Genomic DNA, 72,089 nt, shown 5'->3' with positions numbered 1-72,089 from the left:
CTTGTTGAAAGACCAACTTGATCAACAACTTTTGTTGATTTATCTGTAGTTTCTCTCGACATCTCACTTAATACTAGCTTATTGCGAGGTTGATGATTTTTAATATTGTCTTCCTCTAGAAATGTTGCATTTGTCGATACAAATACTTTATCTTTTTTAGGATCATAAAAATAACCACCTTTTGTCTTTTTAACATAGCCTATAAATAGATTGAACGGCGTTTCAATTTCTTTGGGTTCTACACCAATACATGTATTGGCATCCTCAAATCCTAAAGTGACGTAAAATATCTTTACGTCCTCTCCATAACTCGTAAGGTATTTTTTAAACACTTTTCAAGGGAACCATATTCAAAATATACACTACAGTCTCTACTACATTACCCCAAAAAGAACTAGGAAACTGAGCATAACTCATCATTAAACGAACCATGTCCAATTGGGTTCTATTTCTCCTTTCTGCTACATCATTTTATTGTGGTGTATCAAGTGTTGTGAGTTGGGACTGAATTCCATACTCTATCAAATAATCCTAGAATTTTAAGTTCATAAACTCACCACCTCGATCTAATCGAAGTGTTTTAATCTTTTTACCTATTTAGTTCTCAACATCTACCTTATATTCCTTGAACTTTTCAAGTGTTTCGAACTTATGATGCATTAGTTAAATATAGCCATATCTCGAATAATCATCTATAAAGCTGATGAAATAAGATCATTCCCTCCTCTAATTTTAACATTCATCATACCGCAAAGGTATGATGTACTAGTTCTAAGGATTATTTGGCTATAAGACTTTTCTTGAAAAAGATCTTTTGGTCATCTTACCTTCAAGACAAGATTCGCGTGAAAGTAAAGAGTTATCTTCTAACTGATTTGAAAGTCCACTCCTAACCAGTCTCCCAATCCTATTGAGATTAATGTGTCCTAGCCTTAAGTTCCAAAGATAGGCATATGGATAAATCTTTATTCAACACAATCGTTACCTTAATTGGTTTTAACATGTATAAGTTATTTTCTAAATTTGCAGAACATATTTTAATACCTTTTGAAATAATGAACACTTCATTATTTTCAAAAGAGATTGTGTAATTTTGTTCAAACAAACATGAGATAGATATTAAATTCCTTTTCATAGAAGGAATATAATAGACATTTTCGAGTAAAATGTGTTTATCTCCAACAAATAACTTTATATCTCCTACTACTTTAGCTGGAACAGCTTCCCCGGTCCCTACCTTAAAAGTTGCTTCGCTTTCTATAAGTTGTCTCTAGGAACTAGTTTCTTGAGCGAAAGAATAGATATGATTAGCAGCACCTGAATCTATTATCCATGTCTTTTTATCATATTCCACTAAGCACGTCTCAATGATAAATAAATCGCATTTACTTTCTCATGATTTCTTTGTTTCTTCATCTCTGGCATTCATGATTTCTTTAGCAGAAGTCATCTTCTTAATTTTCTTAGCTAATATATCATATATATTTGCTAGAATAATGTTTCGGGCCTTTTTATTTGCCTTAATCCATCTGTCATATGCATTCCAACTATTTTGGTCTGTAGAAGACTTGGGAGATCGAGGACATTTCTTTGTTAAAACAAGTTTTAAATCATCATTTGCTACTATTTTTTTATTCCCATGTTGTATAATCATTACCGTTAAACATATCAAAAGTGAGTAATTTTGAGGAATTCAACATGCTGAAATTTAAAATAATTTCTCATTAGTATAAGGTTTCTAAATCCAATTCAATTTTAGCAAAAAGAAATAATATACCCAAATTTCATTATTTATTTGCAATGATACTATAGTGAGTTAGAATAAGTGCTATCGAGGGGCAGTCAAATACTCTTTCACTAAAGAAAGAAATTCTTGACTAAATACTATCTCCAGAATAACTCTTATTCCTATAGTCATTTAGTTGCCGTTTTCGGTCAAGAATTTACTGACACTTAGTAATTTTGTAAGTGTAATCCTCCATTTTTAGACTTCAGAGGTCTACCCTAATAATGCTTCTGAATTGGATAGTCAAGGTTGGGATTTGACCTAAAACATCTTATCCATTTCTTGGAGTTTGAGTTGATTCGAATCTCATGTTACAACCCTCCGAGGGAATAGCCGTTTGCCAAACGACTAGTGTAAGTTGCCTAAAGTCAACAAGCAGGTGCAACATAGGAATCTCACGATCCAAACTAACGGAAGAGACCGTAGGACATGTTGACACATATTCTTCACCCACTTACTATGAACTACTTCCCCTATTCACCTTGTTATTGACCAATGCAAACACTTTTCGAATAGAGGTCACTCCTAGGGTGACATGAAACCGAGCATGAATCTCACGGTGTGAACTCTTAGGGACGTGAGAGCTAAGAACAACATATCGTATATGTTATTAATCTCCCAATAAAGTGTTCTAAATATTTGGTTATATTTTTTGACTTGGGCATAATTCGGCTAATAAACACCCTAAGTCTATGTGGTTTTATCCAAATATAATGTTTATATTTGGATTCAACCTACAATGTCTAGGTGATAAACCAATTTTAAAACCTCACACCGCTCATGCATGCTCATAAAATCAATTAACAATGCTCAGTATATCAGCTAAAATCCCCAGATAGAAGGTGTTATGTAAACTGTCAACTTAAGTACATCCAGCCTTAGACAAGATTATAGACCGATTAAGTTTGTAACCGTGTTTTATAAGATAACGACCTATTTTAACTATTAAAACAAGTTGTTATTAAATCTAAGTGAGCATACATCTTATCTTTGTTATAGATTTTAAATGTCTAATTCATTTTATAACTCTTATAAAACCATAGACATGCTATAACAAATTCACAAACGCATTAAGTCTAAATTAGGTTGAACCAGACCCTATGCCACTAACCCTCTAAAACTCAAATTCATGAATGCATGCATTTTTGGGTTAGGATGAGCAGCGCTGCAATGCTCCATCACAGCATTGCAATACCTCGGGTTCATGAAGAACAACGTTGCAATGCTATCTGGGCGGTGTCGTGAAACTGCCTGACAGTGGCTTCTTCTCCGGTTTTTTCAGCTGAGCTTGCTTGCTTCAATCTTCAATTACAACCTAGTTTCAACTCTATTGACTCTAATAAAATTATAAACCCTTAATCAAACATCAAGGCTCATCAACCAAGAGTCAATTCCAAATTTAACAATTGAGTCAAAGAGAATTCTAATGCCAAAGTTGAATTAAAAACCATATCAGTCACCAAACATGCATTGCTAGAAATTCACCCACCAAACTAAAATTTAACGTTAATTGAGTGCTTAAATCATGCTCTGATACTAATTGATGGAATTAAATGCATAAAGCGGAAGCAAACAAAATCATTAAACACTCTAATTACATTTAATTTGAGTATAAAGCATGTTAAAAAAAAATACATAAAGAGGGTTTCTAGAATGTATACTTTGTAGATTCTCTCCAAATCCTTGCTAATTTCCACAAATTTGACCTTCAAATCCTCGGTAGACCACTAAGAGAATCTTCTCTATTATTCTTAGCCTTAGAATGAGTGTTGGAACTCAAAATTCAAAGGGAATCTAGGTCGACTGGAGAGGAATTAAGAGCTTACTTAAAATCTACAGAATTTCTGAAAATCAGCATCCAAAATTCTACTTCAATTCTGATAATTGAAGTATATATTCCGCTCTAACATGCAAGTACTTTCTCAATATTATTTATTGACACCTCAAAGAGCCATATTAAAGTGGCTATATGTTGAATTATGGATTAATCCACTTCAAATTGAAGAAGTGGGATAAATCCACTGACTATCTATTTTCCAATTTTAAAATCCAATTTAGTTAAATAAAAAAATCAATTTAATTAAATTAAACAAAATTCAATTTCCAAAATTGAATTTCTTAATTTGAAATTGATTTATTTTAAATCATTAATTAAATAAATAATAATTTAATATCAAATATTAAATCAAACACCTAATTAATTCAAACATGAATCCATATTCATGTAATTAATATTTAAATCAATATTTAAATATTTTAAACTCTTTTAATTTCAATAAATTTAAACGTTAATTATATCGAACATAATTGTCTAAATCCTAAATTGAAATTGAACACTTCAATATTTAAACTTTAATTTTTGAACATTTCAAATTGAAACCCTAAACTTAATTCAAACACTTCAAATTCACTTAATATTCTAATCCAAAATTTAATCTTTTACGAGCTAGTAGAGAGACCTTATGGATCTACAGATCATGAGTTCCAATGATTTGAGATTAATTGGCTAAACTCTTTAAACTGAATTAATCAATATTCGTTAACTATCGAGACACACCACTATAGCTCAGTAGTTGCACACTCCTCACTGTAGATATATTTTTGTCCACTTGATTTAATCATAATCAGTAAGTCGACCCTTCACAGGTTGTTCGTAATAACGATTGGGACAAATGTTGTTTTACTCCCGAAATTACGTCTTGCTTTTTAAGTCCCACTGATTCTCTAATGAACAATAGGTTTGTAATCCAATCACTAAACCAAGTTCTTTTCGAGCCAATGAGAGGGTGGGACCCCCTGTTCAAGACTTGGAATCAGTAGTTAAGAGAACAACCTCTATACTATCCCTAGAGATGGGTAAGAGTGAATTCCATCTTGCACCCTATGTCCCTAACTATTTACCCAGTTTTCTTCCTGAAATGAGAGGTTTATTGAGCCAGCTATTGAATCAACCTTCACCTATGCAAATCTAAGGATAATTCTGAATAAATAGAAGTTCATAGTTAGCTCAAGATTAAGGTCGAGTTACCTAGGTCATCGATTAAAAAATAGTTAGTCTTAAACAGTAAACAACATTATAAAGTAAGAGTGACTTAAACGTTATAAAGTAATAGTGACTTATTCCTTGGTCCTAGTCTTATACAAACTCATTGCATAGGATGCCTCCACTCGCATGTCTCTACATGAACAATTAAGGATTACATTATTTGTACTATCTACAAAGTGGACCGCGTCCGACAGTGTTACTAGAATAAGGTATCCAAGCTTATTCATATACTATAGATCGTTTTGGCTATTTACTTGAACTTGATCCATCTTTACGTCTCCACATAAAGTTAAGTATTCATGCAATAGTCATGGATCTTAGTTTATTGGATTTTAGTTTATACAAATACAATTTACCTATTCAACAACAGTTTTATTGAATAAATGTCAATAACATCTTTATTGATAATAGAAAATATTTAACATTACAAACTGCAAGTTTTATGACATATAACCCAACATATTCCAGGTGTATTAGAAGTATATCTAACAATAATGAAAATTCAATCAATAAATTTGATTTTCACTTAATTTATTTTTTATTACTCATGGATACTTGCTACACTATCTTATCTATTTTGTATTCTCCCCTTTTAGATGGGTGTTGCTTATAATATACTATTGTTATAATAACTAATGTACATAAATGAAGTACATCAGTGCAATATTCATAGATATTATTTTAAGTATATCAGTTAATTAATATAAGTATATCAAATCTACATCGAAAAGCGTGGATGGTGTCTCCTCACGTTAATTAATATAAGTATATCAAACATGCTTTGCTAATTGTGCAATTGTCCCTTTTATCTTTTTTTTCATATTCATGGTTTATTAACGAATATTATATTATATGCATTCATTTTTTATTATTCAAAAAATGATGAGTCACACTAGAATATTTTGATTGATGTCGATCCCTATAGTGTGACGTTGAAGAAAAAGATAAGTAATGGATTTTATTTTAAATGGACAAAAAAATTTAAATTAGACAAAAAAATTTATATAAAATATATTAGTCGGAGGATTTCACAAAATATATAATTAGGCCTTTGACCGACTTTTTCACATTTTATAAATGTAGAGAGAAATAAAATTAATTTCGTGGCTATTATTAATTATTAAATAAAACAAAACAAATAATTTACATGATTTTGAATCTCAGCTACCAAATCTCTGTCCGGGCATTTCAAAGAAAAAATGGCGAAACTTCATCTGTATTAACTCCAAAAGTTCTCCTCTGCATCCACTGTTTGAGATCAGAAATTAAATTTAATCCAATGGTAGAGAATTCAAAGATCAACAATATAATTTACCATATTCCCTTTTTGTGGAAAAAAAATAATTTCCCTTTAGAGATCAAACATCAAAGCCACAGAGCACCCGCATCCTTTAACGCCGGCACCAATTCACCGGAAATATGAGCCGCCATCACTTTTTCCAACCCACCAAACATTTTCCCGCCGACAAACACCACCGGAAACTGTACTCTCCCATCATTCCCATCTCCGGTGCCGGGGGAAAATTTCCCAATCTCGCCGGCAATATCCACCTCATCTTCCTCACCGACAGCAACGACGGCCGGGTTGACACCGTGGCCTAACAACAGCAGTTTCAAAACATGGCTCATACAACACCCACGCTTCGCCAGAACCACAACGGCATTCTTGGACACCAATTTTTCAACTCCATCGCCGGAAGGCTCGGCTGCCTTGCAGGAGGAGGAAGCGGCGGCCGGAATCCACGTCCTGTACGGAATTGCTTGGTGCATTATTTGCAAATTTGGTAAAGAAAAAGATTCAATTTCGAGAGAGAGAGAATGTTGGGGCATTGCGGTATTGGAATAATGGCATTGGGCATTTATTTATATTGGGCAATTACCAATTGGGCTGTGATAAAGTTAAGCGTCAACACGGGTAACGCAGTCCAGGACGTAATAGAAACTGTAGGTGACGATTAATTGCGTCACAGCTTACTCGGTCAGACAGATTCCATTTACCTACGTATCATCGCTGACGAGATTGTTTAGTTTTCTTTTTCTTATTTAGGGTCCATGTATTGGGGTTAATATTTATGAAAATAAATTTATAGTGTAAATAAAAAAGGTATACTACTACTAAAATTTATTTTGGGTGTTAATTAGGTGGTAATGATGATTAGTGTACAAAGCATAAGCAAACCCATCCAACCTCTATCGTTCTGGATGGGGACATTTTACGGTATTCAAGTTGACGTATATTTTGGTATAAATATATGATTAACTGATAGAAATAAAATAAAAGGCAAAGCTTATGAGCTGGAAATTTATAAAATGATAGTGACGTGGTTGGATTAATTTGTAATAGTGGAAATTAGGGGATGAATTCATGTGGGGTTTTCTCGGTTTGGTTTGGGTTTGCTGAGACATGGGTGACACGGGAAACGTAGTTGGAAATTCCACGTGGCGGAATGTTGTTTTGTGATTAAAGGGCTAATGGTTGTTAAGTCTAAGTTAAGTATATGTTTGTGTGTAAATTATGTGATTCTGGAAGGCTCGTGGCTCACGCTTGGCTTTGGGCCAGCTATCCTTTTTCCGCCCCTTTTGCTTTCGGCTGGAGAATTCAATTTTTTCTAGATCTTTGTCTCTGTATCTAATCGATACCCACGTGCTGAATCACAAATATTCCACGACAATTTTTTTTTAAATATGTTTTGTTTTGTTTTATTAGGAATGATGTATATAGATTATTATTTTTTTAAATATAAAGAATATGAAATTTTATCTATTGTAATATTACAATCAGCTACATTTATTATACCAAAAACAAAAATGTTGATACATAAACTTTTCCAAATTCTTTAGGATTCAATACAATTATAAAGGATGACCTTAGATCATTGAAAGCAGTACAAATTTCATCAACTAATGTTGTTTATCCTCCCTCTTTAACTGAAATTTTTGCCTTCAAGAGACAAAACTTTCTTCTCAAATGAATTTTAGGAAGATCTTGTTAGAATCGGATTGCTATGACGCAATTAACCTAATCTCGAAAAAAAATATTTTGTAGCAGCAACGTACGTGTATGGCTTGAAAAGATTTGAGATTTCTCCACTTCTTTTGATTCCATTAATTTTGCCTTTATCCCTAGAAATAAAAATAAGTTTGCTGATATTGTAGCTAAAAAGCTAAAATGTTAGGGATAAATGAAACTTCAGTAGATTCCTTCTCTATATAGATTCAAAATATTGCTGTAAATGAATGTATCTCAAATTTTACCCTTGAGATTTAATAAAATCTTCTCTTTCTCACAAACAAAAAGAAAAAGTTGATACATAAATCGTTATTGATTAGATTAATTGAGGATGAATATGATACGATAAACATAAGTTGACTAGTTTGATAAAATAAAACCTAGTAATTAAGCTAGAAAAATCAAGTTTAAAAGATGCTGCACTTCATCGCTAAAGTATCGGTTAATCAATTGATTAAAGTAGTAGAATTAATGCAAAATGTGATTCGTTGGAATCAAAACCAAACATTTCAATTATGAAAACAAACAAACAACCATTTCAAGAACATATTATTATTGTTATTATTATTTGTATGATTTGAGGGACGGAAGGAAACCAGTATTAACATTTAAAATACTAGTATCTTAGAACTGAAAGAAAAGAAAGCTCGACCCCAAATGATCGGTTTTCAAGTTAATCTATCCTGTTGAGTAGGATTTCTAGATGGAGACATGTGGGATATATATGACGTTATTAGATACTTCCTATTCTCTCGCAAAATAGAGTCACTTGTAGTTGAACTACTCAAACTAGCTAGCTTACCCAATAATTTTTAAGTCACGATTTCATTGAGGGGATGTTTGATAGTCCAATAGAGTCGAATTAGGTGGACTTAAACATATCTTCGGTGTATATTGCTCATTGAAAAGAAAGTTACTCTCCTTATTTTTTCTCTCTTCCCATTACACGTTTTCATTACTCACCTCTCTCTTCTCATCTTCTCTCTTCTTTCGTAGTTCGGTTTGTCTTCTTTCATCTCGCATCTTCTTTCTTCGGGCTTGTATGGGTTGTATTCTCCTCATACTTCATTCTATATTTGCATTTTCTTGTTGGGCCCTACGTTTCTCTTCTTCCATTTTCTTTGTATGACTATTTTTTTAGATCTAGTAAATATGGACGATTTTTTGGTGGATCTAACCATTTTTTAGTAGATCTAACTATTTTTTTTGTTATTCTAACTTTTTTTTTTATAGATCTAACTATTTTTTTAGATATAACTATTTTTTAGTAGATATGAATGATTTTTTGGTAGATCTAATTTTTTTTACATTTAAAATCTTTTCAAATATTTAGTTTCTGGCTTAAGCTTTGTACGTTCTCATCTGGATTCCCTCGTATATCAATTAGCCCTTGCATGTTTGATTTTTTCGATTGTTGTTGGTTCTGGACTTTGTTGGATTCGTTTTTGTTCCGATTTAGTTTTTTGCCATTTTGGACCTCTATTTTTATTTATATAAATAATAGCTATAAATACATGAAACTAATCTTTATAAGAATAGCTGTAAATACAAAAAAAAAAAAAAAAAAAAAAAAAAAGAAGAAGAAGAAAATATTCCCTAATTTTAAATTTATAATTCTATTTATAATTTTAAATTGGTTATTTTATTTCATTTTATTTTCTCTTACAATTTTCTATAAAATTAAAAAGAAAATTGCAAATGGGTATAGAATAAAAAAACTTTGTTTTTGTTTATATAAAGAATAACTCTAATATGGCATACATTCCACAATGAAGAAAGTATAAGTATAGAAATAAGCATAGGAACAAAAGTTAGTATCTTTCAACATCATAACTATAGGCGAATAAGCATAGGAACGAAAGTTAGTATCTTTTCAACATCATAAGCATAGGAATAAAATGAAAAATATCTTAAAATTACTTTTAACTAGTCCTAAAATTACTTTTTTTTTAATATAATAAAGGTATTATATAAACATAATATGTTAAAGACCCGTTTGGCAACCATTTGATTTTCTGTTTTTGTTTTTGAAAATTTAGTCTATTTCATCCACATTTATTACAATAATTTGCATCTTTCTTGAGTACAATAGTTGAATTCTTAGCCAAATTTCAAAAACAAAAACTAGTTTTTGAAAACTACTTTTTTTAGTTCCCAAAATTTTGCTTAGTTTTTAAACTATTGATGAAAAGTATAAAAGAAATAAAGAAATTTGGAGGTGAAAGTAGTGTTCATAGACTTTAATTTTCAAAAACAAAAACAAAAAACAAAATGGTTACCAAACGAGACCTAAGTTATCCAGTTATTCAACATTTATGTGTACAACATGTTAGTTTTTTTTATAATAATGTTAAGTTGGCAAGATTCAATATACATACATACAATATACCAATTTATAAGTAATTGAGTTGCAATATGACATATATTTTCTTAGTATGTTTTACAAATTGAAAAGAATTAGAGTTTTTATAGTTTAAAAAAAAATCGTTCAAAAAGAATCTGTTATGTTTTACAAATTGAAAAAAAAAAATAGAATTTTTCCAGTTTATGTCATAAAATGATTGAGAAAGCAGGTGTACAGTTGGAAATTAATCAACTAAGCAAAGCAAAAAAAAAAAAAAAAAAAAAAAAAAAAAAAAAAAAAAAAAAAAAGACAAAAAAGACCAAAAAAAAAAAAAATCAATCTCATCTACAAAAACTACATTAGATACCTCAACTCAACTCTACACCTAAATACAGGCTTTCCAACTTAACTCAACTTAATTCTGCACACTAAACACATACAATAATTACTAACTCAACTTAACTCTGCATAACAAACCCAGAAAATTTAACTCTTCAGATAATAATTATCAACTCAACTTTCTACTTTTATTGTGCGTCAAACATCCCCTAAGATGGCATGACTAATTGCCCCTTAATTATATTCAAGTAGTGTGGTGGTCTAATATGGCACGTTACACAAGTTTATATTAGTAAAGATGTCCGATTTTTTTTTAGTTTAATAATATGTAAGGTAGAATATTTGAACGTTTTCTTCAATATTATGGTTTTACTCAATTAAGACATGATTGAGAGCCTTGAGAAATTAGAGAGATAGGAAACATTGGATATTTCATATTAGAGCTTACAGCCATTATTATGCTATTGACATAAACTAAGAGAGACCCAATGAAGTTTTTCATATGAGAGATGAACATAAACTAAATAACATAATATAATGTAAAACTCTATAATACAAATAACACAAAATATTAAATGCGCATAACAAATACAATTTTAATTTACATTACGCACAACGTCCTCAAGCTTTAGGGTAGATTATTTCAATCACATCCCTAATATTTCGAACGTATTTTTTTACCAAGGGGTCAACTTTTAAAATTGTATCAAGATCAATCTTTTCTTCAACTTTTAATTAATGATTATTTATGACACATGGGAGTCCGTTGTAAATGTTGTTGTACACACGTGTTCTAATGATGATGATGTAGACGAGCACTTTGAGATAGATTTTTATTATATATTTATTATTTCAAAAATTTTCATTTACCCTTTAAAATTATAAAAATGGAGATTACTTATGAGCATATGTGATAATCAATGATATTAATCTAAAAAAATAAAAAATAAAAAATTAGAGAGTTTACGTTACATTAAAAAAATTGAGAGTTAAAACTCTCGTTAAAATGAAGATCCATTATATAAGGAATCACTTCGGATGAAATGCACAACTTCATTCATTAGGAAATGTCGAACACTAAAAAATTTGAACGAGCACACAATTAACAAAAAGATTTGTAATTAGAGGAATACGTTCATAATTTTTTAAATACCATAATCTCAAAAATGAAACTTTTTAAAAATTTGATGACATAATTTAATATCTACCCATAAGAATCAAAGATAGTTAACATTTTGTATGATTGAACAAAAAATTTAAAATGGTGAACTAATCTAAACTTAATTCATATACTTAAAAGAAATACTAGTCATTATAATTAAGTTAAAGTTGATTTTTTTTTTTACTGAAATTCATTAAAAAGTAATTATTATTTTCATATAAAACAATATGTACGTGAATATATTTCTAAAATTTATATAATATATCAAGATAAAATAAAATTTGAATATATGGACCATAATGATATTCTTGACATTATTTTTCTTTTAATATAATGCTGCATGTTCAAAAATATTGAAAATATAAAAATATAATTTTTAAATTCTCTATAAATCATAGAAAATATATTTTTCAAAGAGAAATACAAAGACCATTAATTCATTGAATCTAAAGACGAAAAAAAATAATTGCACATTAATCCCTTGGGACATCCGAGAAATAATTGTATATTAAATAAACCCTAAAAGAAAGTTGTAGATTTTATACCTCCACGTCCGCTAAATGCGTACCGTTCGTACATATCCATAATTTTCTTTTTGATAGAATCATAAATAACCAAATTTAATACGTCCTTAATTAAAAAAGTAAATTAAAGAAAAAAAATTAAAAAAAAAAAAGCTACTTGCATCATTGATGACATCACACAGCCAACAGCATTCATAACATTTTTTCCATGAAAACTCCGTTTTGAATTTATTTCCATAAAAAATTGATTCGGCCACCCTCGTTTAACTTAATAAATAACCGCGGAGAGCGCGGCCGCACCCAATTTTTCCCCTGTAACCAAGTCAACGTTTATTGCTCGCCACGCGTTTAACTAACATTCCTAATTTCCTCTTCGATCAAATTTTTTACATTAACAAAAACGCCACTAATCTCTATTTTTCATTTTTTTTAAGAAAAAAAAAATAAGCACTACTTTTTTGAGTCAACTCAAATCTAATCGTGTTCCATTACTATTTAATTTTTAACCATAAAAAGAAATTGATTTTTTTTGCATAGTTGAAAAGTTGATTGTTAAAGGCTTCGAGGTCTTACCTACTAGAATCATCCATTTAATATTTATTTAAAGATTTTGTATGGATAAAATATCTTTTTGATTGTTAAGTTTTGAGTCTAGTTTCTATTTAGTCCATAAGTTTTAAAATGTTACAGAATCAGTCATCAGTTTTTGAGTTTGGTTTCAATATAATTCCTAAATTTTAAAATGTTATAATTTTAGTCTTGACTTTTGATTTTTGCTTCAATTTGATTCCTATGTTTCAAGATTTACATTTTTAATATCAATTATTTACTAAATACTCATTTTTTTCGTCTTTAATATTAATTTATGTTAATAATTAATTAAGTTTCACTATTTTTTTAATTATTTTTTAAATTTAAATTAAATTTTTATTTCATAATTAATTAATAGAAATTAGCGTCAATGATTGAAAGTGAGTACTCAATGAAAAATGATTTTGAAAATGTAAAATATCGAAATTTAGGAACCAAATTGAAACAAAACTAAAATCTTAAAGGGTAAAATTATAATATTTTAAAATTTAGAAACTAAATTGAAATAAAATTCAAAATTTAAAAACCAAATGTGTGATATTTAAAAACTGCATCCAAAATTTACGGATCAATAGATGTTTTTTTTTTCCCACTTTTGAATTTATTGTTTAAAACGATAATTTGGTAGACTTGTTTTTAAGATTAATATAGGGAAATTTGAAAATTGGGTTTAGTTTGAGAGGTGGTGAGTTTAACGCGGAACCGAGTGGGAGAGAATGAGCCGTTTTGTCCACTTGGTTGAAAAAAGACATAAAACTGCCGTTTTTTTTTTTTTTTTCTTTTTTCTGCACACTCACTGACGTCATTGCCTAGGTTCGCCTTTCTCAATTCAATCTTGTTTTGCTAAATCAACTTTTTCCCACTTCAAAACTTTCAATTTATATCCAAGGGTTTTTATTAAGTACATAAATTCATCCGATGATTATTATGAAATACTTAACTTGTAGGTTTATTAATACTCTTTTCACCTACTTCATAAAGCCTCCATCATCTTCCCTTTATTTAACTAATTTGGGACTTTAGTCACATTTCAAAAAATTCTCCCCTTTAACAAAGGACCACTGAGTCTCCCCTTAAATAGTCATTCATCCGTCTAACTCATATTTAGGTTAACTCCTTTTCACCCGAGCATACTACCTATCCAATAGAGTTCAACCACGAATCACACCATGACTTACTTCCAAGACTCCACTATACATTATGTTTTGGTCGAAAATATACACATTATGTTAGCTTAAATATGTTCATTTTTTACACATGTCTTCATATTCTTACAATACTATAATATTGTTCACTTTTGTGTTAAAAGACAACCCACCAATTGTATAAAAAAGTGCAAGTTATTTTACGTAAATTAATAGTTAATTAATCTCAAATTAAAGTTAATTAATTGCAAAAAGAAATTTAGAATGTATGGAACATTTTCATAAAGTCTATGACCTGAGGTGAAGAACGTAATAGATGAGATTGGTGTTATTGCAAGGCACTTGGATATGGTCTCTTTTTTTTAACCCTCATTTTTGTAAGTGAACTACTCATTGTATGGCTCATTATGCAGCTGGTTACTTGAATTCTCATTCTTATTTTATTCCTTCTCGTTTGGCATTAGATTTTTTACTTCCTTAATTGAGTTTTGGATGTAATTACCGACGACCTTCATTCTTTGATTTTCCTATAATTGAGGTTTAATGAAGTCTTTTTTCATATATATATATATATATATATATATATATATATATATTATTCAACCTCCCGAAAAAACAAACATTAACAATTCAACGAGATGTTATTTCCTTGACGGACTTAATCTATTTTTCCTATTTTCTATAGAACATCTAGTTTTATTTTATTTCTGTATATAAGCATATAGTTTCAACTTTCAACAATGATATTAAAATGAGTTGATTCAAATTAACTTAGTTTTGGCCATTAACTTAATATCTTTTTTAGTAACAATCACTATCAGAGATTAAATTAAAACGGGAACAAAGTGTTAAAAAAAATGAAATAGGAATTTCATTTATTTTGTTAAGATTTAAAACATTTAATTATCTCTTTTTCAATAAAAAATAAATAAATAAATAAATCCTCTAACTATCTCTTGGTCCAAAGCATGTCTAAGACTACAGAAAACTTGAAATTTGAAACAATGAGATTGAATTAATAATAATAAAAAAAACAAAATTTATTGAATGACCCAAATTTCTATGATACTTCTAGGATGCTACTATACACGTGCATAGGCTTGAGAATAAACTTTCGAAGAAAAATTTGATAAAATAAATAAAACTTTTATTTCTTTAAGTAAAATTCAAACTCTAAAATCCTGAAAACACGGTTCGGGATACACCTGCCTTTATTTTAGAATAAATTGAGCAAATAAACAAATTAATAAACGAACGAATAAAATAACTAAGATTTTTAATATGGTGGACTCTTAAACAAACTCCTATCACACGAAAACATGGATGCGGAAGCGATAACTGACGATATGTGTAAGCACACGCAATCAAAGTAATGAATTCCAAATAGGGTATCGTCCTCAAGGACCGATATGAGCAAAATTTTCTTAACTTAGCTATCACAATTCTTCGTCAATTTTATCCAGACATCTAAAAGATAGTTTTATCTATAACTACAAATAACAAAAATTCAGTCACACACAAAAAACAAGTCAAAGCAAAACAATTCCAAGATGCTACTTCATTTAGGGAATACAATGAATATGACATGCAATTGATTGAAATTGATAGATTGAGGCTAAAAGTTCTAAAATCAGGAAATCCTCTCTCGAGCTCAAACCATCCTAATAACTACCCACCGACCTAAATCTCTTCTATCGCTTGAGTAGTTACAACATTAAGACCCTTTATTATTCTAAATTTACTCTCATGCAATTTCGAATAACAATCTAAATTATTGGGTCCAACGAATTAAATTCTCTCTCGAGACATCTAATTAACTTAAGTTCTTTCAATTAGTAGCCAATTAATCAAAAGCATTAAGCACAAACAATTTAGAAATCTATGCAAAATCAATCAATTGTAAATTCAATATTCAAAGTAACATCCCTAAAATCCACAAACACCCTAGAATAAAAGAGTTTAGCCATGCATGATTTCGATAATAGTATTCAATAAACAAACAATTATTATGGTAGAAAATAAATTAACAAAGAATAGTGATCTCCCCTCAATAGGTTCGAATCCCAATCACGATCTTCTTGACTCTAGCCACGAACACCAGATTGTTCTTCAACAAAACTCCATGATCACGATCAATCTTCCTGTCACGATCAATCCAGAAATACTCTCAGATCAACTCTCAATCGAAATCTCGAGTCTTCAACAAAAAAGATAAGAATTGCTCTATTTCGACTCTTGTATGGACTAGAATTTAGGTAAAATCAATCAAAGTCGGCTCTCCATTTTCCTCCTCTTTTTTTTTCCAGACCTGGTGGCGCAACGCTGTTATTTATAATATTCTTGCAGCATTGCAATGCTGCCGTCATGCCAACCCCGCGTCAAAGTCGTAGCATTGCAACACTGCCCTGTTCCAAATTGCTCTCGGGTCTGCAGCATTGCAACACTGGCTCCCCCGAATTGCCTTCCAAATTTGCCTATTTTCTTGATCTTGGGTCCTTGGTTTCTTCCTAATTCCATAGTCAACCCGTAATTGCTCAAAATTGGAGTTTTGCCTAGTTTTTTTTTTTTTTTTCATTTTCGCACAAATTACTCCTAATGCTTAGTTTCCTAAAATTACTCAATAAACCATGTCAAACTAAACCAAACTAGTGATAGTAGTTCTAAATTTGAAGATCATAAAGGTACTTTTTAGATGCTTTTCAGTAACATATCCCAATGGCTGAGTCACAGATCTCTCCTGTCATTCGCCGACCTATCTTTACCTTTACCTGAAAAACATGAAGGAAATTGGATGAGTATATATTATACCCAGCAAGCGACTCACTCCTTAGCCCACTAACTGAACTATTAGACTTCCTATCGAGGATATGTGCACATTACGCATCGTAGGCATAGGTATAGGCATAAGCATAAGGGGCGAACTCAGAGGCACGCTTTCATAGGTAGTGATCCCAGAGGGACACAGTCATAAACTTAAATGGTGATTCCAAGGGGCACCATACATAGGCAAAAGGTGTGAGCCCGAAAGCTCACTTCTTACGATGTGCATAGCCCGGTAAGAAGGCTAACAACCACTATAGTTCAACTTAGGGATAAGCATACAATTATAGTCATACATCATGCTTAAGAGATTTCGAAATAGTTTCTAAATCCATCCATCAGTCAAACATGCATCAAACATACTATCAAGATTTCCATGGCAAAGCATGAGTTTCCACAATTCCAACTAACCAACAAACATGTTATAATATTCCAAACCAACATAGGGACTAATACTTAATATACACTTAGGTTCGAGGGCGAAGCGACAATAGGTAACTTACCTTGATTTTCAGCCCAAATATCAAGCAATTAAACCTCCCTCTTGGCATTGAAATTCTTGAATCAAGGTGCCTAAACATAAAGCATAAATAACTTTAATTTTAACTTTAAGGCCCAGTTCCAATACTTATATTACCAAAACTTAGTTTACCTATTCAACACATGGTTTACTTCAAACCACCACCAAAGTTCAACCAAGTACTCCAACCTAAATATAAACAAGAACCAAATTTTAAATTTTTATTTACAATAATTATTCCCAAACTTCACAAGTCGCAGCGTCTTAAAACTTACTAAAAATATACCAAAACACACTTTTGATACCGCTAGATAGCATGCTTGTGAAGGAACTTTGGTGAGGAGATCCTTGAGCAGAAGTGGATCGTCTAAATTCTATTAATTATTGAATACTTAATTTACAGCAAACATAAAATAGATATGCATTTACATTAAACTACAACATACTTTTACAAGAATTAAGTTCAAGAGACATCACCTTTGAAGAACCTTTCTTCACGAAACCTCCCTCGAACAGTCACAAAACATCACCTTTGAAGAACCTTTCTTCACGAAACCTCCCTCGAATAGTCACAAACCTTGAATAGAAACAACAACTTCTTAAAGACCTTATTCAAGATTTTCTCAAACCAAACAACCGGACATAATCACAATGAGTCTTTGGTATTCTCGAGGTGAGAACCCAGGAAATGTGGGCTATGACTATTTTGGTTAGGAGGAATAAGATTTGGTGGAGGAAGTAGATTGAGGATTCTCTCAAGAACTCACAGAACTTTTTTGCAACTCTCAATCGTACAAGAAATTGCAATACGTTAAGGAAAAAGAGAAAACCACGCTTCTTTTATTCCTCTTGTCATAAAATTAATAATCCCCCATTAAGGTGGTTGGGGAGAAAAGATGGAAAAATTATTATTCAAATAATAATAATAAAATAATATAAATAAATATGATAATTGATTTATCATATTATATTTATATTAAATTATATGTTATATCAAATATAATATATAACCTATAGTTTTAATACTGTATCACATACAATATAAACTATAATTTATTTTCTCTATTTTATGGCATTTAATCTAAATCATATTTATATTAAATTTAACATCTATGAATCACATTCATAGAAAATATATTTGAATCTCATTCAAATATTTATTTATTTTCTCCCATTAAACTACAATGTATCAAATACATTATGACAATTATATCATATATCAATCCCTCTAATTAATTTGAACAATTCAAATTAACCCAAAAACTGATTCTCAATTAAATTCTTTTTGAGCTACCAATGGGACCTTATGGACATGTAGCTTGAAGCTCCAACGGTCATGAATAATTAATTAAACTTTCTAGTTATATTATTTACTATTATTTACTATCCGTTAACTGTCAAGCATTCCACTAAATACCGATAGCTGCACTACACTAAATACCGATAACTGCACTATTCGCACTACAGATATATTTCTATGTCCATTGGATATAACGTACGATGACCCTTCACAAATTACTCGTAAGTACAGCTGGATTAAATTACTGTAGTTACATTTAACTCCTTTAAGTACCACTGATTCCTCTAATGAACAATCATAACTAAACCCCTTTTGGGCCAAGAGAGGGTATGACACCACATTGTTCAAGATCCGGAATTAGCCCTAAGGGAGTAATTCATCTACTTATCCTTTTCCAGCTCCCCAATCAGATGAATGAATCCTGTATTTCTAGCTCCCATCAGATGAATGAATCCTGTATTTCCAGTTCCCTAATCAGATGAATGAATCCTATTTCCAGCTCCCCAATCTAAAATCCTCATAGACAGGAGTTCACAACTCACCAGAATTAAAGTCGTCATGTTACCTATGGTTATTCTGGTGAAATGTAAGTGTGTATTATATAATGAGACTAAACATTTCGTGATCCAATCTTATACAAATTCCTTTGTATAGAATATCATTTGTAGCACTTTACAACCATTGTAACACCTAGTTGTGTAAGGTACCCAACTTTATCAGACCATTTAGGTATATTACATACCATACTTAAACATGAACCATATTAACCTTGGATGTTGTTTATTGGTTTGCAGTTAATGCAACTAAAGTATAAAGACAGTGAATAAAACATCCTATATTTTATGAATTTGTTCATACAAAGTTTAAAAACCTATTCAAGAAACACCAAATAAATCTTAAATCCCACCCCAAAATCGAAGATTTCGGCGTACAGAGGCGTTGAACAAATGGGACGTGCCACTAGCGAACTCGTTGCGATGTGGCTGGCTGGAGGAGTGACCGGAGCCGTCGACGAAAATCGGACAGCACGGCTGGAGCGAAAACAACGTGCGCGACCCGCGGCTGGATCGACGCCAGGTAGTGGCGGCTCGCGTCTAGGTTGGCTACGGGCAGCGGCGGCTCGCGTCTGAGGGCTTCCGATCGGCAGCGTGAGCAGCTCAGGGCGGCGACAGCATCTAAGGGCTTCGGTCGGCGATGTGCGTGAACTCACGGAAAGTGGGAGATGCACGACTTCAAGAAGAAAGGAGAAGACTTTTTATTCCTTTTTTTTTTTTTTTTCTCTTTACTCATATATATACTTTAAACCAAAAACCCTAAATTCTTTTGTTTATATATATATATATATTTCTCTTTTCCTCCTCCAAAACAAAATTACCAAATCTTATTTAATTCCCTTAACAAAAAATCTAACTCCTAACAACTATCACTTAACTTAAATTCCAGGTACACTTAAATCCAAGAAAAAAAAAACCTAATCTTCTCCAAACAAAATCTAAATTAAAACCGAACAAAAAAAAAAAAAAAACATTCAATTGTCTAAGTTTTGTCCTCGAAATAAAAAAACTAATAATTTCATAAAATTAATTTAAATTTAACTAGATCTCGGGACGTTACATTTATCGTATTTAATTATCAATATTTTGAAAAAGAATGTGTGTTTTCAAACATATAACTTTTCTTTTATTCTATATGAATGTGGATAGATGAAGACGTAAGGGTCTCTTAACAATACTATCATGCTAAAATTAATATTAAGTCTGTGCATCTTTGAGATCTATTTTGAGAAATTGTTTTGTTTTTGAAAATAAAGTTCACAAATACTACTTTTACACACTAATTTCCTTGTCTTGTTATGTACTTCTTAAGTAATATTGACTCTTGAGGACAATCATGATTGAAAAAAGGAAAAAAGCAAAAAAGCAAAAAAAAAACCTTATTTCACACAAAACATTCTACCTTAGAAAAATTATAACAACTTCAAACAATGTCTATAGATAGGCCCTCTTAAAGTTGGACATTCAAATTTTCACTCCCATGTTATTTCACTAAAAAGTCTCATGCAATCAATTTTAGGAAGAAAAAAATCAAGTAGGTCTAGTTAATCATTAAGAGTTAAGCTTCTATCAACTACGGCAATTGGTCAACATAAGCACAATTAATTAGGCAAAATTATTATATTGTCCAAAATCTTAATTAACCTAGTTTAATTGGTTAAAGTATGATTTAACCAACTAAAAAGTTAGATGGATTCAAATCTCCACCTCTACATAAATTGTAATGAATAAATATTTGGAAATCAATTAACTAAAATGTCCTAAATAAAATAGACTTTTGTTAACTAGAATACAATTAGTATATTTGAGTTAATAATTAGTTTAGTTCATAATTTAGATTAATTAGTATTTAATTAGTTATTTTCATAATCCCTAGTAGGGGTCTTCGACAAGGTGATCCGATTTCTCTATATATATTCCTTATTGTTACTGATAGTTTATCTTCTTTAATGCAGACTACTATAGCTAATGGAGTAATTTCAGGTATTTCTGTATCACATTCTGTCCGTTGATCTCCCACCTATTATTTGTAGATGATAGTTTAATTTTTTGTGATGCTAATGAAACTGAATGTTCAAATTTGAAAAGACTGATATTTTTTTATGAAGCTGCTATTGGTCATCTATTAATTATTATGAATCTACAATGTTAACCTCCCCTAATATTAATAAAAGATGGACAAAAATCCTTATGTACTATTCTTGGTGTTCAACATGTTGATGACCTTGGTATCTATTTAGGAATTCCATTCTCCCTAACTAGAAGTAAAACTAATGACTTTAAATAAAGTACAGAGCGTGTTTGGGATGTTGTTAGTGAATGGAAATAATTTTTTTTTTTCTATAGGTGGCAAAGAAATGTTCATCAAAAGCGTAGGCCAAACAATTCCAACTTATGAGATGAGTCTATTCAAGCTTCCCAAGTGTAGTCCAGATATATCAATTATAGTTATATAGTCATAAAATGTTTACAAGATTCATGGGCTAACATGGGATAATTTGTGCCTTCCAAAAGCTTTAGGAGGATTAAATTTCAAAGATCTAAAGGGTTTCAATAGAGCTTTAGTTGCAAAATAATTCTGGAAATTATATTCTAGCCTTGATTCATTGTTTGCCAAATTTCTAAAAAGAATACACTATTCTAATTGTTCTATTCTCTATGCAATCCCTATCCCTAAACAATCATATATTTGGACTAGTATGCTATGGGTAGATCTTTTCTCAAGGAAAGTTTGAGGTACAGAATCATTACAAGAAATCACATCTTTTTCGATGCTTCAAATTGTCGGAAAATGCTAAAAAACGTATTAGGAGATCTACTCCCTACGACATACTTGTCATCAGGAGTTTGGTCCGGATATGTTCGTTGGGAGTACAACTCCAGACGCGACAACACATATCATGGGGAGTTTGGCACTTCTGATGCATGTATAGACATCGTCGTGAGTTCTTCGAGCTCCTGACCGCTGTAAGTCGTCGGGAGTTCAATTTCAGAAATTCAAATCTGAACTTGAACTCCTGACGGTTGATATAATTTATTTTTAACTTTTAATTTTTAATTTTTTTAATTTGATCTGAATAACCTATATAACATTATTAAGCAATTCAAAAGTATTCACATAGGAAATTTTTTTTTTAAAAAAAAACAAAATCCATAGTATTCTTTCTTAAAATAGACAAAAGTTGGCAAAATACATAAAATAAACAAACAAACAAAAGAAATATGTCTTCACAAATACGTCTCCAACACGGCATCTCCAACACATGATCTTGAATACACCATCTCCGACAATATTTTCAACCTTATCTCCAAACAACATCCTACAAGAAAACAAAAACCATATTTTTGAGCTCCTACAAATCCTAGAAAACAAATAAAATCCTACAATCTTACAAAACAAAGAAATGAGTAACAATCTTACAAAACAAAGAAAATCAACACACTTCCAACACTACATGTTCTCAACCTGAAACCTACACAAGCACACAAAGACCATAAGTTATACTCCAAAAAAATAACTTATCTTAATCCATCTCAAACAACATTCAAAATTCATAAAGTTTCACACAACCAATCCCAAACTCATCCCTCACATCCCACACAACATTCAAAATTCATGAACTTCCACAAACAATAAAAAAAAAAACTCCAAGTTGAACTCCAAAATAAGTATAAGTAATCTCAACCCACCCCACACATTCCACAACATTCAAAATTCAAAAACTTCCACAAATAAACAAAAAACTCAAGTTGAACTCCAAAACAAGTATAACCAATCTCAACCCACCTCCCACAACATTCAAAATTCATAAACTTCCACAAACAAACAAAAATTTACAAGTTGAACTCCAAAACAAGTATTACCAATCTCAACCCACCCCCACAACATTCAAATTTCATAAACATACACAAACACACAAAAAAATTTCAAGTTGAACTCCAAAACAAGTATAACCAATTTCAACCCACCCCACATCAAAATCCAGTTGTTTGGCTACTATAACTGCAGGATAGCTAACAATTCAATATCATAAAGCTACTAATATGACATAATTACTTTGCTACCATAATTGCAGGATAGCAACATATTAGATAACTAGATAATAAAATGATCATACCTAATTTGATCGTCTTCTCTCTGTGATCGCATCATGTCTTCAATCATTTTTTTCATTTCTTCCATTTGTCTTGCATGATCCTCTCGTATCATATCCAAAATCATTAATATGAAACTTAGCAACCTTTAAAAATTGAGATACTCCTCTATACTCGACCGACAACTTATTTCTAAGTTTGATCCATTCTTTATTCATCCTAAAAAATAAACCTTTCCTGACCCAATTTGTAATCCAAAACAAATTAGAACTTGTGTTGTGTATATAATCAATGGTGGTTAACTTTTAGAGGATTATATATAAAATGAAATTGAGGTTTCATTGAATAGAATAAAAGAATACACAAGGACATAAAAAAAAAAACCCATAAAAAAGGGGACCTCGAACTACAAATTCAATCGATCAAATCAAACTATGATCATAATCAATAAAAAAAAAAACCCAATTACTAAAGTGATACTATGTGTTGTTCATCCACATATTAATGCTTCGACAAGTATATTTTAGATAAAGTAATAATAAGGTAAATATTTTATGTTTTTGGCAACTACCTCGTAATAATTTTTCATACTTGTCAAACCTAAGCACACCTCAATTGAAATATTTTCACATATATATTTTTAAACATAATTTTTTTAGTACTATTTATCGTTCGTTTATTTTGTGAATTCCACATAATTCTTAAATTCTACTATTGTGATAAGTAACAAATGGAGGTATTTCCCATTCTATCGTACAACTAGAAATTTTTTAGTTTTTAAACTCATTAACTATGATGTTTCAATTGGTTTGAAATTTGAATTACTTAGTGTAAGTTTCATTTTCAAATAAGATAATATCTTATTATTGAAATATGTTTGAATTCACTCGACAAATATGATATAATAATTTATATTGTAAAGAAAAACAAAGAATCCAACCTCTAACTTTGTTGTTTTACATCACATTCATACTTACTTGAAAAACTTTACAACATTAATCCATTATTTTCAACAAAGTATATATGGCAGAATATAAATCCAACGGAAGTAATGAATTGGATCCTCCTAAAATTAGAGTTAGATAAGGGCAGTGGGTGGGTTGATCCTTCTAAAATAAATCAAGCATTTTAGGTCTAATTAAAAAAAAAAAAAAAGGAGAAAGGCTTACGAAACAACGGACAAACGGATGGGCGAACAGACGAATGGTTGACCTACCACAGAAGATGATGAACAGACGAACAATGGAAGACGCGAATGAACAGTGGCACTACTCTCTCTCTCTCATCTGGTCGACTCACCCTAGGGTTAAAGAAGGCAGATCAGATTTTGGGTTTTATAACCCATCTCCCGACGATTATCGTGAGCCATCGGGAGATCCATCGGGAGTTCCTAACAAACTCCCCATGAATTATTTAATTCGTCGAGATTTTTTCATGCTAGCTTCCATGTCCCAAACTCCTGACACATATTTTCAACTCGTCGGGAGTTTGGACCTATCTCCCGATGATTTATATATGGTGTAACGTCCCAAGTTTGTGGGTAATTTTTAAATTCAGTATTTTGTAAGATTCGAGAATATTTGAATTTTGGATGAATTACTATAAAGTAACGTCCTAAGTTTATGGGTAATTTTTAAATTCAGTATTTCGTAAGATTTGAGAATATTTAAATTCATCGCATTACACATTATGCGTTTATAAGTTTATGGCACCGTTGCCGGGAATTGGTAATGGTTAGTGTTGAGTATGTTTGTGGTATTTTGCAGAACAGATCTCTTTGTAGTGGCTGTTTATCGTGGAGAGCAGTCTAATAAGTTCTTGAGTGATCCAAAAATTCTAAGCGGACCCAGAGATATAGTGTATTATTCGTGAAGAAGCACATCAGGGCCGAATTAAATGGTGAAGAAGCATGACTAATAATAACGAGGCAACCGCAGAGAATCAAAGGGAAAATTGGCCAGCGCAAGACCTCATGTTTCTTGCTGTTGATCGCAACATTCCTATGAGGAACTATGCGGCGCCAGACTTTTATAACTTCTCGCCAGGAATTTCAAGACCCATGGTTGAGAAGAATGTAAGCTTTGAGATAAGACCATGTATGTTGCAGATGATTCAGAATGTAGGGCAATTCGGAGGATTACAAAGAGAAGATCCACATGCTCATTTGACGAGTTTTGTAGACATGTGCAGTGCATTCTCCATGCCTGGTGTGACTCAAGAAGGACTTAGGTTATATCTTTTCCCGTATACACTGCGGGATGAAGCAAAGAGGTGGGCTCAGTCGTCAGAGCTGGATGAGATTAACGCATGGGAATAATTGGTTGACAGGTTCATGAACAGATTCTTCCCTCCAGCTATCAACGCAAGGAGACGGAGGGATGTGTTAAATTTTGAGCAAAAGGGTTATGAAACTTTGAGCACCGCCTGGGTGCATTTCAAACAGTTAGTGAAAAGTTGTCCGTATATCGGGATTCTCGATAGCATTCCGATGGAGACTTTTTACAATGGTTTAGATCAATCAACGCAAGCAATTGTCGATGCCTCTGCAGCAGGAGGATTAATGGATAGATCATATACAGAAGCCAGGAGCATATTAGATCGCATCTTGCGACATTCTGATGAGTAGATTGATACCGGGTTTGAGGGAAGTGGTCTGGAGCAAGAAAGAGTAGAAAGTGTCGATGTGTCAACTGATACAATGAGCACACTGGTAGATCAGATGACCACGATGACCTTGCTCCTTCAGACGATAGCTAATCAATAGTGAAATTTCTCTCAGTGATCAGCGCAAGTTAATACGTTGGCACACGTGGCCGCTATGAATTGCGTTCAACGTGGGAAGGGACATCCAGTGGATGTCTGCCCGTGGAATCAACAGTCTGTATACTCTATCTACAATGAACTGTTTGGCAACATCTACAGCCTTGGTTGGTGAAATCACCCAACTTTAAGTTGGGACGGGAATCACAACCAGGGGAGCCATAGTTTTCATCAGAGCAATTATCAAGGGAGTCGAGGCAACCCTCTAGTCTTCATTAATCCGGACTATAACCCAGATAATTCTCAAAGTATACCACCCTATGACCAACCGTTCTCATATGATACCTCTTACAGTATCTTGTCTCTTGAGACTTCATTGAAGCATTATATCGAAAAGAGCGAGGCAATTAGACAATCACAAGCTACTTCCCTTAGAGGTTTGGAAGAGCAGATTGAACAACTTGCGGTTGAGTTGAAAAATAAAGCACCTGGTACGCTGCCTAGCAGTTTAGGAGCATCGGGGCCACGAGGTAAAGAGTAATGTCATGCAGTGACATTGAGGAGTGGTAAAACAACAGCCCCTATGCCACCAGTACTAGAGTCAACAACAAGACCAGTGGATCTAACTGTCAATGAAGACCAATCAACCAGTAGTGGAAAAATTACCAGTCCAAAAGTAAATATACCTGAAAAAGATGAAGCTCCTCAAGACTTGGATTCTAAATCAACGCAACCTCCAGCTAATGAAACACAGCAAGAACAAGACCTCAACGAACAACCAACTAAACAAGAAGTACAGCGGGATCCTCCACCTTTCCCATCCAGGCTGAAGAAGAAAGATGATAGTAAGCAATTTCAGAGGTTTCTGGACGTTCTTCGACAACTACACATCAATATTCCCTTAATAGAAGCTCTGGAAAAGATGTCGAGCTATGTAAAATTCCTCAAGGATATTTTGGCTAATAAAAGAAAGATCGGGGAAATGAAACAGTTACGTTAACATATGAATGTAGTGCACTGTTTCAAAACAATATCCCCACATAAATGAAGGATCCTGGAGTTTTACATTGCCCTGCTCAATAGAAGGGAAGAAAGTCGGGAACGTGCTGTGCGATTTAGGGGCGAGCATAAATATAATGCCCTTATCGATCTTTAAGAAGTTGGATATCGGCAACGCAAGAACAACCACGATTACACTACAGTTGGTCGATAGATCGATAATGCATCCTGAGGGCAAAATAGAGGATGTACTTGTGCAAGTGGATAAGTTTATCTTCCCGACGAACTTTATCATATTGGATTACGAAGCTGACAGAGAAGTGCCTATCATCTTGAGTCGCCCATTTCTCGTAACAGGGCGAACGCTGATCGATGTGCAGAAAGGAGAACTCACCATCAGGGTTGACGATCAAGAAGTGAAGTTCAACGTTTTCAATGCGTTGAAGTACCCAAGTGATATGGAGAATTGCCAATATATTGAGGAACTGCGAGAAAAACCTTGGCACGAGCCCTTGGAAGAGTTGGAGGAAAAAGATTTCGGAATCGGCGTAATGTGGGAGGAGGATTGCGCCGCAATTCACGTTGAATCAAATTTTGAACCACTCGAGTTATCTGAACGAACGTCGCAATGCACTAAGCCATCATTGGAAGAACCACCCGTGCTAGAGTTGAAGTCGTTGCCTGTGCACCTCAAGTATGCTTACTTAAGAGGTAACAACACGTTACAGGTTATCATTTCTGCTTCGCTGAGTAAGGAGAAGAAAGATGCATTCATCCAGATCCTGAGAAACAATGCAAAGGCTTTAGAATGGACCTTGGCAGGGACATTCAAGGAATTAGTCCCTCGTATTGCATACACAAGATTCGTCTGGAAGAAGGAAAAACAAGATCGATAGAAAGGCAACATAGCTTGAACCCTGCCATGAGGGAGGACGTGGAGAAAGAAATAGTGAAGTGGCTAGATGCAGGCGTCATCTACTCGATATCTGATAGCAGCTAGGTGAGTCCAGTGCAATGTGTTCCGAAGAAAGGGGGGATGATAGTCATCACCAATGACAAGAATGAATTAATTCCCACAAGGACAACCACAGTGTGGAGAATCTATATGGATTATCGCAAGTTAAATTTGGCCACTTAAAAGGACCACTTCCCATTCCCGTTTATTGATCAGAAGTTAGACAAACTTACTGGGAATGAATTCTTCTGCTTTCTTGACGGCTATTCAGGGTACAACCAAATTGTAATTGCGCCGGAGGATCAAGATAAGACAACATTCACGTGCCCATTTGGTACGTTTGCATTCCGTCGTATGCCATTTGGACTCTGCAATGCTCTAGGTACTTTCCAACGTTGCATGATGGCGATCTTTTCAGATTACTTGGAGGAGTCAGTCGAGGTATTCATGGATGATTTTTCAGTTTTCAGCAATAATTATGACTCCTGTTTAACTAACCTTGAGAAAGTCTTGAAGAGATGTGTGGCAACGAATGTCGTTCTAAACTAGGAAAAATGTCATTTTATGGTTGAGGAAGGGATTGTACTGGGTCATAAAATCTTGAAGGTAGGATTGGAAGTTAATTAGGCGAAAATCGGTGCAATTTCCAAGCTACCCCCACCAGTGAACGTGAAAACACTTAGGAGTTTTCTGGGACACGCTAGGTTCTATCGAGAAGATTTATTCACAACTTATCCCAGATCGCAAGGCCCCTAAGTGCGCTCCTTGAAGCTGACCGTGAATATAATTTTGATGATGCGTGCATTGAAGCATTCAACACATTGAAAGATGTGCTCATCACTACACCCATTTTGATTGCGCCTGATTGGACGCAACCATTTGCATCGATGTGTGATGCTAGCGGGTATGCTGTGGGCGTAGTTTTGAGTCAGCACAAGGACAAGGTTTTGCATCCTATCTATTATACGAGTAAAACATTAAATGATGCGCAGGAGAATTATACAACCACGGAAAAGGAAATGCTCGCAGTGATATTTGCACTGGAAAATTCCAACAATACTTAATTGGAACAAACGTGGTGGTGTACACTGGTCATTCTGCGATTAAATATCTGATGACAAAGAAGGATGCAAAATCGAGACTGATATGGTGGGTGTTGCTTCTGTAAGAGTTTGACCTAGAAACAAGGACCGGAAGGGCACCGAGAATTAAGTCGCTGATCATTTGTCAAGGTTGGAGAATTGCGAGGTTCAAAGGAAAGAAAAAGATATTGAAGAAAGATTCTCCGATGAATTACTGATGTCGGTAGGCATTAATGTTCCTTGATATGCGGACATTGTGAACTTCATCGTTTGCGGACAAGTACCGGAGGACTATACTTACCAGCAAAAGAAGAAACTAAGACATGACGTCAAATTTTATTTTTGGGACAACCCATTCCTATACCGACTTAGACCTGATCACATTCTACGTCGGTGTGTTCCTGAGCATGAAGTCAAGCACATTCTGGAGCTTTTTCATGAGTCCCCTTATGGAGGACATTTTGGGGGGCAGCGGACTGCTGCAAAGGTCCTACAGTGTGGCTATTTCTAGCCAACACTGTTTAAGGATGCCCACGCCCACGTTGTGCAGTGCGACAGATGCCAGAGAACGGGGAATATGTCTAAAAGAAATGAAATGCCTTTAACGTCAATCTTAGAGGTTGAATTATTTGATGTTTAGGAATCAACTTCATGGGCCCATTTTCACCATCAAAAGGTCATCACTACATCTTAGTCGCGGTTGATTACATCTCAAAATGGGTTGAGGCCATCGCATGTGCCAAGAATGATGCGGCCACAGTGGCGAAGTTTCTAAAGAAGAATATTTTTGCTCGATATGGGATGCCACGAGCCTTAATCAGCGATAAGGGCTCTCACTTCATCAACCGCATAATCACCAACCTGTTGACTAAATTTAACATCAACCATAGGGTTGCAACTGCTTATCACCCACATACTAATGAGTAGGCAGAGATTTCTAACTGAGAGATCAAAACTATCTTGGAGAAGGTAGTCAATACCTCTAGGAAGGATTGGTCGCCCAAGCTTGATGAAGCACTGTGGGCATACAGAACAGCCTATAAAACACCAATTGGCATGTCCCCGTATGCCCTGGTCTTTAGAAAAGCTTGTCATCTATCGCTCGAATTGGAATATAAGGCAATGTGGGCATGCAAGAAGCTAAGAGTTTGATTTAGCAAGTGCGGAGAAAGTCTGGAAGCTGCAACTGAACCAGCTGGTCGAATGGCGAAGGGACGCTTATGAAAATGCCAAGATCTATAAGGAGAAAACCAAGAAGTGGCATGACGACCGCATAAACGACCGGACATTCGTCGAAGGTCAATAAGTATTATTATTTAATGCACGTTTACGATTGTTCCCAGGGAAGTTGAAGTCTCACTGGTATGGACCATTCCGAATCAAGACTATCTTTCCCCACGGCGTAGTGGAACTGACAACGGAAAATGGGAACAACGCGTTTAAATTCAATGGTCAATGGATTAAGCCTTATTACGGAGGCGATGTGGATCGATGCATGGATACCATTGACTTGGGTAAGCAGGATTAACCGCTTGCGGGGATGCTATTGTGGTAATTATGTAAACTTTCTCCAATCAGCATCCCTATCTATGTTTACTTGCTTTCTTTATAGCTTTTATTTACTGCTTTCTAAAAGTATGTTATTTACTGCTTATTAGAATTAGCCTTTCATGCTTTCTGTATTTTCCTTCAATTTAATTCATTAGTATCTTTCCATGTCATGTTTAATTCCTTTAATTTGTAGGCATTAGTAGCGATGTTCTTAAAATTTCTGTGAATGACTAGATGAAAAGTTGAACACCGCAAAGTATTTTCCACTTGCGTTATTGATGAACTAAAAAGAAAAATAAAAATGGGTATATAATGCGATGATGGGTGCATTCCATGATAATAGATACACTTTGCGTCCATTATACCCAAATGCATTGCGTTGAGGGGTGTGTTGCGCTCGTATGCGTTCTTTGCCAGTCCTTAGCGAAGATGCACTATGTTGAGGTAGTGTTGCACTGGTAAAAATATCGTGTGCCCGTCCTCCAGAAATGCGTTGAGTTAAAGGGTGTGTTGTCGGAATACATGCGTTGTTGCCCGTCCTCAGCAAAAATGTATTTGCATTAATGGAAGCGCGGTGTAATTTTTAATCGTGCACCTGTCTGAATAAAATTCAAAAGATAACTTCAATTCATTGTTTTTCTAGGTTTAATTAAATTCTTTGATTCTTTGTACAGGCACAATTTTTGTATTTCGATATTTGTAATTACTTGTATTTAGTTAATTTTCAATACAACTAAGTGACAATTCTTTCCATATGCCCGTGCCTCTTCTTTATCATCATTTGTCAACTTTGTGATATTCTTAATCTTTCATTTTTTGTTATTCATTGTGTTGCCATGATGTATAATATGCATACACTTATAAACATTTCCCACACTCTGTATAATATGCATACACTTTTAATTCGTAGCTTAGCATTACTTTACCTCTTATCTTTCAGAATTCTGCTCAAACCTTCTTTTTGAAATTTTGTCTAAGTGTTTGTCTATTCTGTCCAAACAACGCAATGAGGACCGTGCGCATCTCTAAATTTGGGGGTGGGGAAGGTCTGAGCAGATGAGATCAAGAGTATGCAGTCATTAAGAAAAATGCGCTCATTATATAAAAAAAAATGTTTCCATTAAAACTTCAATGTCAGCGCAAGGGAAAATCTCAGAAACAATCCCAAACCTGATAAGAGTTAAGTTGTGAAAGGAGCCTGCTCGTAGTTGGATGTTCGCATGACACCTGTGGGAGCAAGCCAAAACGAAGGTGTGTTTCCAAGAACAACGCAATATAAAAAGAGAAAGAAAAATGAGAAAGAAAAATAAAAGAATGAAAGAGACAACTCCTCTAAAATTCATGAGTTAAAGTGAGATTGGCACACAACCGTAGTTGGATGCTCACATGACACCCATGAGAACAAGCAGAAACGAAGGGTGTAACCATGATCAATAGTCTCTAATAAATGACGCAAAGTTTGACTACCGCATCCAGAAACATCAAGTTGTTTTTACAAGAAGAGGTAAACATTCTTTTTAAAACTAGAAAAGCATTTTTTAGCAGAAATTTATTGTATAAAAGAATAAAGTAGGGCTTTGTTATGAATTTTCAAGGATAGAAAGAAAATTGCGATGTTAAGTAATGTGCCTAGGTGAAGCATTCGGAGAAACCAATCGACGCAAAAATTTAGGATAGAAATTGAGCATTATTGCCTTAGTAGAAGATATGCTTGAGAACAAGCATATATCTAAATTTGAACGTGTGATAACTTGAAGAAATACAAGTTATTTATACTGCTTTATTTAGATATTGCGGCCAAATGAAAGAAAAGTTGCGTCAATTGTATAGAAGTTAGCTAAAAAATGCAAGAATTATAAATTGTTGTCAATACACCCACTGACACCATTGCGATGGTAGAAAAGAATATTTCAATTCTTTTTTGTAGGAAATCAAGTCACCGCATGCATTCATGGCTCAAGATAAAAAGAACAACGCATCTATGTCGCATTGCGCCTATCATTCAGAAATGAATAGACGATCAATATAATGACGGCGCATGTGACATTTGATCATGAGCTAAGCGATTACCGCAACTTTAACCACGTGTGGTAATAAAAAACAACACCGCATGCGGGCAAACGTTCGAAGATGCAAAAGAGCAACGCAATTGCAGAGGATCCAGACACGTGTACAGCTGACCGTTCTGCATTTCTGACGGGATTGATTGCGTAACAGAAGGAATATTCACTCCACCATTTTCGGAATTCCCATAACAATAAAATGGGGTCCACACTGCAGAGAGTCAAAGATGAGCCTATAAATAGCCTCTAAAATTCTATGAGAAGATATACTTGATACAGGCATATTTTGATATTTGTATATTGAGAGAGAGACTGATCTGAAGAGCCTGATCAGAGAAGATCTGGGAAAATTTAAGAGACAAGGCCAAGAGGTGAGTCTTAGGGCAAATCCTTTCAATCCCCGCCGTGAAGCTCTGTACTAAGGTCACTTCTATCGGACGAGTAAGCCTGAGAGGGAAGCTCTTCCTTCCATTCACTCCATCCGCCGGCAAGCAAATCCACCGCCTAGATCTATGTCAAGACGTTGGCACTTTTCTATATTTGTTTCTATCTCTTATCATAAATTGTATTCATCTTCTTAATCCCTATCATTCACACCATGTATCAGATGCTAAATATTAGTATTCAATGTCATGATCATTTTCATCTCCATCTTTCTGTCTATTTCCGTTCCTCCATCGTTTTCTCCATGATGTTGTCTTAATCCCTTGGTAACTAGAATGAATTGAACGAGTAAATTAATTTGTACTAAAGAGATAAATATGTTTAGCTAAAGCATGCTAGACGGTATCTTCACCTGTGAAAGCAGAAGTAAATATGCCATTCTACCTGTCGAGAAAAGGTTAGAAGAATGCGTTAACTAAAGCAAGAAGTACTTCCAGAGATGGAAGCAACCTTGTGTTCATTAGGTTCATCCTTGTTTCACCACAGAGATGTGGGAACACGGCTAATCACCGAGAGGTGTGCGCGAAGAGAAAGTAGAATCGTAGTTATATCTTTAACGTAATTAATAAACTTGCGATGTTTATATTAATTACCCTTTCTATCTCTATTTAATACATAAAGACTTGCCACCACATAACACGACCCTTTGTATAATCTTCACAGTCAGTCTCAATCTCAGTATCATGTATCAGTATCCTGTATCCTGTATCATAATAGCTTAGGTTTACTTTTTCCGCATTTTATCTTATTATCGCAACTTTACTTTACCGCATAATTTTACTTTAACGCAATTTAAATGCCCGTATAAACACAAATTTTATTAATTGAAAAACACTCGATCGCATATATCACGAACGTAACGCATTAACTACGCAATCCCTGTGTTCGACCTCGGTTCACTCCGAGAAACTTGTGGTGAAATTATACTTGGTTTCAACGCAAGGAAACTTGTGACAACGCATAGCATACTACCAACATTTCATTAATAATGCATACATATAGAAGTAGTATCGCATTACATATTATGCGCTTACAAGCATCTGTGAAGGGTTATCGTATTGTTGATTGGTTATATCCAATAGGCGTAGAAATATATCTGTGGTAAGGAGAGTTCAGTTGTCGGTCTTTAGTGGAATGTCTGACAATTAACGAATGGTGGATCTCGTGGTTAAAGAGTTTAGTCAGCTATTTACATACCGTTGGAGCTTCAAGCCATAAGTCCGTAAGGTCCCCTTCGTAGCTCATTGGATTCAAGTTGAGAATCAGTTTTTGGGTCAGTTTGAAATGTTCAAATTGACAAGAGGGAGTTCGATTATATATGATATGATTGAACTGGTTGATTATATTTTATATGATTGACTTTATGTATGAGATATATTAATTGGAGGAAAAGGGATATAAATATGATTTATATCTAGTGGAGGAGAAAACACTATGGTTTATATGTGATATTAAACTATAGATTAATGGATATAATATGATTATATTTATTATTATTAATTGGACAATTATGGGATAATTGGCCGCCATTTTCTCCTTTACCGTGCGTTAGTGGGAAGTTCCAATCAGTTTTTGTTACTGAAGTATAAAATGAAAATCGTTTTCATTTTGCAAAAGGATCACATAATTTGCTCACGAAGTGTATGTTGCCTATCACTTAGTAAATTGAGAGACTACGATGACTTGAATTTACTACACGATTGCATACACGCGCGCCATCTTCTAAACGATCGCCTACGTTTTACTAAATGATCGTATAGCGCCCGAGCTTTACTAAACGACCGTATAGACGATCGCTGCCTTTTTGCTACCCGATCGTGTACTTCACCTAAACGATTAAGCATTTTGTCTATATGATAGATTAAGTATTCTCCAACTTTCTTGATCGTTGTATACGATCTTCATTTCCTCTTTCCCTCTATAAAATCCCAACAGAACCCACTCTTTGGATTCTCACATCGAGAATACCAAGGGTTCTAAGTTATGGTCTTGTCCTTATTTCTTCTGTTCGTGTAGAGGCTGTTCGTGGTAGACGACCGACGGTGTTGCTGAATGATTGGCTTGACGTTCCAGCGAGAGCAAGAGGAGCTTATGCCTTTAGAGAGAGCGAGATTTTGCTGTGAAGAAAGGTTTTTCGACTGGTAAGTTTTCTTGTTCTCTTATTATTTAATCTTAAAGCATGCCGGTAATTTACAGTATGATGCATATGTGTATGTTTGAATGTGAATGTGATAATTCTGTCACAATGTCTTTGGAAAGATCCACTTCCGCTCATAGACACTCTTGTATAAGAGTTCCTTCAGATCTAGTATTGGGTAAATTAATGGTTATTTTGTTGGTTTCTTGAATTATCTTGAATGCCTATTAAATTTTAGCTCATGATTTTCGATACCCAATATTATTAAGTCCTGAGTTAATTAACCCATAATGTTGAAATTTTAGATTCAAGGTTTGGGAGGATTTTGAGGTGGCCCATCAAGTTTGAAGTTTAAGACCAAATTCGGCGGAAAATTTGTTAAGGTTGGTAATTCTTTGTGAGTTTTGAAAATTAACCGTGGACCAAGTCATGATTTCAGTAAAGTTAAGGCTCAAGGCTCTGCTTGACAAGGAAGGGATAAGCTTGCTTGAACTAATTTGGATTTACTTTGAGGTAACTAATCTTACTACTGAAACTGCCCACATGCCAGGCAACGATAACTATGATTTATTGAGGATTATTGATTAGCATGATGTTATGTATGCCTTCATTGACTGAGGTTTTAAAGAACTAGAGCTAAGTATTGATAATTATGATTTATTGAGGATTCTTAGTTAGCAGGATATTTATGTATGCCTTCATTGATTGAGGTTTGAAAGGACTAAATACGCATAGAGATATATGAATGCTAGCATGATTTGAGTATATTATGATTCTTGGAGATTCTATTGAATTTGAGGATGATGACATGTATATATATGTTATAGAACCATGATGATGAGATTTATATGTATGTTATAGAACCATATTCATGATGATGAGTGTATGTTATAGAACCATATTTTGATACTTGTGATGTAGAGATCGTGATAGTATCCTCACTGATTAGTTAGATGCCCACTAGAGGTTGTGCATCCTTCTGGATTCACTAGAGGTGGTGGTTTCCTTCAGGACTCACCAAAGGTTGTGTTTCCTTTGGGATTCACTAGAGGTTATGTGTCCTCCAGGATTCACTAGAGGTGGTGCTTTCCTTCAGGACTCACCAAGAGGTTTTATTTCCTTTGGGATTCACTAGAGGTGGTGCTTTCCTTCGTGATTCACCAGAGGTTGTGTTTCCTTGGGGTTTCACTATAAATGGTGTCTCCTTCGAGGTTCACCAGAGGTTTTGGGTCCTACGAGACTTACTAAAGTTAGTGGGTATACTTAACTACAGTAGGATGAAATTCAGTTATTAATGTATGTATGTACCCCATGAGGACTAGGAGAATGCTTACGTTCCACCAAAGGTAGGCATCTAGAGGACATAGATGTCTAGCCTGACTCCAGTAGTGGGGTTACTTACTAAGTATTTAATACTCATCCTTTATCATGTTGTTGTTTCAGATAAGGGTCGAGATGCACCGACGATTGACAAGCGAAATCTGTGATCGAGCTACTGGGACCAGTTTTATGCTTCCGCTCATGATATTTGGATTTCTTTTCATGTTTTTCACCTTTCAGTTTTAATGTTTGAAACTTACTGTTAAGATTTGTTTTTAGACCTATTTATTATCCTTTATGATTTATGGGTACCCTATCGTTTGTTTTTAATGTTTGAATTTAATAGAGATATTTTGAATTTACCTTATTTATTTAGCATTTATTTCATTATAAAAGGGTGTCGTTTTAAGTTCCAAGCATGCATGTGTTTAGTAACAACCTAGCTTAAGTCCTAGGGGGTCGGTTCGTTACATATGGTGTCGGGAGTTATTGCTAACTCTTGATGTTGCCCTTACGTAGTCGAGTGAGACCCTCTCTCCCGACGATATATCTCCTGGCGGATGTTTTAGGTGTCAGAAGAGCCTCTTTTTCTTGTAGTGAGTATCAGATGGAAGAAATGTAAGAACTTTTGAGGACTTCTGGATTCCAAAAGAAAGCACATTCAAGCCTTTTTGCATTGATCAATCTTTTATCAACTTCAAAGTTGTTGATTTCATTTATGACAATGGAGAATGGAAGGTGGATATGTTGTATAAGGTTTTGAGTTCTGAAGATGCAGAAATTATTAAAAGTCTTCCTCTAAATGTTTCATTAAATGACAGAATGGTGTGGCATTATGATAAAACTGGAAATTATACAGTGAAGAGTGGATATAAATGGTATTAGAAATCTAGAAGTTGTGTTCTTTCGTCAAGCTCAGATTATGTTAGTAAAGTTTGGAAAACGATATGGAGTCCCAATATTCTTGTAAAAATCCAAGAGTTTTTATAGAAATATCTTAAAAACATTATTCCTACTAATACAAATTTAATTCATTGAGGCATAAATTTATCTCCATGGTGTCCAGTTTGCAAGGAAAAAGTTGAAAATATTGACCATATCTTGTTTATCTATAAGAGAATGTCTCTTATCATGAGAGAGTTGAACTTATATCAGATTGTTAGAGGTGATTTCAATGGTAGTTTCATTAACAAATGGTTTGTTTTAAACAAACTCTGCAAAATCGAAGATTTGAAAATTATTTCAATAACCTATTGTGCTTTATGGTATCGAAACAATTTAAATCATGACAAAAGAATACCTCATATTTCGATGAAGGTCAGGTGGATTACACAATATCGTGAAGAGTTTACCAATATTAAAAAATCTTGTGCTACTAATAGTATCGAACCTCTGCGAAGAATAACTTAAAAATCTGGTTACCTCGGAGGAAATTAATGTTGATGCACTTGGAGGAACCTTTCATCTTCAGCTGGCATCGGGGTTGCTATTCGAAATACAGATGGAGTTTCGATAGTTGCTTCCGGCGTATCTTTGGACTTCTCCTTGTTCGAACCCCTATTAGAGATTCAAGCAATTTTAAAAGGTTTCAAATTTTCCTTTGGTCGGAAAGAAGAAGGAAATCATTTCAGAGGGAGCTAGCTGATTGGAGAAAATCTGGTCTATTTCCAGAAGTTTTAATGATATTTCATTTGCCCATATTAGTAAAATGTTTAATAAGGTTGTTGATCGTATTGCAAAACATGCTAGAGATGAAGTCCTATTTGGTGTGTGAGATTCAAATTCTCCCTCTCTTTTCCTTCTGTTTGTTGAGATCTTTTCTTGTCCTTGAGGCTTAATAAATTTCTTTCGTTTGAAAAAAAATAGTTATTTTCATATTTCTTGAAAGGATATAAATAGCTACTTTTAAGTTGTAATTTTAAAGATTTTGATAAGGAGGAATTGCAAAAAGTTGGACATTTTTTAGGGACAAATTAGGTGTGCTAATTTTAGAGCTTTTAATCTGATCTTCTTTCCTATGAAAACCACATTGAATATCAAACCACACTTAATTCAAGGGTGAGTAAATTGTCAATTTCTTCTACTAATGTTAATCCATCTCCCACTATCAAGGTAGCCTAAAACAAGTCACAGGTGAATCAGGGTCCCTTGAACCCAAGTTGATATCATGGGAACGCGACCGTGGGAGAGGTCATGGATGCTAGAGCAATCAAAATCGTCCCATTTTCCAGGTTTGTGACAAAATGGGTCACACGAAAACATATGCTATAATAGGTACAACGGGAAGTTCAATAACCCAAATCAGAATCAGTCTCGAGACCCTTCTGGCGGCACTCAAGGCTTCAACTTTAATCAGATGTATCGACACTCCCCTACTCCATTTGTTGCCAACTCTGTCCTGGCCTCCCCTGAAACAAGCATCGATCCAAACTGGTATACTGATAGTCGGGTATCCAACATGTAGCTTCAAATCCAACCTATTTGAATCCTAAGGTTGAATACAAAGGTACTGAAAAGGTTATCATAGGCGATGACACTTCTTTATCTATTTCATACATTGGCGACTTTGTTGTATCCTCTTTTAAGTTGAAAAATGTTCTTTGCGTATCTTCAATTGGAAAATATCTTATTAGTATCTCGAAATGTGCTCAAGATAATAGTGTTATTATTGAATTTCCCTCTAATTTTTGTGTGATCAAGGACAAAGCTAGGTGGGACGAATTGTTGAGAGGCACCCTCAGAGATGGTCTATACCAGTTGAATGTTCCTAAGCAGCACATAAATAATCTTCAACAGCCAGATAGTTTAGCACCCATCAGCACTAGTTCTATTTGTTTCTCACTAAGTAATGACAATGTAAAGGTGACCAATCTCTTTTACACAAACGACTTGGCCATCCTTCTTCACAAAAATTAGATAGAGTTATTAAAACATGTGATCTGAAACTTTCTTCTAATGATACATCTTCCTTTTATGAGGTCTGCCAATTTGGAAAAAGTCATGCTCTTCCCTTTCCAAAGTCTAATTCTCATGTCTCCAATTTATTTGATCTAGTACACGTCGATGTGTGGGGACCCACTTTTACATTATCTGTCGATGGCTATCACTACTATGTGTTATTTGTTGATGATTATAACAGGTTCACTTGGCTTTTCCCTCTCAAATAAAAGAATGATACTTTTAATGCCTTTATAGAATTTAAAGCTCTAGTATTAAATCAGTTTCAGACAACATAAAAATGGTTCAAATGGTTAGAGGGGGAGAATATCAATCAGTCATTACAGTTTGCAATCAACTTGGAATTCAAGTATGAGTATCATGTCCTTATACCTCTGCCTAAAACGAACTTGCTGAAAGGAAGCACTGACGAGTCGTTGAAACTATACTCACCCTCCTAGCCCAAGCTTCCATGTCGTTAAGATACTGGTGGTATGCATTTCAAACATCATCTCTGTTAATTAATAACCTTCCATGTTCTGTAATTCAAGGCCGATCACCAATCGAAGTTCTTCTCAACAGAACCCTTGATTTCACGCCCTTACGCGTATCTGGGTGTGCTTGTTACCCGAACCTTTGCCCATATAAAAAAAAAGTTTGACTTTCATTCTGAACGGTATGTATAGCTCAGGCCTTCTCCTTTACATAAATGACATCAATGCCTAAATCAAGTTGGTCGTATATTTATCACCCGACGTGTTATATTCAACGAAGAAGATTTTCCCTTCAAATCTGGCTTTGGCAGGCCAACCCAAATGTCTCCACAAAGCCCATCACATGATTCTATCTCTACATGGTTTGGTCCATCAAACTTTTTACAACAACCTAACTCCAATCACCCAAACCGTTTCGACCTATTCGGCTCCTTGTTTCAATCCTCTAATCTCAATCCAACCCAAAGCCCAACCCTACTACCTCATGCTTCTCCTCGCTCCTCCATACCTACAAACCAGGCCCCACATCTATCTTCACCCGCCTAGGCCCAAAGTTCTTCAACCCAACATACCCCAGTTTATCCAACCAACATCAGCCCAATAGCCTCTCCCTTTCAAAACAATCCACCATCCCCCTCACCCTCCTTCAAATCTCATTATTTAAACTAAAATGCTTTCCCTAACTCTTCAACTCCTTCGGCTTCCCTAATGTCCATTGTCAATGACCATCCCATGATAAAGCGAGGAAAAGCTAGAATTATTCATCTGAAGGCCTGGGTTGCTTCGACCTTCACCTCAGTCACTCTGAAGTCTCCTCAAGAGAACCAATCACCATGAAAGAAGCACTTCAATCTCTTTTTTGGAAGGTTGCCATGGACGCCGAGATATCTACAGTTTGCAAAACAAATACTTAGTCCCTTGTACCCTTTCTCAGACCAACTCAATATTATCGGATGAAAATGGGTGTTCCACCTAAAGAAAAACTCTTATGGATATGTTCAGCACCACAAAGCTTGGCTCGTCACCAAGGGGTTCCATCAAACACTAGGTGTTGATTTTTTTGACATCTTTAGTCTCGTTGTTAAATCATCCACTATTTGTATTGTCCTCTTTCTTACTATCTCTCATGGCTGGACTCTAAGCCAGCTTCACTTCAATAACGCCTTTCTAAATGGCACACTGAAGGAAGTTATGTATATGACTAAACCTCTAGGCTTTGAAGATATCCAAAAGCCAAATCATGTCTGTCAGCTCCACAAAGCTATTTATGGCCTCAAACAAGCCCCGAGGGCTTGGAATGATGAACTAAAATAGTTCCTCATCAGCTGTAGTTTTGCTGTCAGCCGATCTGGTGCCTTTTTATTCTATCTTCGCAGAGCATCGATGATTGTTCTCCTATACATCTATGTGGATGATGTTATCACCATCAAAAGTAATCCTATGTTTATCTCTCAACTGATTCTACACTGGACTCTCATTTTGCATTTAAGGATCTAGGTAAGTTGAGATATTTTCTTGGCATAAAAATAACGTATTTACCTACTAGAATTCACTTGAGTCAATCAAAATACATACATGACCTTCTTGATCGATACAATCTCTCTAGAATCAAGACCTGTCCCACACCAGCAGTTTCGGGCAAAGCAATCTCTATAAATGATAGGACTCCCTTCAAGATCTGATTCAATATCGAAGTATTCTAAGAGCTCTCCAATACCTGGTTAACACTCGGCCTGAAATAGCCTTCATAATCAATAGGCACATCAATTTCTGAAAGCACCAACAGATGTTCATTAGAAGGCAGTTAAACGGATCCTACGCTATTTCAAAGGCACATACTCTTATGGTCTCTTGATTCAACCTAGTGACTCTTTAACAATCACGGCCTTCTCCGACACAAATTAAGCATTGAACATAGACGACCACAAATAAATTACTACACGTTGTGTTTTTCTCAAAACCACATTAGTTTCTTAGTCTTCAAAGAAGCAAATGCATGTTGCCTGTTCTAGTACTGCGTCAAAATATCGAGCATTTGCCCATGCCTTATGGTGTTCCGTTTTTCTGTGACACAAATCTTATGGTGTGAAAATATGAGTGTCGGAGCACTAGCCTCGAATTTGATTTTTCATGCTTGGACCAAACATATAGAAATTGACATCCACTTCGTATGTGATCTGTTGGAATATAAAGAACACATGCACAACGGAAGCAAGGATCAGTAACGTTCAAATTACATAAAAACAAGAGCATGCATAAAGGGTTAGAAATTACAACCATTTTAGAATCCACCGTAATCTTCCCCTCCCGAGCTCGATCGACATCACCAATGCAAAATCCTCGCTATTCTCTAGTTGAAGATCACGGTTGTGGGACCATTTTGTTAGTAAAAACAAGGGAATTTCACTTTAATAAAAGGAGAGCGAAGAGATTTAAGTGGAAGAGTTTAGATCAAAAGTCAAAGAAGCATTAGATTTTATAATATTCAAAAACCAAACTATTTATAGAAAAAATACATGCAAAATCCTATCTTGCATGCCTTCCTGTAACATCCCAAATTTTAGAAAAATTTAAGTTAATTATCTAAAATTATTGAGTTTAAATTTCCCTTTCTTTTGGATAATTGAGATTAAATTGAAATAATTGAAAAACTTTTATTGGTTAAATTGAATTTAATTGATTAGATATTTGAATTGATTAGCTTGAAAATATTGAATTTTGCTTCCCTTTAATTTTGGATTTTAGGGTCAACTTAAAAAAAATTTAAAAGAGATAATTAATTTCATGTGATTTTGAATTGATTTAATATTTGGAAGAATTTAATTTGTATCAAATTGATGGATCTCCCTTTAATTTTGGTTTTTGAAGCCTAAGATAATTTGAAAAGTTAATTGATTTATAAATTTAATAGAATCTTTGGAGATTTTGGAGATATTGTGATAAAATATTTTATTTATCTTTTCAAAATTTGAAAAAAAAAATAAAAGAATTGAGATTTCAAAATTAAATGAGAGTGAAAAGAGGTAAAAAATTGGGGAGAGAGCAATTCGGTTTTTCAGCAGCAGTTTTCACAAAATGGTCGATTTTCAGAGTTTAAACCATTGGATCGTGCTCAAATTTGGTCGATCTGTTCGAGACATATAGAGTTTCATTTTGAACGGTTGGATCGTTGTTTAAAGCTCTGATTTGTTCGTAATCGCTGCTGAATAAAATCTATAAAACTGCCTAAACAATTTATGCCATCCGACAGCAACACCCGCTGCCTATCTATGGTAGCCACGAGCCGACGTGTCATCAGCCGCCACTGCCCGATCTTTGCCGAAATCTTGAGGAAAATCTTGGATTCCAGATTTGGAAATTTTGAGGTATTGACCATCAAGCTAGAGACCATTTTTCGGCCGAAAATTGGTAAAGATTGGTAAGTTTTGGGTAAGTTGTTGGTTGGTTATTCTTTTGGATTGAGAGTAATAGTGGAAAAAGTAAGTTATTGATTTTGGATTTAATTCTTGATCAGATTGGCTAATTGAATCAAGTTTTGAAATTTGTCTTGGACCAAGCCACAACTTTGGGTTGATTCAAGTTTTCCAAAGGTTTTAAGGAATTATTTGTGTGGACTTGTGACGAAGTTGAGGTAAGTGATACTATTACCGGTGCCTTCGTGCCAGGCGACCTAGATTAGACCTATAAAGTTACTTGGTGGACTCTGGAGCATGATTTTTGTTTGTTATTATGTTTGTTGCATGGCAGTTACAAGTATTATGAGCATGTTCAAATTTCTAATCAGTACTGATATTATGTATGCGATGCATGAATAGACCAGTAGAGCGGTTTATTGTCTCGGCTTGACGCATGTTTTATTTTAGAAGACCTACGAGTTTAGTTTCATGTTTGACGATGTGCCTACGGACCGCTAGACATGCGTGAACCGACAGGTTTACGTTCATATTATTATCATGTTTCACGGTGTGTCTACAGGCCGCTAGACATGCGTGAGCCGACAGGTTTACGTTCATGTTGCTTTTATTTTCATGTTTCATGTTTTGACGGCGAGTCTACGGGCTGCTAGACATGCGTGAACCGACAGGTTTACATTTATGTTATCATCATGTTTGATGGTGTGCCTACGGGCCGCTAGACATGCGTGAGTCGATGGGTTCACGTTCATGTTATTATCATGTTTGACGGTGTGCCTACGGACCGCTAGACATGCGATTCAAGGCAAGATAGTACATCTTTTGGTTTTCCTTTCATCATCAAAAATCGATGCAGCTGTATGAGCCCCGAATAAAGGTTTTACTTATTTGTTATCTATTTTGGAAAACTGGCTTTATTATTTTAATGAAATTTATTTTCCTCAATGGTCAAATGTTTTGAATGTAAGTGTATAATTACGAGTAACGACCCTTATCAGAGTACTCAAAAGGTCGGGTCGTTACAGTTGGTATTAGAGCCTAAGTTTTAGGTTCTGTAGACTACGATATAAGTCTTAGTTTTGTGTCCCTTATGGCTATTCACGGATCCTTCGTCCTTGCCGGGTATGTTCTTTTATTAAACGTTTTATGGAAGATGTGTTTAAAAGCCTTCAGGTCTTTATGTATTGACTGATTGTTATTGCTAATTTAATGACCTGAAAGAAGTTAGTATGAGATGGCTATTTTGTTTTGGTGTTATGGAAAGAAAGAAGGATCATTATAAGGCCATTTGGCGTTAATTTAATTCATGGAAGGACTGTTAGAAACGAACATATATTTCTGTTCAGGGATATTGAAATCTGATAGAACTATAAAGTGTTATGCACATATGACATGAAAGAAAGGAATGGATGTATTTGGTTAAGCCATAAAATAAGGTAGGTGAATTAAAAATTCACTGAGGAATAATATTAAGTTTTGCATTACGAGAATAAAACTAATGGTGCTACAAGGAACTTTATCACAAGGCACACGTTCTTAGTTACGAGATTAAAGTTTCTTTATAAAATAAAAAAGAGGTGAAGAAGAGACTATAAATTCTATTAAGGATTACTAGATATTAAAGTCAAAATGTTCCAAGAAAATTTTTTAAAGGACTAATAGGTCATGATCACTTTCATGGTATTGAAGTTAGTGGAGCGAGTAATGTATGGTGTTTTGGTTCTTTATATAGCGTGCCTAAAAGGAAGAAGAATTACTAGAAGGAGCATAAAGCGATAGCATAAGGAACTATATACAAGACCTAGGTAAGATGAATTGGTCAAGAAATGCCAAGATGGTTGAAATTATAGTTGCCTTTAGATGGGAGAGAACAAGTTATTGGATTGAAAATTCTTAAGGTGCTTTGGTTTGAACTATGTGTTTGTCGCAAAGGTTCAAGTTTAATTAACCATATCAAGAGGAAGGATAAACGTTTTGACGTTTAAAAGCAATGTTATCTTATGGCGATACCCTACTAAAGTTCCAAGTTTGGAATGGAATTTTAGATTTATGGAAAAGGTTACAAAGGGTCATGTTTCTTGGTTTAGAGATTATGTCTCACTCTTGAAGTGAAAAGTGCATCTTCAAGTTTTTGGGTTAAACAAGGATAAATGTGAAGAAAAGAATAGTATTTAAGGAAAGGTTTATTCATATGGGGAGATAAATGGAAATTAATGTGTTCAAGATTCTAAAATAGTTAAGAAAGGTTTGGATTTTAAGACATGATATGGGTGGATACAAGGCATGGTTTGGTATAAAATAGGAATCTCTCATTACCATTTGGAACTTTGTACTGCAATATGCAGTGTTCGAATAAAAATATAGCTTACTTAGGTTGTTGGATTGTAGACTGTGGAAGGGGATTCGAATAGTCACATGTTTTGGTACAGATATATTTCACTAGAAAAGTGAAAAAGAGCATCTTGGATTTATTAGTCTTGGAAAAGATAAGGGTAAGGGAAGATGAAAGGATTTGAGAAATATTTTGTTGTTTTCAGAAGGTAATGGGAATTAATGATTTGAGATTAAGAACAAAGGTTTGGTTTGGTGTCCAAGATAGGAAATATGTGTTTACGAACCTTTAGAGTTGGTATGAACAATCTTGTTACTATTTGGAACTATAGATCTTAGTATTTGTTGGTTGAATGGATATCCTACCTAAGCTATTGGTCATAGAACACAGTTTTAGCATGAGAATTTGATTAAGCTAGACTATCGTGCGTTCGAAGAGTGCTTAGCAATCTTCTTCAAATTATAGTGGAGTCGGAGGATATAACGTTTTATGAAAGGATGTTTAGTAGCAATAGTTGCTAGAAACTATGTAAATGGAAGAGGTAAGGCCTCGTTAAAGAAGGGGAAGACATTGAAAGGTATTAGCAAGGTTTAGAGGTTTTGATTGTGGACACAAATATCCAGAACAAGGAATTAATAAAGCCATCGATTTTATTTGAAGGTGAAAGTCATCTAGCTCCAAGTAAGAAACAAGCTATATGAGTATTAAGGTTGAGTAAATTTGATCTTCCAGAATGACCCCTAGCACAGAGATGAACTTGAGTTGAGAGCAACTCCTATTCTTAAGGCTCCTCATAGAAGGACTCTAGTAGAGTTGGAATAGCCTAAGTCAGTGATTAGCAAAGTATTTCATATGTGCCTTAATATTTTGCCTTGGAGCACACCAGCTTTGTTTATTAGGAAAGAAAGATGATTCACGCGACTTTGTATCAACTATTACGGATTGAATATGATAGCATATCTTGGTTGCAGGGGACTGTCTGGGCAACTAGGTGTCGAATCTGAATTCTGAATCCTGGACTTGAAATGCCATGCGAGATATGTTTTCTGTTACATGGACAGTGAGGTGACCCACTCTATGGAGTGTGAACATTCTCAATATAGATGTATGCAATCATGAAGGTCTTTATCTTAGAAACTGGCATCAAGTAATGGTTACAGCTATTATGAGGTTATGGTGATGTATTTTGGAATGACAAATGCTCTACAGTATATGGCGACTTCAAGAGCTTCATTTAAGTGAGATTTTCAGACTCGTGTATAGGAGGGTCTAAATGGTGATATGTGTTTGTTTTAAGATTAAAGAGTAACATAATATTGTCTCAGATAAGTTATAAAATTCATGGTAGGAGGTAAAGACTTTCTGAAATGTGGAGTTAGCGCTAATTAAAAGTTCTTTGGCAGTATTATCAATCAGAAGAACCGATTTGGAAACATGAAGATGAGACAAGAACTAAGTATCACGAATCTTTAAGGACTTGAACTTTCGAGGACGAAAGTTTCTTAAGGAGGGAAGAATGTAACATCCCAAATTTTAGGAAAATTTAAGTTAATTATCAAAAATTATTGAGCTTAAATTTCCCTTTCATTTGGAAAATTGAGATTAAATAGAAATAATTGAAAAAATTTTATTGGTTAAATTGAATTTAATTGATTAGATATTCAAACTGATTATCTTGAAAATATTGAATTTTGCTTCCCTTTGATTTTGGATTTTATGGCCTACTTAAAAAAAATTAAAAGAGATAACTAATTTCATGTGATTTTGAATTGATTTAAATATTTGGAAGATTTTAATTTGTATCAAAGTGATGGATCTCCCTTTAATTTTGTTTTTGAAGCCTAAATTAAGATAATTTGAAAAGTTAATTAATTTATAAATTTAATAGAATCATTGGAGATTTTGGAGATATTGTGATAAAATATTTTATTTATCTTTTCAAAATTTGAAAAAAAAAATAAAAGAATTGAGATTTTTTCGAAATTAAATAAGAGTGAAAAGAGGCCAAAAATTGGGGAGAGAGCAATTCGATTTTTCAGCGACAACTTTCACAAAATTGTCAATTTTTGTAGTTTGAACCATTGGATCGTGCTCAAATTTGGTCAGTCTGTCCGAGACATATAGAGTTTCATTTTGAACGGTTGGATCATTGTTTGAAGCTCTAGTTTGTTCGTAATCGCTGCTGAATAAAATCTATAAAACTAGAAATTCCCCTACTAGTCGCAAGCCTAAACAATTTATGTCGTCCAACAGTAACACCCGCTGCCTATCTATGGTAACCACGAGCCGATCTTCCATCGGTCGCCACTGCTCGATCTTTGCCAGAATCTTGAGAAAAATCTTGGATTCCAGATTTGGAAGTTTTGAGGCATTAACCATCAAACTAGAGACCATTTTTCGTTTTGCAGAAAAATAGTAAAGATCGGTAAGTTTTGGGTAAGTTGTTGGTTGGTTATTCTTTTGGATTGAGAGTAATAGTGGAAAAAGTAAGTTATTGATTTTGGATTTAATTCTTGATCAGATTGGCTAATTGAATCAAGTTTTGGAATTTGTCTTGGACCAAGCCATAACTTTGGGTTGATTCAAGTTTTCCAAAGGTTTTAAGGAATTATTTGTGTGAACTTTTGTGACCAAATTGAGGTAAGTGATACTATTACCGGTGCCTTCATGCCAGGTGACCTAGATTAGATCTATAAAGTTACTTGGTGGACTCTGGAGCATGATTTTTGTTTGTCATTATATTTTGCTTGTTGCATGGAAGTTACAAGTATTATGAGCATGTTCAAATTTGTAATCAGTACTGATATTATGTATGTGATGTATGAATAGACCAGTAGAGCAGTTTATCGTCTCGGCTTAACGCATGTTTTATTTTAGAAGACCTACGGGTTTAGTTTCATGTTTGACGGTGTGCCTATGGGCTGCTAAACATGCGTGAATTGACAGGTTTACGTTTATGTTATTATCATGTTTGATAGTGTGCCTACGGGCTGCTAGACATGCGTGAACCGATAAGTTTACGTTCATGTTATTATCATGTTTGACGGTGTGCCTACGGGCTGCTAGACATGCGTGAGCCGACAGGTTTACGTTCATGTTACTTTTATTTTCATGTTTCATGTTTACGGTGAGCCTACGGGCCGCTAGACATGCGTGAACCAATAGGTTTACGTTCATGTTATTATCATGTTTGACGGTGTGCCTACGGGCCGCTAGACATGTGTGAGTAGATGGGTTCACGTTCATGTTATTATCATGTTTGACGATGTGCCTACGAGCCGCTAGACATGTGTTTCAAGGCAAGATAGTACCTCTTTTGGTTTTCCTTTCATCATCAAAAACTGATGCAGCTGTATGAGCCACAGGCTATCTTTCTTTGCTCGTGGATGCATAGTCTTATCCCAGTAATGGGATCACTTACTGAGTATTTTATACTCAACCTTTCTTAAATTATGTTTTTCAGGTAATGATAGGAACGGATCGACGGTGACGAGAGGGACCCGTGATCGTGCCATATGGGACATGTAAATCACTTCCACTCAGTTTATGTTTTCAAGCTATTTAAAAGTTTTGATTTGAAACTCAATGTTGGTCAAAATTTTATTTGTTTAAATTTTTTTTTCTTCATTATTTTAGGGGCCTCGAACAAAGGTTTTATTTATTTTTTATTTATTATTGAAAACTATCTTTATTATTTTAATGAAATTTATTTTCTTCAATGGTCAAAATGTTTTGAATGTAAGTGTGTAATTATGAGTAACGACCCTTATCAGAGTACTCAAAAGGTTGGGTCGTTACACTTCCACCTCAAACTCCACTAGCATGTAAACTTTAGGTGTCAAGCCTTGGAAGTGTCACTTTAAAGTCCACTTAGTTAGTAGGAAAATCCAACAATTGGATTTTTCCACTAACTAATTTTTATTAAAAAAAAACGAAATACAAGTTTTAAATTTTGGAAATTATTTAATCAAAACAATTTTAATTGAATAAAATAAACAAATTTAATATCACATATTAAATTGTCTTTGACACCTAGCTTTGATTAATCACATTAATCAAGTTTAAAAAATACTTTCATGTTAATGATCAAGTATACTTTAAAAAATAATTAATTAATAAATTATATTATATCTCATATAAAATACAATTTTCTCTAAAGCCCGAATTTGAACATTTCATATTCTTACTTCACCTAGTTCTTCAATTTTGTCCGTATTGAGTTAGCAAGGAGACCCGATGGACCTACAGATCATGAGCTCCAACGATTTGAGACTAACCGGTCAAACTCTTTAATCTAGCTAATCAACATTCGTTAACTAACAGGACTGTCCACTATAGCCTGTAGATACACTCCCCTCACTGTAGATATATTATGTGTTCATTTGATATAACCGTCATCAATAAGTTGATCCTTCACAGGTTGTTCATAACCTTAGCTAGGTCAAATACCAAAATACCCTTGAGTTACATCTTTTCGCCATAAGTACCAATGTCTCTCTAATGAACAATTGATTTAGGATCATAATCACTAATTCTATTCCCTCTCAAGCAAACGATGGGATCTTTATTCAAGACCCAGGATCATCCCTCAAGGGAACAACCTTTCTACCATCACTAAAATGGGTAAAAGTGAATTTCATCTTGCAAATTCTATGTCCCCAGCCATCTACTCGGTCTTATCCCTAAAATGGGAGGCATATTGAGCAGCGATGTTGAGCTTACTCTCATCTATGCAGATCAAAGGACAATCGCGAATGAACAGAAGTTCATAGACAACTCAGGATTTAGATCAAGTTATCTAGGTCATCAAGAAGTAAAATTAATCAGTATTAACAGTAAACGATGTTAATAAATAACAGTGATTATTTTGTGGTTTTTCTTACACAATCTCATCGTGTAGAACACCTCTGCTCACATGTCTGTACATGAACGAACTGATCACATCATTTATGACACTTTACAACATTTGTAATAATCATAAAGCGGGTCGTATTCAATAGTATCTCCAAAAATAGGTACCCAACCTAATCCAAGTACTATAGACTGTTTAGACGATTTTACTCAAACTTGATCGAGTTTATGTCTCTACATAAAGTCCAAGTATTAGATTTAGGGTTATTAAACAATCAACAACACTTGTCTGAATAAACTTCATATATGTTTACTGTTTACAATACTACGAGTTTTAGAACATACAACCCAATAAACTCCCACTTGGACTAAAACTCCTAGTGGATTACAAAAAGTTGAGTGTTGTGAGGGGAAACTAAATACAATAAACTAGAGCATTCCACACCCAAAATTTCTCCCACTTACCCTATGTATTCTACCTGTAGTTCTAAACTCTTCAGGTGACCCTCGAAAATCTTAGCTAGAAGGACCTTTGTAAACGGATCAACAATATTTTCCTCAAACTCTATTTGTCTCATAAACGTCTCCTCTTAGCACAATCTCTCTTATGAGATGATATTTACGCTCAATATGTTTTCCACGCTTATGGCTTCTAGGTTCTTTGGAGTTTGCTATTGCCCCACTGTTATCGCAATACAAAGTGATTGGCAGATGCATGTCTAGAACAACTTCCAGATCATTGAGAAACTTCCTAAGCCATACTACTTCATTGGTTGCTTCACAAGTAGCAACATATTCTGCTTCCATTATGGAGTGTGCAATGTAGCTCTGCTTAATACTTCTCCATACTACTGCTCCTCCATTTAGAGTGAACACTTATCCCGAAGTAGATCTCCTAGAGTCTATATCGATCTGAAAATCGGAGTCAGTATAACCCTAAGGATCAAATCCTTATTTCCATATACGAGCACGTAGTTCCTTATTCTCCTAAGATACTCGAGGATATTCTTAACAGCAGTCTAATATTCATAATCAGGATTGGACTGATACCTACTGACAATCCCTACTGCAAAGCATATGTCTGGATGAGTACATAACACTACATACATCAGACTTCCGACTGCTAATGCATAGGGAACCCATCTCATATCCTCAACTTCTTGAAGTGTCTTAGGACAATGTTCCTTTGACAAATGTATTCCATTCCTAAAAGGTAAAAGACCTCTTTTGGAATCTTGCATCTTAAACCTAAACAACACCTTGTCTATATAAGATGTTTGAAACATAGTTATCGTTCTGTTCTTTCTGTTTCGAACTATTTGAATCCTAAGAATATACTGTGCCTCTCCCAGATCTTTCATCTAAAATTGGGTTGTTAGCCAAATATAATTGTCAGTTAGGTATCCTACATTATTCCCAATAAGTAGGATATCATCTACATACAAAATTAGAAATGCTATAGTGGAGTTGATGATCTTTTTATATACACACGGTTCATCAACGTTCTATTTAAAGCCATAAGATTTGACCGCAGTATCAAATCTTATATTCTAGGATCTGGATGTCTGATTCAATCCATAAATAGATCTCTTCAGTTTGCAAACTTTTTGCTCCTGACCCGTTTCAATGAACTCTTCTGGTTGGACCATATAAATACTCTCTTCAAGATCTCAATTTAGAAAGGCAGTCTTGACATCCATTTGTCAAATTTTACAATTATAAAAAATGGCAATGGACAAGAGTATCTTGATTGATTTTATCATAGCAACAGGTGATAAGGTTTCTTCATAGTCCACCCCCTTAATCTGGGTATAACCTTTGCTACTAACCGGGCTTTATAGGTTTGTACCTTTCCCGTATGGTCTCTTTTACGCTTGTAGATCCACTTATAATCAATAAGTCTTACCTCATCAGGTTTATCTACAAGTTCCCAGACTAAATTAAAGTACATAGACTCTATTTCAAGGTCCATCGCTTTGATCCATTGATCTCAATCAACATCATCCATTGCCTATTTATATGTTAATGGATCCTCTAAGCCATCATCAGGTATGTTGACTTTGGTTTTAGTTAAACCCATATAGCGGTCAGGCTGTCTCACAACCCTCCCACTACGTCGAGGCTTTCTCAACTCTTGGGTAGGATGTAATGGACCAGACATCCTTGATCTATCTACAACTCTTGTTAATGAGCAAGGCTGATCAACAACTTTTGTTGATTCATCTATAATATTATTTGAAATCTCTTCTAATAATAGTTCACTGCAGGGATTATGATCTCGAATGTGGTCTTCCTCTAGGAATGTGGCATTTTTCGATACAATTACCTTATCATCCTGAGGACCATGAAACTAACCACCTCTTGTTCCTTTAGGGTAACGTACAAACAGGCATAATTTTGAACGATGTTCCAATATTTTAGGATTTTGCACCAACACATATGTCAGGCAACCCCAGATCCGGAAATAGTGTAAACTAGCTTTATGTCCTGTCCATAACTCATAGGGTGTTTTTGAAACACTCTTAGAGGGAACATAATTCAAAATGTAAGTTGCAGTCTCTACTACATACCCCCAGAACGAGTTAGGCAACCGAGCATAACTCATCATGGACCAAACCATGTCTAACAAGGTTCTATTTCTCCGTTTAGATACACCGTTCTGCTGAGATATTCCCGGTGCAGAGAGTTGTGACTGAATTCCGTGTTCTATCATATAGTCCTGGAATTTCAAGTCCAAATACTTTAATAGATTTACTTAATTGGTTTTCAACCTCGGTCTTAAATTCCTTAAACTTTTCAAGAGCTTCATACTTAAAATGAATTAGGTAAATATAATCGTACTTTAAATAATCATTTATAAAGTTAATGAAATATTCATAACCTCCCCATGCGTTAACACTCATTAGTCCACAAAAGTCCGAATGCATGAGCTCTAAGGTTCTCCTTAAGTGACTAGAAGTCCGATATGTTCCCACGGAAGAGCAACTTGCAGACTGTCTTACCAAACCTCTCACATATCCACAATACTCATACCTCCGAAACAAACCCGGTCTAGTAGATCTAACCCATTGTTTAAAGGGGGATATTAAGGATAATGAGGAAGATGATGACGAGGTACTCAAATGGTGATTCGCCATCCAAGCTGGCCATTACCTGGAACTGGATATGGATAGAATTATCTGGAATTATTCCTCTACACATTATGTTGAAGCCTTTCCAGCACAGTCGTACACGTATTGGATTAGGGCACAATTTGTTCTCTTTTACCTGTATATATATATATATATATATGCAATTGTATCATTCATTCATTTCATTGAGAAATACAGAAATATAGAAATCATACTAAGGAATTTCTCAACTCTCATAGTCTCACCACTCTCTAATTTTCATTTCTTATTCTGAAACACGCCTAATGTTTGTCATATTGTTTGTTGTTGGTGATACTTGCAAGATAAAAAAAAATCGACTAAAATGACATTAAACACTACAAGATTCCAAAACTAAAGAATTTAATCCCCCTTGGGAACTCATCCTTGTCGTGGCCTAGAACTCGTAATCGTCATGCTATCGCTTAGAAGCTAGAATAGTCAATGAATTAAAATATATATATATATATATTAATCTTCGATAATAAGAGACAAATATATTATTTATAAAGCATCCGACAAAGTGTAAAATCTATAAACATTACTAAGGAATCAATTAATTAAATCTATTGTTCAAAAGGCCTATTGATTCTTCCTTCGGACCTCCAATGGAGTAAAACCATTTTAAGTGTATGTCTTTTAAATTTCCTCTACATAGTCCGACATCTGAGATCCAGTACGCTCGTGATGTTCAGATAGTTAGCATCTTGAATTGGGGCACCAAAAACACACCCATTATTATCCATAACCCGCAATGAGAAGACCCATATAAGCAATAAATATGAATTCCAGTTTTGGGAAAAGCATAATTTGCTACTCTTATGCACTTGAAAACTTGCTGGGGAAGTGTAAAAGGGCTTGAAGACTAACATGCCTACCAACAAGATCAACTAAGTAATTCAATAATTCAAAATAATCTTCCACTCAGTTTTTTTTCTAGAACAAAGAAGCAAGATCGATCTATCTAATCATTGTAACAACAAAAGAAAACACCAACGTAGTTAGCCAATTTGTAGAAGAAGCAGGGAAAAAGGACAACATGAAAAACTTATAAATAACATATTCAAATTACATGCCACAAGTAATCCAAAAGCCCCAAATTATTGATGGAAGAAAACAAAGAAACTTAAGTTTACTAAAATTCCATTAATTCGAAGATATAACTACACAAAAAAAATGGAGTAGGAAAAAAGAGATTTACCAAGATGATTAGGGTATTTTTCATCGACGACTTTAGAATCTTTATCATCGGGGTAATTACCATTGTCATCGTTGTCAGTTGGGTAATGCCATCACTGTTGTCATTGCAATTCGAAGTCGTCGTCGTCGTTTGATTTACCCTGCCATCTAAAGTTCCCATCGCACGCAAGAGGGAAGACTGTGAATCTGACGATTTCCTTTTCTTTCTTTTTATGATTTCTTTTCATTAGAGGTAATTTGGATATTTCATATGTTCATTCGTCCCATAACTCTTTATTTTGAAAATTCATCCTAAATCTCTTTAATTCCTCTAAATTTATCCTATTTTTGGCAATTTTCTTTTAATCATTCATTTCAATATAACATGTTTCTTTAGAGAGTATTCTCTCATTTTAAAGAATGAATTTTTCTTATTTAGCCATGGATTTGACCTAAACTGCTGCATTAATTAGTATTAGAACTCTTAGATAATGTTCTCGGGAGGAAGCCAACCCATAGATGGCGGTCGAAGATAAGCATATCAACGGTGGGCTGTGGGACTTACTTCTCCAAGGTATGTTCAAGTGACCATAAATCAAAAAATTAATTTGATAATTAACGAAAAGTTAAGCCAACGAGAAAAAAAAGTTAATCAAAAGGTATATTAACCAAAAGTTGGCTACATTTTTAATCCAGGTGAACATAAATTTGGTAATTAACCATTTACCTCTCCGAGAGCTACTAGAGGCTAGAGCCGGGCCGGCCACCTTTGAATTAATTTACCTACGATAATTATGGTTTTTCACACAAATGAGAAGGAAATATATCGATCTAAATTTACAAAAGGGCAAAATTTATTCAAAATATTGGGAATATAATGTACAAATATATATATAATATAATACAAATAAAGTAACCAACTTCTAGAAATAACAAAAGGAAGAAGGAAAAAAAAAAAACAGTAAGATTTTAAGTTGGAAAAGAAAATGTATTACATTGCATGTCTTGAAGAATTACGGTGTATTTTGGTAGCCCAGTCAAAGGCAACCAATGAGGTGGCCTTGTGATCCGCTTCCGCTTCGTCAAGTGGTTTTTTGCCTTTTATTTTATCCTCATCGCCACTGACTGAAACAGCAGCCGAACAAGTGTTATTATTATAATGTTTATTGGGTCCTGCCCCTTGTAAACGACCATAATAATCCACTGATGACATTGGCGCCGCCTCAAGTCTGAAAGACGGCGGCGAATCAACGCCGGCGTCAACCGATACCCGCGGTGGCGACTGCGAGAAGTTGTAGTCGCAGTCATGGCGGCCTCTTCGCCTTCGAGCAACCTTTTTCTTCGCTCTCCCTTTCCATCTTCTCAGCCCTTCAACTACCCCCTCCGTGAACACCGTTTTCTTCATCGAACTTCCCATCTTTTTTAACAAAACATTTTTATAAATAAGTGAATACCATTTTTACTATAGCCTTTGCATAAATTTATTGATGAATTTTCTTTAAAAAAATAAACAAATAATTATTTTCAAATAAACAAAAATAAACCAATTTATTTATAAATATAGAAAAATGTCACTATCGACATCTTATCATAGTCTATCACTAATAAGCAGTTACATTTTCCTATGCATGGAAATATTTTTCAGCAGATTTATCATCTAAGACAGTTATCCTAGAAAATCGTATAGTTTAATAAATGATAAATATTTGGATGCTTCATGGGTTGCACCTATCTCTAATGTAGTCCAGTTAGTTTTCTAGCTCCCTTTCACCTCACCGTTTCGCTCCTGTCATGCAGTAGCCCAAAGAGGCCGAACGGTCTTTCTTTAATAAAAAAGATTTTTTTTTTTTTATTTTGTCTATGTGCATATAAAAAACAAGGAGTATGGGATTAGGTGTAGGCTAGGTTGCACCTAATCATTGCTCTTAATAAATTTTTCAGTGTTGTAATCATGTCCAAAAATTTAAAAAAATAATGTATCTCCGTGTGTACAGTGTTGTACTCATGTCAAGTATTTGTGTATGTACTTCATAGATCGATTGATTTACTTTAAAGCAACCTTGACTAAATTGCTTGACCTCATCTATCCCTCCATTCTAAATTTATTTAAATGTATAATAGAATTAACCCTTTAGCGTCAACATCATGCATTCAAATTTTGATTAAAATATGTTTAAGAATGATTTTAGTAACTTGCCTGAGCAACCAGTGCATAGAGAGGCAGAGTGACATAACCACAAATGAACTGCACCAGCACCCCCACCGCAACTCCTATTACCAAATCTCCTATCTCTCTTTGAAAGCACGATCTCAGCCCGAATTTCAACTGTAAATATTAAGTTAATTTATTAATTAATTACCAAACCCCTCTAATTAATCTTAAATAATTACATTAATCTTCCAAGAAAATTAAGCTAACATACTTAGTACTTAATACTTAGTACTTACCCACGCCCATGAAAAGAATGCTAATTGAAAAGAATTCTGCAAAAGTAGACAACAAAACATTTCTCAATGTTTCATAAATAGTTAAAACTTTGGAGAAAACATTGATTATTATTATTATTGCCTGGAAGAAAATGAAGTGTATGAAATAGAGAAGCAACTTGGGCCGGCCCAACCAAAAATAATGGTCACTGGGCCTAACAAGCAGAGTTCCTCGTACGACATGAGACTTCTCATGGCTGTCCAAACACATCTCTGTCATGATGCCTTGTAACTTTGTCCCAACCAACAAAAGCATCTGAAAAGTTCATCCAAAAATATCATTCTAATTCAAATTCAAACCCTAAGAAAGGTATCTAAAAAAGTTCAATACTATTTCTCTTACTAATAATGGAATAAAGGGAAGCCATAGATAGCTGTGGAACCCTGCATCAAATTGAACGATGGACTCTTATAATTAGCTTCTTGCACTGTAAAAAAAAAAATCAATTTTCTTGTTTGGAAGAGAGTAAAAAAGAGAAGATTTTGAGTGTTACCATGTGCACTGAAGAATATGAAGATCACAGAAAAGACCCAAACCCACCAACTACAAGAAGTAAAAACCACCCATTAAAATTAGTAATATTTCAAGGATATTCACATAAAGGGTAAGGCCATTTATTACAGTTTTCTTCAGGCTTTAATTCATTGATTCTCATTCACCTGATTCCCACAACCACACTGAAATCATTATCTAGAGCTCTTGTTATGTACTTTTGGAAGTCAAAGCTGGTTCCTTCTCCAAGATGGGCCTGTCATTCCACAAAAACTCTAAATCAATAATTTAATTTTCAGAGATTAGAGATCCAAATTGCTTGATTTAACATCAATAATCTAATTACCGCAATGAAACCATGTCTAAGAGTGAGATAATCAGCTGCGGAGACAGATTCATAAAATTGTCTAAGAAAACAGGCCTACATTTCAAAAAGAAAAAAAAAAATTAAAATTACATTTCCTTTTTTTGGATTTAATGTCGGAAGAAAGATGATTAATAGATTAATTAAAAGAAGAAGAAGGATACCGGCCAACGAAGAATGTGATGGTCACTCCAGAATTTGAGATGCCTCTTTCCAAAGGATGTTTGACGAGCAAATTGAAATCTTCTTGGATCTAGTAAGTAATTAGTTCATTAATTATTGTCCCACACAAATGGAAAAGAAAAAACAATATAATTGTCATTTGTCAATGGAGGATGGTCCACAGCTGCCATTTTTCTTCTCTCAATTTGTAGCTAAATTTTGTAAAACACCCAACAGCATTAATTATATATTTACCAGTTGTAAATTGATATTCCAACGTTCTTGTTTTTGCTTCCCAAGACTGCCATCGCCTCATCTGCAATACAAAACAACGGTACGTTTTTAAAGAAGATTATTGAGGATGGTGAAGTCTTATCTGTAAAGATATGGAAAGTCTTCTCACGAGTTTGCCCAAAAGAAATTTATGTAAAATTGTTATTCCGCTACACGTAACTTTCTCATCTCATCATTCATCAACGCTATTTTCTTCCGCAGTTTCAATGGCCTATCAAAATATCGCTTTCTTTCTTTTCTTTCTTTTAATCATCTTTCCCATTATTTATTTTCTGCTAAATACTTTGTTTTTTTATACCAACTTTTTTTTTTCTCTAACTACGAGTGGAAATGTGAGAAAATTTGACTCTTTGGTCAAACTAAATTAAATTGTAATTATCTTTAGTTTAATAGATTGAATTTTTTTGGTTAAATAATAATTAATATATATATCCCTTTTAACTATGAGGTTCGTTTCATTTATACCTTAAACTTTCAAAAATTTTATTTTGAACTAGAAGTTTGTTTCAAAACAACCATGGAAGTCTTTTGCCTTTAAATTTATAAACAAAAAAATTTGTCCCTACTTGTTGGTTTTTTGTGAAAAAATCAACCCAAACGGGAAGTAAATTTGGAAGGTAGGTTAAGGGAAAAAATTCATCAACAAAAGAATAGATCAAAACTGAGGGCTTGAAGTTCAAAGGAAATTGACGAGAAATAACATTGTAGGGACTTAAATACAAGATCTCCTTGGATCATCCGTTTTGATATCATCTTAAATCACCGATTGACCTAAAAATTTAAGCTAATCGATGAAGGCAACAGATACTATGTATGTTTAGTCTTTTTATGGATGTGTTTAGATTTATTCACATGAGTTAAAACAAACTTCTTTTGCCTATAAATCTAAGGGTAAAAGTCTATTGAGGTTGTTTTGAATCGAACCATAATCTGGGGTTAAAATTTTCTTATCAATCCAGAATATTTTTTTATTATATATTAAAAAAACCGTTTTCTTCATATAAGCTAAATATATGTTTAAAATAAATTGTATTTAAGACAAAAACTTCTCAACCATTTAATAAATTTGCCCAAACTTACAAATTTCAAGAAAAAAGACCAAACTTATTTTTGTCAAATTCATATTCAAATATATAATTTACAACTTCATTGGTGGCACATAAGATTACTTTATCTCAAAATTAGTGTAAGGTAAAATTAAAGGGTGGAAATTGCAAGACTTAGATGGTTGTTATTATTGTTTTCGTTTGTTTGTAATAACAAAAATGGGTTACCTTGGCAATTCCAAGACTGTAGGTCAGCAGACTGGAGAAGATATGAACAAAGGCTAAACAAATTATCAAATACTTAACTTGCTTTGCACCGTCTCTAGACAGCAATGAAGCTTTCCCCTAATCAACCAAATAATTTAAAATAAGATTAGGATTTTTAAATAAATGATTAGGCTTAATTAGTTAATTACCTGTGAATCACACTTGGGTTCTTCCATGAAGTAACTGGAATTGAAGTTCATAGAGTGACGACAGGGCAGAAATTTTTTATTCAAACTCTTAGGAATGCAAATGTTAGCAATTCCTTTCTCGCTCACCGTCAATAACAGCGATACAAATCCCAAAAGCATCAATTCTACACAAATTCATCCAAAATACAAAACACCCACCACATAAAAATTTGAACTTCTTTTAAAAATTTATACATATATATGTACAGAGAAAAGGTAATTAGTTTGTAATTTTTGACCTGATTTGATATTGTCAAGAGCCTGCCTGAGGGATTTCCTTCTCTTGATGCTGAAAAACTGGAAACCAGAACTCGTCGGAATGAAACAACAATAATAGAATAGCGGTGATGGTTCGTACGTACCCGTTTGACAAGGAAGTGAAGCAGAAATTCGGTGGAAATTGAAATGAGAATCAACAAAAAACAGACTGTGGCCACTGCCCATGTGGGGGTTCGTTCCAGACTCGCCATCTTTTGTTTCTTCTATGCTCTGTTCTCTCACAAATCTTACGAACCACGACGCCTAAATGAAGAGATTGGACTGGGTTTTAATGCTCAAGCGATGCATTATGCAAGAAAATCCACAATAATCCCCATCACTTTTACTCCTACTATCATCTCATTTCACACAAAATTATAAGGTTTATGTTATAATATTTTAATGTGACTTTTATTTGTTAGTTCGGTTGTATCCATTCTTTCGTCGTGCTAACTTATATCATGTTTGGGAGTCATTTTAAAATTATTAAAATTATTTTTGTCAATTTCAAAATTACTTTTATCAACTTTTATGTATGCGTCAAAAATATATTTGGAGTAATAATCATTAAAGAAAAATGGAGTTCTTACCTTTTAAGAAAATTTTTTTAAAAAAAAATGTTGAGAGACTAACCTTACCTTGTAATTAATATAGTTATTTATTAATTAATTGAATAATGTGAAAAAGAATGATTATTAAGAAAGAAAGAAAGAGAAAAAATGGATGACGTGAAGAAAAGAAATAGGAAAGAAAATGAAAGGTGGCTTGTGGAATACTGAAGGGAAAGAGGTAAGGTAGCGATTTGAACGGGGCGTTCAGCGTTTTTTTTGGTACGGACTACGGAGTCTAATAATCATAGGAAGGACTTGTAAGTTGCAAATTTTAAGTTGTAACCCCAAATAATCGCTTTTATTTGAATTACACCCCTATTTCCATTTTTCTCTCACTTCCTTTTCTATAAGTCATAACATCCCTTTCTTCATTTATTTTTCTGCTTTCAAACTTTGTTTTATTCTCTTTCTTTTTTTTCTTTCTTTGACAATATGGATACGCGAATGAAACCTCCGACTATTAGAGAGACTAAATTTATCTTGTCTTCTATAATTAATATTTTTAAACTATTTTGCATAATATGTTTTTTTTTTCTTTAAAAACAAATTTCACTACGGAAATAACATGTAAAGAAAGTGCACAATTTTTAATTAGTTTTTCAATTTGACACAACTTTTTAGGGACATTTGCCAAAAGGGCAAAATAAGTTACACTAATTGTCCTTGTTTGTAAAAGTGCCAAAAATAAAGTCCAACCCATGCATAAAAAATGTAACATGTTGCATATGTTCTCAATATACACTTGATACACTTTATCGATATGCTTGATCGTGATGCACTTCATCGATATACATTGTTGAAATTTCTTGAATCTGTTTGTTGGCGCTTCGAACAATTTAGTACGGGAGTCTCGTTGTTTTTTATGTAATTTTGAAAACGTTCTCTCAAATAATATTGTTGTCCCTCTGTCTTTGGACGTAGCTAACACACGGTTAGTGAACCACTATATCTATGTGTCGATCTTCCCTACTTTACGTTCCTTTTTGTGTTCTTTAATTGTCGATTTCGCAACATACATGATATATTTGTCAATCTTGCACTTGTTTATATGATTGATAAACTTGATATATCTGACTGATATACTTGATAATAATGCACTTTACTGATAAACTGTTGATAAATTAGTCAATCATTCATTTATTTATATAGCTGATAAACTTGACACACTTGATTGATATACTATATACTACTGATAAACTTAATAAATATGCATTTTTTTATAATGACGATACACTAATATACTATTGATACATTTAATTGATATATTATTTATAAACTTGATAATGATACATTCAAATGGGTTGATATATTTCATAATGATGCACTTAGATTTTTTTGTTAAAAAAAAAAAAATTGAACTTCTTCTTCGCATGCAACAGACCCCTCTCTCAAGATCTCTCTTTCACCAACCAGTACTCTTTTACACCATTTGCTACCAACCACTGCTCCACCTCCCTATCACTTACCTCCTTCGACATTTGCACATTCGATCACCCGATTGCCCTTCTCTCTCTCTTTCACTCTATCAATTGATTGCTCAAGGCAAAAATGGAATAACAAATCTAGATTTGAATTTTTTTTTCCATATTTATAAAATATCAAATATGGGTGACACACCTATAAAATAGCATATTCAAATTACCACCCATTTTAATTTCCAACTTTTTTTTTAGCTTTTTAATTTAAGTATACTTTAGTGATTAAAACACATTTTAATCTCTAAATTTAAAACTAACCGAACCAATTTAAAATAGAGAAAAATAATTCTTTAAAGAAAATAAAATCTCCAAGTATAAAAAGATTTTTCACTCCAAGATTCAGTCCCATCCCAAATGAGATGAGGCCATGTGATATTTTTCAAATAAGACCATAAAATATTTTATAACAAAGTCATAATTGTAAAATATCAAAACTTTTCGTATTATCTGATTGTTTCTCAAAAAAAAAATAATAAATAAATATAATAAAATACATGAAACTAAGAAAATGTCACAAAGCAACTATATAACATTGATATTTTATTTAAAAAGCATATTCTCTTGTGACCTTATAGAGCTCATACAACTGGAAGAGCTTTTCTGGGGACACAACTGTCACAGCAATGGTTAACAAAATTCTATATGGGATAACAACATTAGCAAAAATATTACATACATTTCACGAGTCTTAAAATATACGGTGGCCTCATTTTTTCAGTAGACAACAATTGTCCTAGTAACTTTAATCTCACATATAATTCATTTCTATCGATACTTAAGAGCAAACTCAAAATAAGTTTTAATTCATTTTGAATTCTAGGACCAAAGTAATGAAAATGAATTTCTTCCTTATTAATGCAACTTTTCCAATTTGGAACCCTAAACTTTAGGACCTATGATGGGTCACAACTCACACATGCTAAAGAAGTCACGAGTCTAACCAGAATATCAATATTCTGAAATTCAGGAAAAGAAAAAAAAAATGCAAAATGCAGAAATGATTCTTGATTCCTTTTTATATTTCATAGTCTATCCTTTTCAATGATTGAAGCATTTTAACTTTCCTTAAAAAGCTATAGCTAAATCTCTACCATACAATTAACATGTAGTAGTATTTCCAAATTTTATGTCTTTTCACGCCAACAAGTTTTGCCTCTAAAGTTTATGGCAACATTCATGGGTGAAAATCATAACATGACACACCCCTTCCATCATAATTTCTCCATAACTGGAATAACTTTTACTTAGCACCGTCAGTCTAAACATTAAACAATACACAAATTATAATCTGAGGTACAAGGTCAACAACAACAAATGGATATCATTACAATCAACACAAAACACCAGGTGTTCTTTTCGTTTGATAACTCAAACCAAATTGACGTCCTAAAACTAGAGGATTTCAAAGGTGTTCAACACCTGCACAAGCATTGTTTGTAATTCAAGACAACAAAAGTAAGCAGCAGTCTTTTTTTTTTTTTTTAAACCCCAAATGTTCTTTGCTGCCTCCAAATAAGTCAGACTCATTCAGTAGTAGGTACTGTAATTTGCAAAGTGGTACTGAAAAGCCCCCTGCATCACAATGCAGATCAGATTTATCAGGCTGTGACAAAGCTTTTTTCATTGGCTAATGCTTTCTTTTTTATCCAACCTTTCTTTCTTTGAAAAACAAAAACGATAATTAGAAGCTGAGTATCTACAATAGCCTGATTGCAGAGGAGACCTTTCAGAATTCAGGTATAAAATGTCTATGTCAAGTAGCGATCTTCCAAGATCCAATCATCGAATATGTTTATGCAAAATATATCGCCTCTACGGCACGGGCAGATAAGTTACTTACTTTGGTACAGTTGCTTCCAACCACCTTGCTCATCAGGGGAGACTTCAAAGGACATTGTACTCCAATATTGGACAATACAGTGGTTGTTCCTGCATTAATGGGATTTGTTGTTGGAGAACCCTTGTCTGTATTCCCAACATTTTTTTCCTCTGTCAATGAAAAACCAAACAATCTACAGCCAGCTTTGCAAGTTGAAGACAGATCTTTGCTGCCTGTAAACGCTGCCGATGCTATCGTTGTTGAAGGATGTGATAGGCCGAGCTGATTCTGCTCGCCCAAGGAAGTGGGACACATGCCTTGTTGGATGACTTCAGTATTCAAGCTTTGGTCGGTCATAAATGCTGTACCAGAATTAAGGGACGTACTTTTGTTCATAATCCTCTGTTCTGCGAAATTGCCATGGGTATGTGAAGTAAGGCTTTGAACAGGAACCAATGACTGCTGAAACATGAATACAGAAGATGGTGATGAGACTTGTACAGAAGGAATGGAAGACCGTGTGAGGAAATTTTCACATTGCATTGTTATGGGCCATCCGTCTTTAGTCCTAGACATTCGAATGCCATCGACAGGACCACGACCACCACTTACCTTGACTTCATTGGTGGCCACGGCCCTACCATAAAAGGGACTTGGAAATATTTCTTGACCTTGCAAGACCTTATGGTATTGGAAGGATTCATCAAACATGATACCCCGGGAGGAAGTTTCTGAGTTGATAAGTGGGTTTCTTGGACTATTTCTCATCAGAGCTATCCCAGAACCATGTAAACCAGGAAACAATCTCCTCTTTTCGGGTGGATTACGATTGTTCTCGTCACCGTCAGTAGGAGTACTGTAACCTAAAATTTCTTGACCTTGCAAGACCTTCTGGAACCTTAAAGATTCCCCAAAGTCTGATGCTCCAATCCCATCTGCAAGAAGCAACAGAAAGGGCAATGAATGGTAGGTGAGGGTGAGTGGTTAAGTTAAAATATGTTGTACACTATGAATGACAGACTCACTTGGAACTGGAAACTCTAGTTTTGTGGAAGAGAGCCCAATCCTGGTTCTCTTCAGACCAGGTGGAACCAAGTTGCTTGACAAAGAAACAGAACCAGAGGGCTCGATCTCCCAAGGGGAAACCCTGCCATGCCTGTTAGTTTCACCGTCATCCCACCTCACCTGAGAAGAAATCAGATTTGACCATATAAAGCAACAACATTGAACCTTTGCATATCAAAATTCATTAAAGAAAAAAAACCAGGAGCATGTAAAACCATAGTGAGAAATGCAAGGAATCCCACTTTTATAAGAACTGCAGAAACTTCAAAATAAACAAAATCAAATTACAGACTACATATTCACATTAATGAAGAAGTGATTTCTTGGCCTAAAGTGCTAAAAGCAAAGGCTGTCAAGCACCAGAAACCAATTAAATCCTTGTGGTGCCACGGATTAGACACAAGAAATCCCAAGTAAGCATTCAGTCATCCTCTTAATCCAAACATCTATTTATCTTTTCAACTAAGGTACAAAATCTTATCAATTTATATGTGGATAACTCAAATACAGAAAACCCAAGGCTAAACTTCTCTGAAGCCCAGATAATACTAGTAGATAAAAACATTATACTAGAACATTGAATGCATTTATCTCTGACAAAAAACAGCCTAAGAGAGCCTCAATTTCATTAGGCAGATGCGTTAGTAAACCATAGTAGACTGATACTCATTACAAACACTTACAGGGCGATAACCATTTGAATTCTAAAAAGCTCCAAAGAAAAATCTAATATATTTAAACTCGAATTTTTGTGTGTAAAAGGCAAACTTGTGAATGTTTCATACCAAAAGGGACCTCCACCTTGATCCTGGCCATCTAATAGGATCCACATCGCCAACTCCAGTTATATGTCCAGTGTGTCTGTGGATGGGAGTATGAAAAAACTATTAGTGAGGGTTCCAACACCATACTTCATTTGCAAAGCAGTAAACCGCTGATAGCACACCTTCTATCTGCAGCATCTTCGGTTTCAAAACTCAGCCTAAACCTCATTCCAACAGAGAAAGAATGGTTAATGCTCTTCAAGAACTTGTGAAAAGGCAAGACAAACTGTGAAGAGGTAGCCCTGCATTAACAAGCAATGATACAAAATCCATTACAATCATGCACGATGAAGGAATTCCATGTATCTCTATATTGTTTTGGTGAGAACTAAGAGAACAGTCTTTTAAATAAAATCAAATGGTTTAAGAATAAGATACCTGGGATTGTAGTATACGCTAAAGGAACTTTTCGTAGATATTGCATTAACCACATCCATGATACTACTAGCATTGAGCTGCTGACTGCAAATATTAGAAAAGGCCGAACCACTTTTAAGCTGTGCAGCTCTTCGAATTCCCAGTCTTAGTTCACCATCATTGCCCCTGTGAGTGAAATCGTATGATAATCATACACGAGGCATACGGTCATCTCAACTTAAAATTTTACCACAATTCCTAAATACCTAAGAAAAAGCACTGCATCTCCAGAAACAAGCCTTTTCTTATTCACAAAAGCACTCCATCCAGTGGTTAGCAAATGCCTTCTAGGCTGCCCTGCTCAAACCAGAAAGGGAACTCAGAAACAAATACTAGGGAAAACAAGCTACTGTAGTCAAGTAATCGCGCAAAAGGATTGGACTCTGAAAGTAAAGCACCAAATATCTGAGATTTCCATGTTATACCACGATATATGTGCCTGAACTTCCATTTTAGCCCAAGGAGATCCTTTGCTACAAGCTCTTGTGAAGGCCTCTGTTGGTTATAATCCTACAGAATCAATAAGGTTTGAGATCGTTAAATAATCAAAAGAGATAAGCATACAAGCATATTGAATAGGTTATAGATGTTAAAACAAAAAACGGTCGTAAACAATACAGGATGAAAAACAAAACAGAGAGATATATGCTTGAGCTTAACAAATACCAATGGCGGGAAGCAATCCTCAGCTGCACGTCTAGGGACGGAGAAGCCTCCATGAGTACTAGTATCAGAAGCGGTAAGGGTCTTACAGAACATGTGGGGTGTTGTAGTCTTCTCACCTTCTTCAACATCCTCCTCCTCACTGTCATTGTTCATCTCTTCCTGCATCTTATGCTCCATTTGCTGAAAAACAATAATGGCATTCAGAAACAGAACCTTCTCATCTGATTCAAAGGAGCAGAAAGTGCAGGAAGAAAATTAATTGCACATTACCAGAGAGAACAAAACTTGTAGCCTACTTATAAGAGATAAGACTTATATTGTGCAACAGAGTTGATCGAAGCTGAACACTAAAGGAAGGTTTAACTCGACCAACTACTAGTCTTCAGTCTTGTTAAGGGAGCTTCAAATATCATTTTTTTTTAACCAGAAGACACCCTCAAATGACATCAAAATCAACCCCTTCAAGCTTTTTTCTTTTTTTTTTTTTTTTTTGGGGGGGGGGGGGGGGAGAGCAGATATTTTCTCGGAATGCAAACGACACATAAAAATTGCGAAAAAAGAAACTCACCTCGTTTTCAGGAAACAACGAAACCTGAGCATAAACCTCGTCACTCCCAGGTTCAGCCTGCTTTAAAAGCACATTTCTCATACAGTAAGCGATTTAACAAAAACCCATTCAGCTTGAGGAAGTAAATTTCCATATATTGAAACACGTCCCAATTCAATTGCAAGAAATCAGACAGAATCAGGAAAATGGCATCAACAGATCATCAACACTGCACAAAACTCACACCCAGAAAAACAAAGAAGGAAACAAAATGGCCTTACATGAAGCTGAACATCAATGACGCGACAGAGGATGTGGGGAGGAAGATCACAAGGCGTAGCCGGAAATTCTTGCATCTGTTCGAAGTGACCCTGCGGCAAGTACACAACCAAACTCCCTTTCTTGGGCAAAGACGTGAGAGGACCAGCACAGGCATGCCATAACTCCAAGCAAATTGAGGAAGTAACAGAAGGAGAAGGAGAGGAGGTTAAAGCAGAAGCGGAGGAAGAAGAAACAGAAGAACCAGCAGAAGAGGGAGATTCATCTTCTTCAGTGGTATTAAGATCGATGAGAGCACCCATTTGAATGGTAGCCCTAGAAGAAAGAAGAGGAGGCGTGCAGCAATAGAAGTAGAAGAATAAGAAAGAAGTGGTTAAATAGAAGCCTGAAAAGACGAAGGGTTTCTGAGAGTTTCAGGAACGGAAGAAGAAAGAGTGCGAGGTAAGAAGAGGAGGAGCTCATGCCTGCATTTTTAGAAATGGGTGCACCTTCGCTAATGCTAAAAGAGGGTCTTTCACTCAGAAAACAACACAGACCAGACCCTTCTCTCTCTCTCTCTCTCTCTCTCTCTCTCTCTCACAAACACAAACACCTCTGTTTCTCTCGACCCCTTTTTCTCTCTTACACCCAAATTTCGTATATTTCTTTTCTTTTTGGAAATGGGTTTTGGGGAAAATCAAAATCAAATCAAGATTTGATGGGTTAATTTGAAAGAAAAGTAAGAAAAGAGATAGAAAAGAGAAATGGGGGGAAAGGAATTGATATAATTTTCACCTCCCTTTTTCTTTCTTTGTTTCTCTGTGTGGCTGTGCAGAGAGACTGAACTGGAGCAGTACTGCAGCCGCTGCAATACTGCGACTGCAAGGAGTGATGTATGGCAGAAAGACGAAGAAGAAGAGAGAGAGAGAGAGAGAGAAAAGAAAAAGAAAAGAAAAAAAAGAAAAAAGAAAAAGAAAGTAGGAGTAAGCATTGGTTAGTTAAATTCCACCATTATAATATCAGAAACTGAATAAACAGCGATTTGTGTACGGCTCGCCCGTATTTCCGGTGGGATGTCTATCCTGTCCCTTTCTACCTCCACAAATCTCTCTCATATCCTTCAATCTTCACTCTCTCTCTCTCTCTCTCTCCTCAAATTTTCATTCCATTTCTTAATCATTACTAATCAACTTCTACTCTCTCTTTCCCTCCCCTTAATCATCATCATTATTTTACATTCACAAGCTTCCCCTACATCCTCTCTCTTTCTTTCTTTCTTTCTATAGTTACAACTTGTTATTCAACCAGAGCATTTCGTGTGTAATTCATATTAACTCCTTAAACACTCATGTTTCTATTTCTAGTAGTCTTAATTTCTTTCTTTTTCTTTTAGGATAAGTCCTCTTAATTTTTATAGACTTCAAAATTTTATCTATTTCAACCTACTTCTATAGATATTAAAGTATTTATAAAATTAATAATTTAACATAATCCATTAACTTGAGTTTTTTAGTCTATCGGTAATTTAACAAAAAAAAAATCATGTGTTCAAATACTTATATCACTATTTATTCCTAAATCTACAGGAATGTTTTATAATGTTGATATAATTAATAATTTACCATATCCAATAAATTTAAGTTTTTGAATCAATTAATAATTTAACTCTCTATCAATACTAAGACATATTTTATTCTCAATCAAAAAGTTAAAATTTGAATTTCAACTTTTACTCAATGTTGGTTGAACTAAAAGAAGAAGAAAGGAAAAAATAACTATGTGAAATTATTATTCTTTTTTCCTACCTATTGGCTTGGTTGAATTTTAGAGGATACCATATTTAATTTTTTTTTTTTTCCCTTTTTTGAGTTCAAATTAAAAATAACTTGTAAAGTAGTATTCGTATTAATAAGCTTCTATTTTGTTTTGTTTGTAGCATATTTATTTTTAACCAATTTTTCAAGTGATGAAGTACAAAAGGTTTTTTTTTTTTAGTGTCTAAAAGAATGTTTCTTGTACGTCATGTTTTTTTATTCCTGATGGAAGGTTAATTTTATTTATATATAATTGATTAAAATTGTCGGATAATCTTCTCTCCCTCTTATATATATAGGGGTATAAAAGTAAATTTGAATAATTAATTTTCACATATTAAGGATGCAAATATGAAGGTTGGAGAATGAACAATCCATGTTTGAATAGCAATTGATGTTTTATCTAATGGAATATAATTAATCATTACATTTTTATTTTCTATTTACTAGAATTGTATAACATGTATATAACTTTCAAAGTACCAATTCATAAATTGGAATTTAATTTTCATTAAAAAAAAAAACCTTAGAATTTAATTTTCAGACCTTGTAGCTAGACCTATGTCATGTGTTATGATTTCCTTTGACAAAAAGCAATGGACTATATATAAATAGAGTAATCATTTCTATCCAATTAGGGGACAATATAATTAATTAGTGGTTGAGATAATATTGATGTTTGTTAGTTATGAACTTATTTGAACCTCTTTTTAAGATTCTTTGGCCATTTTACATACACCAAATAGTCATTATTACAATTGGGGTTTAATTTCTGGATGAATGAGGTTAATTAGCTTTTACACCAGATTAATTAGCATTAATTCATTGTTTTTCTATACAAGTATCGTTATTAATTCTTAGTTCGTATATAATTAATGAAGAGTTCCCACTTTTGTTTTCCAATGTTTAAATATTACGATTCTCTTGTATATAATTGTCTCTCTTTGTGTGATTTCTTTTATATGTGCTTTCAAATGTCATCTTCTTTTTGTTAAAAAAAAGAAAAGAAAAGAAAAGTTTTAATGTATATTTATTTGATCGTCATCTATATTTATCATTGTTTTTATTAGGGGTAATTTTAGATCAAAATAATTATTTTTTAAAAAAATCAAAAGATATAATTGATATTAAACAGGTCTAGAAACAATCAAGATAAAAAAACGAGATCAAACTACAACCAAAATCCAAATGCCCCGATCCAACTCTCAAGATCCGATTAAGATGTCATAGATCAAATTCTTCATATATATACATCATTGTGATTCATGAAAAGTAAATATATTTTTATTCTCAAACTTTTAACTTGATGTGGACTTACTCACTCTCCGGCTTAGGCATCATCTCGTCTCATCTTCTTTTGGGGGTCCTTTCATCTCCTGATTCTATAAATTCATTGTTGAAGACACACGAAAGTTAGACATGTGTTATCGTATTTGAATTACGTCATCAACCATTTTCATGTTTAGTAAAGAAATATTAAAAGGACAAAAAAAAATTGAAAACTATATATTTTTGTGTTTTAAAACTTGTCTTGAAGTTTTAGAAAGATATTTATAAAACAAGTAGAAAATAAAAGAAATAAACTCATCCTAAAATTAATTTTAGGAACCTCAATATTTTATTAATTCTAGAAATGATCAAACAAAGTACCTTTTTAATTTCAATAATTCAAAATAACCTGATTATTAGATGGAATGTATATAAGAGGTGACACAAACAATCCCATAAATTTAACTTGTGGGGCATCAAGCTTAAATGGGTATATATATATATATATGTTGTAGGTTCAAAAAATTGAAAAAGTCAAGAGAAAACAAACAGAAAGTGATAAGAAAATGTCATTACTAGGATCCATACCAAATCTTCAATAGAACTTTGTTCACTTAACCACCTCTCTCTTTTTATTTTTATTTTTTTTTTCTTTCATGCAATATGAAAGTTGGCCTTTTGTTGTCTTTCTAGCTCCTTCAATTTTTTTTTTTTTTAAAAAACATATATTGCAAATAACACCCCACACTTTGCCAAAATTTAAAAATCAAATGTCAAATCTTGTTATATATATATTAACAAGAAACATGAACCACGCACGAGAGATAAATGTTATAATATATAGTTGAAAAAAATAGGAA

At 34.1% G+C, this 72,089-nt stretch overlaps 2 protein-coding genes and 1 pseudogene across 8 annotated transcripts; all 3 read right to left on the bottom strand.

The window, feature by feature from the left end:
- Positions 1-5,922: 5,922 nt before the first annotated feature.
- LOC120072860 (glutaredoxin-C9 pseudogene) lies at positions 5,923-6,624 on the bottom strand (annotated as a pseudogene). The gene is made up of 2 exons (XR_016528699.1): positions 6,148-6,624; positions 5,923-6,080 (listed from the first exon to the last, which is right to left on the bottom strand). The product of XR_016528699.1 is annotated as a glutaredoxin-C9 pseudogene (transcript).
- A 48,918-nt stretch (positions 6,625-55,542) lies between these two features.
- On the bottom strand, positions 55,543-61,257 carry LOC120074673 (MLO-like protein 12). 3 transcript variants are annotated; one of them, XM_039027881.2, is made up of 15 exons: positions 60,566-61,257; positions 60,443-60,500; positions 60,165-60,328; positions 59,977-60,093; positions 58,664-58,724; positions 58,411-58,499; positions 58,229-58,303; positions 58,050-58,138; positions 57,884-57,933; positions 57,733-57,773; positions 57,472-57,645; positions 57,351-57,386; positions 57,100-57,228; positions 55,898-56,319; positions 55,543-55,685 (listed from the first exon to the last, which is right to left on the bottom strand). In XM_039027881.2, exons 1-15 carry the CDS (start codon positions 60,671-60,673, stop codon positions 55,682-55,684), a joined length of 1,617 nt encoding a protein of 538 aa, XP_038883809.1. In that variant the 5' UTR covers positions 60,674-61,257; the 3' UTR covers positions 55,543-55,681. The 3 variants fall into 3 exon arrangements, with proteins under 3 accessions (XP_038883809.1, XP_090167769.1, XP_038883810.1); XM_090311643.1 differs by lacking the exon at positions 55,543-55,685 and having other exon boundaries at positions 55,739-56,319; XM_039027882.2 differs by lacking the exon at positions 55,543-55,685 and having other exon boundaries at positions 55,739-56,319; positions 60,055-60,093; positions 60,566-61,228.
- A 2,499-nt stretch (positions 61,258-63,756) lies between these two features.
- On the bottom strand, positions 63,757-69,439 carry ETT (Transcriptional factor B3 family protein / auxin-responsive factor AUX/IAA-like protein). 4 transcript variants are annotated; one of them, XM_090311642.1, is made up of 11 exons: positions 68,170-69,439; positions 67,910-67,966; positions 67,342-67,521; positions 67,101-67,185; positions 66,882-66,972; positions 66,637-66,801; positions 66,381-66,500; positions 66,220-66,295; positions 65,395-65,554; positions 64,391-65,304; positions 63,757-64,122 (listed from the first exon to the last, which is right to left on the bottom strand). In XM_090311642.1, the coding sequence occupies exons 1-11, from the start codon at positions 68,467-68,469 to the stop codon at positions 64,078-64,080; spliced, it is 2,193 nt and encodes a 730-aa protein (XP_090167768.1). In that variant the 5' UTR covers positions 68,470-69,439; the 3' UTR covers positions 63,757-64,077. The 4 variants fall into 4 exon arrangements, with proteins under 4 accessions (XP_090167768.1, XP_038882085.1, XP_038882084.1 ...); XM_039026157.2 differs by having other exon boundaries at positions 67,910-67,969; positions 68,170-69,146; XM_039026156.2 differs by having other exon boundaries at positions 64,109-65,304; positions 68,170-69,392.
- Between the last annotated feature and the right edge of the window lie 2,650 nt (positions 69,440-72,089).

The sequence above is a fragment of the Benincasa hispida genome, chromosome 3 (genome assembly GCF_027475165.1).
Source record: "Benincasa hispida cultivar pf3 chromosome 3, pf3_genome.v1.1, whole genome shotgun sequence".
In the NCBI taxonomy this organism is placed as follows: domain Eukaryota; kingdom Viridiplantae; phylum Streptophyta; class Magnoliopsida; order Cucurbitales; family Cucurbitaceae; genus Benincasa; species Benincasa hispida.
This window is presented reverse-complemented; position numbering and strand designations above follow the sequence as displayed.

Excerpts from the sequence above, each read along its gene's own strand:
- LOC120074673 (XM_039027881.2), bottom strand. The coding sequence starts at position 60,673 with ATGGCGAGTCTGGAACGAACCCCCACATGGGCAGTGGCCACAGTCTGT. Across the intron at positions 60,094-60,164 it reads AACCCAAGTGTGATTCACAG|GGGAAAGCTTCATTGCTGTC; the intron begins GTAATTAACTAA and ends TTGGTTGATTAG. Across the intron at positions 58,500-58,663 it reads GGAATATCAATTTACAACTG|ATCCAAGAAGATTTCAATTT; the intron begins GTAAATATATAA and ends ATTACTTACTAG.
- ETT (XM_039026155.2), bottom strand. The coding sequence starts at position 68,469 with ATGGGTGCTCTCATCGATCTTAATACCACTGAAGAAGATGAATCTCCC. Across the intron at positions 67,970-68,169 it reads TCATTGATGTTCAGCTTCAT|CAGGCTGAACCTGGGAGTGA; the intron begins GTAAGGCCATTT and ends GTGCTTTTAAAG. Across the intron at positions 67,522-67,909 it reads CGTTGTTTCCTGAAAACGAG|CAAATGGAGCATAAGATGCA; the intron begins GTGAGTTTCTTT and ends ATTGTTTTTCAG.